General features: G+C 44.9%; 1 protein-coding gene and 2 pseudogenes across 4 annotated transcripts; all 3 read left to right on the forward strand.

The window, feature by feature from the left end:
* The window catches only part of LOC138801871 (nuclear factor 7, brain-like), a 25,409-nt pseudogene extending 24,541 nt beyond the window's left edge, over positions 1-868 (forward strand).
* A 22,693-nt stretch (positions 869-23,561) lies between these two features.
* Positions 23,562-58,095, forward strand: LOC138801617 (nuclear factor 7, brain-like). Of its 4 annotated transcripts, none has more exons than XM_069984632.1 (8): positions 23,562-23,616; positions 26,896-27,056; positions 31,329-31,784; positions 33,509-33,604; positions 33,718-33,951; positions 34,495-34,517; positions 34,604-34,734; positions 37,138-38,159. In XM_069984632.1, exons 1-8 carry the CDS (start codon positions 23,568-23,570, stop codon positions 37,674-37,676), a joined length of 1,689 nt encoding a protein of 562 aa, XP_069840733.1. In that variant the 5' UTR covers positions 23,562-23,567; the 3' UTR covers positions 37,677-38,159. The 4 variants fall into 4 exon arrangements, with proteins under 4 accessions (XP_069840733.1, XP_069840732.1, XP_069840730.1 ...); XM_069984631.1 differs by lacking the exons at positions 26,896-27,056; positions 37,138-38,159 and adding exons at positions 55,946-56,083; positions 56,789-58,095 and having other exon boundaries at positions 23,590-23,616; XM_069984629.1 differs by lacking the exons at positions 26,896-27,056; positions 37,138-38,159 and adding an exon at positions 46,233-47,064 and having other exon boundaries at positions 23,590-23,616.
* An 8,276-nt stretch (positions 58,096-66,371) lies between these two features.
* Positions 66,372-72,089, forward strand: part of LOC138801616 (branched-chain alpha-ketoacid dehydrogenase kinase-like) — an 8,953-nt pseudogene continuing 3,235 nt past the window's right edge.

A 72,089-nucleotide genomic window follows, 5' to 3' on the forward strand; every position in this document is an offset into this window, starting at 1 on the left:
AGACTGTAGATGTGCATAATATTACTGAGCTGCCTCATTAACATACTTCAATTTATTGACTTTAACACCATTCTTACGCCTTTTCTTTTTTTTTTTATTGCTTCTTTTTGTGTAGACTTATCCCCTATGATGTTAGACCCTGCCACTGCGCACCCCAACTTGGTCCTTTCAGATGGCCTGACCAGTGTTAGATATGCAGACACTAAGTTCCAACTCCCCGACAATCCCAAACGCTTCAGTCAGTGTATCCTGGTGCTTGGTTCTGAGGGCTTTGATTCTGGCCGCCATTACTGGGAGGTGGAAGTGGGAGACAAGACTGCCTGGGATGTTGGTATGGCCAGCGAGTCCAGTAACCGCAAGGGTAAGATCAAGCTGAACCCCAAGAACGGCTACTGGGCCATCTGGCTGAGGAATGGTAACGCCTACAAGGCTCTGGAGTCTCCTTCCAAGACCTTGGTCCTGAAGTCCAAGCCAAAAAAAATCGGGGTTTACATTGATTACGAGGGAGGTCAGATTTCCTTCTACAACGCTGATGACATGACAGCTATCTACACATTCAGGGCCACGTTCACCGAGAAGCTGTATCCTTACCTGTCCCCGTTCCTGCATGACTCCGGACGCAATTCTGATCCTCTGCGTCTTGTACATAACTAAGAAGCCAAGTGGTCGTGCTGGGTGGGAAGTGATCATTCCCACATTAGTTTCATCCAGTTCTCAGTTCAGGTTGTTACCTGCTGCTCCTTTTGGTGGTTCGGTTGCATTTCCTGTTAGATGTAAATGTTAATTTTATGAGACTATAACTGTACTAACTGTACTGTAGTTATACATTTACTTTTGGATTTTATTTTTAAATAAATTCTTTAATTCATGTGTTTTCTTAATGTGTGTGAAACTTAAAGGCACTTTTCCGTTGTTACACATACACTAGGTAGCTGCAATCCTGCATTCCCTGCCTCTAGGACCCACAGCAATTGGCATGTGGCTGTTTCACATCCCACGGATCAGGAGTTAGGAATCTTTGGCCCTTCAGCTGCTGCAAAACTGCAATCCCCATCATGCTTGAACAGCCGAAGAGAGGTTTGGCTGGCCAAAAGTTTCTCATTCCTGCCATAGATGCTTGATGCAGTCTGTGAGACACAGGGCAGCCATAGGCCGTTGTCTGTATAGTGCTGTGCCCCAGCGCTGATCACAGCAGTGGTGACATTAGTGACCGCAGAGGGACCTCTGTCACCCTCTTCTGCTGCCACCCCACAGGTGTGTGTATATGTATAGATAACTTTATTAAAGCAATGTACAGTATTAGCAAAAACTTATTTTTTTGAGTCTCCGGAGTTCCCCCTTTATTGTCTCAAATGTACTTGGAAATGAAAGCGAAGAAGTAAACATTAATTTAGCTAAAAAAAAAATAAAAAAAAAATGGGTTATTACTAGAGATGAGCGAATAGTGAAATATTTGATAATTCGAAATTCAATTCGAATAGCTCCCGATATTCGTAGGAATATCGAATATCATTATAGTTTATGGGAGAAAAATACTTGGGACCTGGAAATCAATATTCAACCACTAGGAGGTCACCGAGTGCCCAATGACGCCTCAGGAAATGATGCCAACACCTCTGGATGCATATGGGACAGCAGGGGAAGCATGCCTGGCTGCATCTAACACTGGTGATGAGCGAACATTCCAATTTTCCCAAGTGTACGGTGAAGAATCACAAACAAATTATGAATGTAAAGTATAATTGTACATTTTGGTCTAGAAGTACGCACTCTTGTACTTATCAGGTCAGGTGCAGTGTAAAATACGTAATAACGAAAATTAATGATAACGAAAAATCAGTAGTAGCAAGATAACAGGTATTATCCCGCACTCACAGTATACAGCCGTATACACGATCAGTAAATGTCTGAACACACTGCCTAAGGGCAGGGCACCCTAACAAGGGCTTTTGGGGGTCCCTTCCTACCTAACTTCACCTAAAAGCTTTCTCTCCCTGGTGTACAGTCTGTCCCTCTCTAGCTCCAACAAGCAACTGACACAAATCTGAAATGACTGTTCTAAGATTCAGGATGTGACGTTGTTTAGCCAGCCAATCACAGTCTGTTTTTTTAAATCCTGCCTATTCCTACTGCCTGTCCCTCCCCCCTGCATAGCGCCAGGGGATGTGGGAGGGTGAATAAAATTTTTACTGCGTAAGCTTTCGAATGCAGTCGAATAGCTCGGATATCGTACTATTCGATTGAATAGTATTTGCTCATCACTACTTATTACTAACAAACTGTAGATTTTTGACTCTAGAGAAGCCACCTCTATCTGATAAAACAACTTTACACAGCTGAGACATTCTTTCTACAACTGCATTCAGATATTGGTCAGACATTTCATCCTAACATACTTGTACTTGTCGGTCAACCCCATCCAATTCATCGCAAACAAGCTCTATGGGGTTGAGTCTCGAGACTCTGTGGGCTGTGCCATTCTTTGAAGCCTGACCTCTTCCTCTTGTCTTAGGGTCCTATTACACAGAGCGATTATTAACAATTAACGACTAACTATAAATGAGATTGTTTATCATTAACCTGAAATCGTTCACCATATTACACAGAACGATAATCGCTAGTTACGATTGTTACTGCGATCGTTACTATGATCGTTTACTCCTTCTGATCCCAGCAAAATAATAAACAATTTGCTATTACACTGAACGATTAGTGAAAAAATGCGGAACTTGAGCGAACGAAAGTGGAATTACAGCGAACAATTAACGATAATTTTAGGTTCAAATCTAAATTAATGATCAACGACATACAAACGATTTTTCGATCGTTGCCTGCAATTACACTGAACGATTATCGTTCAAATTCGAACAATTTAACGATTTTTCGCACGATAATCGTCCTGTGTAATAGTTCTAATATACCTTAGGGGTGCGTTCACACCTACCGCATCCGCAGCTTATTTTTCCGCAGGTCTGGTAGTGCAGATTTCAACCTGCGAGAAATCTGCGTATGTGTGCGTTTTGCGGTTTTTCTGCAGCAAGTTTATCGCAACTGAAATGTCCGTTTAGAATGAGAGACATTTTAAACAGACATTTCAGTTGCGATAAACTTGCTGTGGAAAAACCGCAAAACGCACACATACGCGGATTTCTCGCAGGTTGAAATCTAGACTACCAGACCTGCGGATTTCCGCGGAAAAATAAGCTGTGGATGCGGTAGGTGTGAACGCACCCTAGAAGTATATTTTTGGATCATTGTCTTGCTGTATTATGAACGTCTGCCCAACCAGTCGTATACCCTTGTGTTGCATGGTGGAAAAAAAATGCAGTGGTAGCCAGTCACAGTGGACAGAAAAAAAGACATAACTGCACAATCACATCCACAAGCTATACATTGCTGCTTCTTGGCAAAATTAAGACTTTTTTTTTTTACACTAAATGTTTTTATTGAATAAAAAGGTTACATAAGACAAGTGATGGCTACGTAGAGCTAAAAGAGAACAGGATATATAAAATTGTCCAATACCATGTCCAAGCCTAAACCAGCATCGTAAACCAACAATGACATTTAAGTCAGAAAAAACATGCATATGAATATCATTGTAGATAAAAAGAAGCTTGTTTTATAGTATCTTACAAACATCAGGAGTTAGTCAAAACCTACATACCACTTCATAGTTCCTGATTGATGTGGATCCCTAACCTAAATATAGTGGTGACCACCATTGCCACAACAACACTGCTGCCAGGCCAAGCTCTCTAGCGCTGGGCAATACCACCTCACAGCAACACAGGTGCCAGAAACATTGGGTAGGCAGGGTGTGTACTATCCAGAAAATTACAACCCACATAGGCAGCCCACTCAGGCACACTTGATACTTCTCCCGATATTAAAATGTAAGTTTTATTAAATCTATATAAAAGAGAAAAATATAATGTGTGCTCTTGTAGTTTAAAACCATGATCAATAGATAGCAAATTGCAATAAATATCCTGCAACTAGTTATGCTCCCCTACATGGGTTGCATGTAATATCCCAGACGGCATAGTGATAAACTAAAACTAAACATGATAGAGAGCCATACTATAGGTACCCATCTAGGGACACACCAGAAATGCGAAAAGGACATGTAGTCCACCGTTGTGGACATATGGTGGACGCATACCCCTCCAATGTGTTCATACAGCTAAGGTGTGACCCCCAACCCGTATTAACCACATGGTGGACGCAATGGTTAGGACCCCTCGCGGGCAGGGTCCTCTTCCCCATGTACCAGTCTGTCTTTTGCCTTCATGTAATGTGTCCTGATCTTGTATTGTTCCTGCTTGTTACACCTATCTATTGTGTAGCGCTCTGGAATTAAGGGCGCTTTATAAATAAATAATAATAATAAAAGTATGGAAATACCCTGTGCCAGTACCAATGTTGTATCTCATCAGGTACAAAGGAAGGAGAAAGCCTTGGACAACAATCAGACCCTAAGAACGTGGGCACCTCCCCATCAAAATCACAGGTGACGGAGCACATCCCACCGGAGCCACAGCCAGAATTGATAGGTAAGCATGCTTACTGTGAATGAAAACACCTGGTATTCCAGAAGGACTGCAATGTTACACTATTCAGCTCACCCTACTGGTGCCAGTACGTGTAACTGTTTTATATGAAACTTTTTTTCTAATTCCCCAATCGTTTTAATTATCCATCTTACTGTAGTCCTCTCTTTTCGGCTTTTAGTTATGAATGATAAGAGCCGCAGGTCACGTGCCGTACCACCCGTAATCTCTTACTTGTCCCCTATCCTGTGGAATAGGGACAAGTTAGGGGCCTATTCCACGGAGCAATAATCGTCCGAATCGGCCCGATTATCGCTCGGTGGAATAGAGAAAACAATCAGCCGATGATCGTGTCATCGGCTGATCGTTTATTTAGGCCCAAACCTAAAATCATCGGCCACCCACTGCGCATCGCTGCATGGAATAGCGGTGCACAGCGGGCGACCGACTATTTGAGAAGTACCATGAATTACCTAGCAGGGCTTCTCCTCCTCTCCTTCTTCCTCCCTGGGTCCCGCGGCGCAACATCAGCTTCGGTGGGGCTTGACTGAGCTGTCAGACCGCTCAGCCAATCACTGGCCGGGACCGCCGCGGCCAGTGATTGGCTGAGCGGTCTGACAGCTCAGTCAGGCCGCACCGGAGCTGATGCTGTGCCGCGGGACCCAGGGAGGAAGAAGGAGCGGAGGAGAAGCCCTGCTAGGTAAGGTATGGTGCAAGGACATCGGTAACGATGTCCCTGCAGCCCTCGCTAAACGATCATCAGGCCATAGAATAGGCCCAGTAAACGAGCGCCGATCATTCCTAGACAGTTAAAGCTTTGGCTTTTGTTTGGAAGCTGCACTACACAGTTAATGGGCCTGAAAGCAGTTTGTCTCCGTTCACACTGTGTAGCAATAACGATGTGTAACTGCATCTTAGCTCCAGTTCAAGTGAACAGATAGGACCAAAAATCACAAAGTTTTATATAATCGTATATCTTTATTTGTATGTATGGAAAGTATATTACAAAACAAGATTAAAATATTTTTTACATAATGGAGGAACTGACACATGAACAGAACCCCAGAACAATGGTGGTGGTAAATAATATAGAGCAATATATGTACAAAATACAGAAGTAGTAAATAAATTTACACAAACGGAGCACTGGGCATTGGGCATGTAATAGACTGAGTTTCAAGCATAGTGCTTAATAAAGTGCATACAAAATACTACCCATATGTCCTTAATGCAACGACCACCATAACACTCACCCGACGCGCGTTTCGCGTACTTGCTTTATCGACGGTGATGTCACAAGTGGTAGGCTTTCCTCATTTATATCATGGTCAACCAATCCATAACTTACCCCACATGTGTTAGGTATAATGATCTCAATATCGGAAAACCGGAAGTGATGTCACTTCCGGGACCGATGTCACCAAGTCATGTGATAGCCCTCCATTTGGGAAAACATTAAAGAAAAAGAAAAAGGACAGTATATATATATATATATATATATATATATATATATATATATATATATATATACATATATCTATCTCACTAAGATCCCTCACATCGTTCTTGTATAGCATGTAGTAAATTGGTATAACTCACATGCCCATCATATACGTCGGACCGGAAGTGACACCATATCACATGATCATCATCTGATCATGACGAGCGCCGGACCGGAAATGCCCATGTATCACATGGGCCTGTCACCTGGTCCGAAGAATGACGCCCTGGACCGGAAGTCCACGAGCTAGATCACATGTGCGGTCAGGTGAACCCAACATGTCACATGACCGCAGATGAGCTGGGCATGTCACATGACCGCACATATGAAGAATAGGCATATATACTTGTAGCATTTTCCAACAAAGATAAAACTGAAGCTAATACTAGTATCAGATTATATCAATATAAAGATATGGGAAAAAATATATACAAACTCCAACCATAGATTAAATAGATAGATAAATAAATAACTCATTTCCGAGGTAATGCGGCCACCCGGCCACATGACCACGGCATCACATAAATGCATTAAAAAGGTATATCCTCCACATCTTAAAGTGACAGTGCGCATAATACACGTGACCAAAGTGCTCAGTGCTAGTGAAAAAGTGCCATGCCAAAACCGTGATAGAGTGATAGAATACAAACCTAGATTAGATAATAAATCCGGAATATTGTCAACTCCATGAAAGAATTTATAAAAACAATAAACACATTATACAGTGGTATGTGAAATATTCACTCAAAAAAAAAAAAAAACATGTATGTATGTGTATATATATATATATATATATATATATATATATATATATATATATATGTATGATGACAAAAAGTGAAAGAATAAGTGTGTGAGTTGTTCGTAAATATGTGTAAAAGTGAATAAGTGTATGATGTGATGAAAATAATAATAATAAATCATGCACAATAGTGCATAGAACAATAAAGTAAAAAATTGAACTGTGTTTGCTCAATTAATCAATACATGTGATGGTGGAAATAGTGATACACCATGCACTACCGTACATGGTGAAATAAGTTATACTGAATAATGTGTGTGATGATGATAATAGATTAGCGGGGTGGGTTTGTTTTCCCCCCTTCTTTCCCTTTTTTGGTTTTGGCATTGCAGTGTGCATATGGACCCTGGGGTATACACCCATTGGATCATATATAGGTATATGTAATCAAGTGAACAGATGCCGAGTAAGGGTATATGCACACAGTAATTCTCGATGAAAACTACGTGCGGAATTTCCCCACTCATCGCTGTGCACTCCCGCTTTCCTCTCCGCCGCCTCTATAGACTTTATGCTCGGATGGATTCCGTCATCCGCCCAAAGAAATTACATGACAATTCTTTGGATGGAAAGCGGATCTGTGGCAGAAAATTCTGCTCGGAAATTCTACAGTGTGAACAACAGAGCGGAAATTCCATTGAACACATTAGGACATTGCTCAGTTCATATTTGATCCCGCTTCAATTTCTCGCCTATTGCTCAGTGTGCATATACCCTTAGGGCCCTTGCACACTGAGGAAATCACGCGGATAATGTGCCGCGGATTCCGTGCACGCTCCCGCTTGATTATCCGCCAGTCCCATAGACTCCATTCTATGGCCAGACATATTCAGTCATATGCACAAAAAATTTATGTCACTTCTTTGGACGGACGACTGAATCCACCGGACCATAGAATGGAGTTTATGGGACAGGTGGATAGTCAAGCGGGAGAGCCGGGGATGAGAGACGGAATCCGTGGCAAGTTATCCGCGTGATTTCCTCAGTGTGCAAGGGCCTTCACAGGTCTCTACCACTCCACAGTGTACGGAGACAAATTTGGGTATTCTAAATGACAAGACTATTTGTATTAGAGCAATATGGATAGCTTTGATTTTTAGGGGGGTTTGCTGTGTGATGTTAACAGGCTATGCTTTATTTTTCCAGGTGTACAGACAGTATGGATCATGGGGGACGCAGTTGTCCATAGAGCACAAGCAAGAGCTGCAGAGCTTCCAGATGGTACACAGTTGGGCTTCCCAAGCGACAAGTGCAGACTTTTTTGGTTTGGACAGACAGACCTCTACTGGAATGAAATTAAAAATCTAATAAAGAAAGCAGAAAACCAAGCACCGCCACCAAACATTATAGTCATTCATGCCGGAGGCAATGATCTGCCGTTTTTCAGTTCAATGGCGTTAGTTAAAGTCATCACAACAGACATTAAAATATGGATGGAAAAGTGGCCAGGGCTTAGGGTGATCTGGTCAAACATTATACAGCGGAAATATTCTTGCCCGGGTTTTCACAAATCAAAGATAGGAAAATCGATAATAACAGTTAACCGTTTTGTTAAAAGGTATGTGGCAAAAAAGGGAGGCAAATTTTTGAGCCATGCAGTCATTGACTCTAAAAGAGACACGTTCCTCAGCGCGGATGGAGAGTGCCTTTCCATTGCCGGATTGGACCTTTTTAACAAGGTCTTGAAGAAACAGTTGGGGAAGTGTTTTCGGAGGGAGAATATACTTGGGGGGACACCCGATTAAGTTTGTTGTAGAAATGGGGAGTAGTAGAGGGGGGGGTTCAGTATTCACTAGTGCAGATGGCCGGTGGCAGACCTGAAGTCAAGCTGGGTGTAGGGGTAGTCTGGCTGTCAGGGTGGTGGAGTTGGGATGCCACTACCTGGGACAGGCGCCTCTAAGATGTCACTGTGATATTGTATGGAATCAGTAAATAAGTGGCTGTGGCTACAGTATATGTGCCAGAGCTTGAGTTAGAATGTATTTGTATGAATGGATATGATTTCCCATTTGGGGGACATTTTTTGTTTGTGTGCTTTTTTATTGAGTCAGATCACATAGGCCATTGGGTCTGCCGAGACTTTTATTTTCCACCACACAATGAGCTGTGAACAATACAGCATTCAGTCATGGATATGGATACCGTAACATAGTAACTGCAAAACTAATTCTGATTTTATAACACTTAAGTTTTCATTTTTATCTTAATAAACATAACAGGAAAAAAAGTAATGCTGATTGTGTTATAGTGATTCCATAGAAGACCGTCTGATTGGTCAAACCACAATAATAACATATAAATCCAAATTACTATCAGAATTACAAGGATTGGGAAGTAAAGGAAGGAATTGGGGGGGGGGGGGTTAGATATAAATGGTAATTAACCTTAAACCATAATTTTTATTGAAAATGGCATACTACACAGGTGAGCTAGAATAATAGTTTTATAATACCCATATTCTATTAGGTTTGTTCAGGCCACTCACTATTTCCTTTTAAAGGGAATCTGTAAGTACCTGGACCAGATGTGCTGACCGTGTAGATGTAGGTCTCTGGCCCCTTGTGGTACCTGCTTTTAATTCGTCCGTGCAGTAGATTTTATACAGTCTTGCCAAACCCCCTGTAACCCCCCTGAGTCAAAGAGAAGTAGTGGCTTTGTGTTTGCTGCACTTCTTTCTCCCTCTTTTTGCTGCATATTTACCACTGGCCAGCCTCCTGCTCCATGCTGGTGTCATCTTGGGGTGCACATGCACCATTGCTGGCAAGGGCTGCACTCCGAGTTTGCACCTGCACCGCTGATCTTTCGACCATGCACTCCTGATAACAGCAATCACACATGCATTGGCTTCAGTCCCACAGCGTGCATGTGCTGCCCAACAGACACTCCTGATGTCGCTCCCTCTGCTTATCCTCCCCCTACCCGCATGTGCAACCACTGTTATCAGGAGTGCATTGCAAAGAGATCCGGCAAGTTGGCGCAGCCTTTGTCAGCAATGGCGCATGCACGTACCAAGATATGGTTTCCTATGGTTCAGCATGTATGTCGGAGTCATGTACTTAGGGGGACGGTTTTCAATGAACCGGCATGTATGTTGGGGTCGTGTGCATGTATGTTGGGGTCGTGGTTTGGTGTGTGTGTGTCGGGGTTGTCTACTTAGGGGTCGGTTTCAGATGGTTCAATGTGGCCATGTTTTTGTAGCGCTGGATAACCCCTTTAACCTCTTAAGGACATATGACGTACCCGTATGTCATATGTCCTCAATAGCACTTCAAAGCGGGGCGGCGCGGCGACCCCGCTTTGAAGCACCGCTATTAGCGGGCACGGTCTGATCGCTGTGCCCGCTAATTAGCTAATCGGAGGCAGCTGTCAAAGTTGACAGCTGCCTCCGATTACTGGAGGCAACCTTTCCCTGGGGTCTAGTGGGGGAGATCGCTCCTCCAGGACGTTGTTTGATGACGGCCGGGGACTCATCCAAGATGGCGCCATCCCCGGCTTGGCACTCATTTGTTTCCGGCTACAACAGCCGGAAGCAAACGAGTGCCGATCTCATTGATCTTTGCTGTTTATCTATACAGCAAAGATCTCAATGAGAGATCAAAGTGTATATACTAGAAGTCCCGTAGGGGGGCTTCTAGTATATGTGTAAAAAAATAATAGTTAAATAAAAGTTAATAGTAAAAAGCCCCCTCCCCTAATAAAAGTCTGAATCACCCCCCTTTTCCCAGGTTTTAAATAAAAGTTTCTGGGTTTCTAGGTGGAAAATGCAAGTGCTATGGCCTTTTAAACACAAGGAGGAAAAAACGAAAACGCGAAAACGAAAATTGGCTCCATCCTTAAGAGGTTAAAGGGGTACTCCGGCCCAAGGGTATTTTTAGTTCTGGCCGGGGAGGGGGTGGTTATGGGTGGCGGAGGTCTCTTACCTCCCTGGTTCCAGCACCGGGTTCCGGATCGCGCCACCCAGTACACCCGTCCCACGCCCGTTTCCTGGTGTGAGCTGCCACACGAGACGTGATGTCTCAAGGCAGCTCAGCCATTCAGCGGCCGAGGCGGGACTCCGCTACAGCCGCTGAATGGCTGAGATGCCTTGAGACGTGACGTCTCGTGCGGCACCTCACACCAGGAAGTGGCCACGGGCTGGGTGGAAACTGCAGCAGCCCTCTGGTGTGTTCTCCTTACTTCAACTTACTGAAGACTGACTAGAAAAGACCTCCCACTAGGCACCAACCTCCCTTTTATAGGGGCAACTGAGCTTGGCTGTGATTGGTGGGATTGCTGGAGACAGGAGAGAAAAGTAGTATAATAGGTGTAATAAGGAAGAAAAGATTCTTGCATCTGTGATAGGACACATAACAACACATGACAATAAACTTAAAGGGATACTCCGGCGAAATTCTTTCCCCCAGTAATTGAAACACATTACAAAGTTATATAACTCTGTAATATGCTTTAATCGCCTATCTGCCTCCCTTCCCTGTCTTTTCCCCCCTCTCAACCCCCCACCAGGAAGTGAAGTAAACTCATTCTTACCTAATGACTGTTGACCCCAGGCTGCTCTGTGGCAACCATTTTGTGACAATGACATCATCAAGGGAGAGGCGGATCTAAGCCCTGTTAAGCTAGCCTCCCTTTGTCATATGACTCAGGTTGCTCAGCTCTGATTGGCTGAGCAAGATGTAAGCTATCTAACAGTTCTACAGAGTCAGTAAGACATTACAGGAGACGAAGTGCATCCTGGGAAAGCCCAAACCAGGAAGTGAAGAAAAAATGAAGACACCAACTAAAGCTTCAGTTCAGTTTTTTTTTTTTTTTTTTTTTTATCAGCGCCGGAGTTGTCCTTTACAGCCTAATGGTACATTTGTTTTCAGTGTTGCACATGAATAGAACGGCCCCAGGGCAGGGAAGCGGTTCCTGCACACGGCACCTCTCTATTAGAATCAATGGAGCTGCAAAATAGAGGGGCTTGGGTTTCCTCCCACTGGGGGCCGGCCTGCCTGCAGTGCTTCAGCCCAGGCTGGTGCGCGGTAATAGATCAATGCCGTGGACGGAAACCGGACGCTGTTCAAAAACAAGGACTGCGGCTCTGGCTTCTCCATGTCTGCGCCGTTCTACTCATGTGCAACACTTAAAGAGCTCTACCTGATGGTACATTCGCTTTAACCCAATACGCTACCAGGACATTACGTGTTGGGTTTGGTGTATATATTTGGTGTGTATGTGTGGTTGTGTACCTCAGGGTCGGTTTCTGGTAGTTCCCTGTGTATGTCAGAGTCATGTACATTAGCATCGGTATCTGATGGGTCAGTGTATATGTTGGGGGCTGTATACATAGGGGTCTCTGATGGGTCAGTGTATATGTTGGGGGCTGTATACATAGGGGTCTCTAATGGTCAGTGTATATGTTGGGGGCTGTATACATAGGGGTCTTTGATAGGTCTGTGTATATGTTGGGGGCTGTATACATGGGGGTCTCTGATGGGTCGGTGTATATGTTGGGGGCTTTATACATAGGGGTCTCTGATGGGTCGGTGTATATGTTGGGGGCTGTATATATAGGGGTCTCTGATGGGTCGGTGTATATGTTGGGGGCTGTATACATAGGGGTCTCTGATGGGTCGGTGTATATGTTGGGGGCTGTATACATAGGGGTCTCTGATAGGTCAGTGTATATGTTGGGGGCTGTATACATAGGGGTCTCTGATGGGTCAGTGTACATGTTGGGGGCTGTATACATAGGGGTCTCTGATGGGTCAGTATATATATATTGGGGGCTGTGTACATAGGGGTCTCTGATGGGTCAGTGTACATGTTGGGGGCTGTATACATAGGGGTCTCTGATGGGTCAGTGTATATGTTGGGGGCTGTATACATAGGGGTCTCTGATGGGTCGGTGTATATGTTGGGGGCTGTATACATAGGGGATCTCTGATAGGTCAGTGTATATGTTGGGGGCTGTATACATAGGGGTCTCTGATGGGTCAGTATATATATTGGGGGCTGTGTACATAGGGGTCTCTGATGGGTCAGTGTATATATTGGGGGCTGTATACATAGGGGTCTCTGATGGGTCAGTGTATATGTTGGGGGCTTTATACATAGGGGTCTCTGATGGGTCAGTATATATATATTGGGGGCTGTGTACATAGGGGTCTCTGATGGGTCAGTGTACATGTTGGGGGCTGTATACATAGGGGTCTCTGATAGGTCAGTGTACATGTTGGGGGCTGTATACATAGGGGTCTCTGATAGGTCAGTATATATATTGGGGGCTGTATACATAGGGGTCTCTGATGGGTCAGTGTATATGTTGGGGGCTTTATACATAGGGGTCTCTGATGGGTCAGTGTACATGTTGGGGGCTGTATACATAGGGGTCTCTGATAGGTCAGTGTACATGTTGGGGGCTGTATACATAGGGGTCTCTGATGGGTCAGTGTACATGTTGGGGGCTGTATACATAGGGGTCTCTGATAGGTCAGTATATATATTGGGGGCTGTGTACATCCATATACCCCTCACATCTCTCACCTACAAGGCTCCTATCCCTGCCACAGACTCGGGCGGCCGTCATATGTAATAGGGTAGTGAGGTCCCTTTGCTGTATGGGATTTAGACACTACCTATGTAATAGGGGAGGAGAACATGGCTTCTAGGGAAAAACAAGACTACATCTCCCAGCAGCCCCCGCTCTGTGTATGGAGGCGGCGCAGTCAGTCCGGCTTTGGTCTCGCGTGCAGGAGCCGGTACACCGCACATCCAGCCGGTACCGCCGCCGCTACAGCTGCTCTCCCTACGGTCTCCAGGCGCCCCCTGTGTGTGAGGTGACAGTCTCCAGGCCCCCCTGTGCCGTTTCCCGCCCGCTAGATCACGTGCCCCGCCGCTATGTCCTCCGCAGCGCAGTCCGACTCAGAGCTGGAGAAGAAAGAGGTCCCGGCGGCCGGGGAGGAGGCGGACAACAACCCCGAGGAGCCCATGGACGAGGACGACGAAGAGAACGAGGATGGCGGAGACGTGGAGGAAGATGTGGTCGTCCAAATCGGGGCCACCTACTCGTGTAGGAGACAGGACGGCACCTACCGTGAGTGACCGATATATATGTGTATACCCCCCTGTGTGTGTATATATCTAGCCCTGTATACTATACCAGTGTGTGACTATCTATATAAATCACACGAGGCTGAAGTTGGTTTCTTATTCGGCCAGTTTCTTATTCGGGGCTGAAGTTGGTTTCTTATTCGGCAGTTTCTTATTCAGAGGATTTTTCTTTTTCCTGTTTTAGCTATTATTCTTACAGAAAATGTATAATATTCATACCCTACCGTAAGTGAGGGGCCCTGAGAGGACTGGTGATAAAAATGGCAAAAAAGATCCCACGGTTGGCATAAAAATGGGCATGAAAGTAAAACCACAAAATTATTATTTAAAAATAAAATTGACTTTGGGCCACTGATCTCACACTGATAATACACAGAGAGGGATGCCCTGCATCATACCCAAGAGAGTCCAGCCTGGCCCAAAGTGGTTCTGGGTATAAAAACTGGCGTCAAAGTGGGCAGATTGGCATTTTTTCCTAATTTGAATAAGTAACAGCTGTTTTCAAAGGGTTAAATGAGTTGGGGCCACTGATCTCACACTGACAATACACAGAGAGGGATGCCCCGCATCATATCCAACAGAGTCCAGCCTGGCCCAAAGTGGTTCTGGGTATAAAAACTGGCATCAAAGTGGGCAGATAGGCATTTTTTCCTAATTTGAATAAGTAACAGCTGTTTTCAAAGGGTTAAATGAGTTTGGGCCACTGATCTCACACTGATATTACACAGAGAGGGATGCCCCGCATCACATCCAACAGAGTCCAGCCTGGCCCAAAGTGGTTCTGGGTATAAAAACTGGCATCAAAGTGGGCACATAGCCATTTTTCATGATTTGAATAAGTAACAGCTATTTTCAAAGGGTTAAATGAGTTTGGGCCACTGATCTCACACTGATAATCCACAGAGAGGGATGCCCGGCATCACATCCAAGAGACTCCAGCCTGGCCCAAAGTGGTTCTGGGGTATAAAAAACTGGCATCAAAGTGGGCAGATTGGCATTTTTTTTCCTAATTTGAATAAGTAACAGCTGTTTTCAAAGGGTTAAATGAGTTTGGGGCACGGATCGCACATTGATATTGCACAGAGAGGGATGCCCCGCATCAGATCCAAGAGAGTCCAGCCTGGCCCAAAGTGGTTTTAGGGTATAAAAACTGGCATCAAAGTGGGCAGATTGGCATTTTTTCCTAATTTGAATAAGTAACAGCTGTTTTCAAAGGGTTAAATGAGTTTGGGCCACTGATCTCACACTGATAATACACAGAGAGGGATGCCCCGCATCATACCCAAGAGAGTCCAGCCTGGCCCAAAGTGGTTCTGGGTATAAAAAACTGGCGTCAAAGTGGGCACATAGCCATTTTTCATGATTTGAATAAGTAACAGGTATTTTCAAAGGGTTAAATGAGTTTGGGCCACTGATCTCACACTGATAATACACAGAGAGGGATCCCCCGCATCACATCCAAGAGAGTCCAGCCTGGCCCAAAGTGGTTTCTGGGTATAAAAACTGGCATCCAAAGTGGGCAGATTGGCATTTTTTCCTAATTTGAATAAGTAACAGCTGTTTTCAAAGGGTTAAATGAGTTTGGGCCACTGATCTCACACTGATATTACACAGAGAGGGATGCCCCCGCATCACATCCAACAGAGTCCAGCCTGGCCCAAAGTGGTTCTGGGTATAAAAACTGGCATCAAAGTGGGCACATAGCCATTTTTCATGATTTGAATAAGTAACAGCTATTTTCAAAGGGTTAAATGAGTTTGGGCCACTGATCTCACACTGATAATACACAGAGAGGGATGCCCGGCATCACATCCAAGAGACTCCAGCCTGGCCCAAAGTGGTTCTGGGTATAAAAAACTGGCATCAAAGTGGGCAGATTGGCATTTTTTCCTAATTTGAATAAGTAACAGCTGTTTTCAAAGGGTTAAATGAGTTTGGGCCACGGATCTCACATTGATATTGCACAGAGAGGGATGCCCCGCATCAGATCCAAGAGAGTCCAGCCTGGCCCAAAGTGGTTTTTGGTATAAAAACTGGCATCAAAGTGGGCAGATTGGCATTTTTTTCCTAATTTGAATAAGTAACAGCTGTTTTCAAAGGGTTAAATGAGTTTGGGCCACTGATCTCACACTGATAATACACAGAGAGGGATGCCCCGCATCATACCCAAGAGAGTCCAGCCTGGCCCAAAGTGGTTCTGGGTATAAAAACTTGGCGTCAAAGTGGGCACATAGCCATTTTTCATGATTTGAATAAGTAACAGGTATTTTCAAAGGGTTAAATGAGTTTGGGCCACTGATCTCACACTGATAATACACAGAGAGGGATGCCCCGCATCACATCCAAGAGAGTGCAGCCTGGCCCAAAGTGGTTCTGGGTATAAAAAACTGGCATCAAAGTGGGCACATAGCCATATTTCATGATTTGAATAAGTAACAGCTATTTTCAAAGGGTTCAGTGAGTTTGGGCCACTGATCTCACACTACGTACACACAGATAGGCATGCCCCGCATTACATCCAAGAGAGTCCAGCCTGGCCCAAAGTGGTTCTGGGTATAAAAACTGGCATCAAAGTGGGCACATAGCCATTTTTCATGATTTGAATAAGTAACAGCTGTTTTCAAAGGGTTAAATGAGTTTAGGCCACTGATCTCACACTGATAATACACAGATAGGCATGCCCCGCATTACATCCAAGAGAGTCCAGCCTGGCCCAAAGTGGTTCTGGGTATAAAAACTGGCATCAAAGTGGGCACATAGCCATTTTTCATGATTTGAATAAGTAACAGCTATTTTCAAAGGGTTAAATGAGTTTGGGCCACTGATCTCACACTGATAATACACAGATAGGCATGCCCCGCATTACATCCAAGAGAGTCCAGCCTGGCCCAAAGTGGTTCTGGGTATATAAACTGGCATCAAAGTGGGCAGATGGGCATTTTTGTCCTATTTTGAATAAGTAACAGGTGTTTTCAAAGGGTTAAATGAGTTTGGGCCACTAATCTCACATTGATAATACACAGATAGGCATGCCCCGCATCACATCCAACAGAGTCCAGCCTGGCCCAAACTGGTTCTGGGTATAAAAACTGGCATCAAAGTTGGCAGATTTGAATTTTTTCCTGATTTGAATAAGTAACAGCTATTTTCAAAGGGTTAAATGAGTTTGAGCCACTGATCTCACACTGATAATACACAGAGAGGGGCCCCGCATCACACTGATAATACACAGAGAGGGATGCCCCGCATCACACTGATAATACACAGAGAGGGATGCCCCGCATCACACTGATAATACACAGAGAGGGATGCCCTGTGGGTCCTTACCAGACTTTGGAGCAAATGCCAAACTTTACTGAAACGGTAATGAGGATTAAGGTAAAACACATACCTTTGGTTTTTTTGGTGCAATAAGGGGCTATCAGCAGTTTAGATTAATCTAACTGGCTGACAGTTCCCCTTTAATAATGGTCATTATTTGCCCTTATTTTTACTTTGTTTAAACATAGCCTAAAGGGTTATCCTGGAAAAATTGAAAAAAAAAAGAACGAAAATTAACCCTTAACTAAAGAACTTATATATTCCTTGTTGGCTTTACTCGGAGATTGCTGGTCCAGTCACATGATGCAACCTTTCTTACAGTGATGTCCTACTTCCTTCCATCTTCTTGGGTATGGTGACGTTAGCACTTGGGGGCAAAGCCATCTCTCGTACCCAGAACGGCCTTCCTACACGTGCGCAGTGCGATCATTAGTATTGCAGCATGCATCTGCTAATCCACTGGGTACAGGGACATCAATGCTCCCGTAATCAGGTTCTGCTGGCTACAAGGGCGGTCTTACTGGCTACAAAGGGGTCCTATATGGCTACAAGGGGACCCTGACATTGCAGGCAACACATAGGACAAATATATTTCAATGGCCCTGTTCACACATCTGTACAAGTGTTCAGGTCCACGTCCCACGCTACAAAAAAATAAAGGATAGATTATAGTGCGGACTTGCATTTGCGGCACGAATCATTGTCTTCTACATAGTGCTCCGTAAACTGCGTAGCACTGTTACTGCACATTCATAGTGCGGTCCACCATTACAGGTCCGTATTCACTGGCTGAACTATGGATGTGTGAATGAGGCCTAACATAGCCTAAAGCAGACCTGTCAGCAGAAAACATTGCTGCAGGTATTGTTACTATAGAAATGTATTCAGGGTTAGCCGAGAAATGTTTAATAAGACGAGATGGGACAGCGAATTCTGGGATCCTGTTATGCTGACAAATGCCTCCTGAGTACTTTAGCCCTGTTTGCTTAAAGGGGAAGTGCGGCGCTAAACATTTATTTACAAAATACCCAGAACCACTTTGGGCCAGGCTGGACTCTCTTGGATGTGATGCGGGGCATCCCTCTCTGTGTATTATCAGTGTGAGATCAGTGGCCCAAACTCATTTAACCCTTTGAAAACAGCTGTTACTTATTCAAATCATGAAAAATGGCTATGTGCCCACTTTGATGCCAGGTTTTATACCCAGAACCACTTTGGGCCAGGCTGGACTCTCTTGGGTATGATGCGGGGCATCCCTCTCTGTGTATTATCAGTGTGAGATCCGTGGCCCAAACTCATTTAACCCTTTGAAAATAGCTGTTACTTATTCAAATCATGAAAAATGCCTATCTGCCCACTTTGATGCCAGTTTTTATACCCAGAACCACTTTGGGCCAGGCTGGACTCTCTTGGATGTAATGCGGGGCATGCCTATCTGTGTGTACGTAGTGTGAGATCAGTGGCCCAAACTCATTTAACCCTTTGAAAACAGCTGTTACTTATTCAAATTAGGAAAAAATGCCAATCTGCCCACTTTGATGCCAGTTTTATACCCAGAACCACTTTAAGCCAGGCTGGACTCTCTTGGATGTGATGCGGGGCATCCCTCTCTGTGTAATATCAGTGTGAGATCAGTGGCCCAAACTCATTTAACCCTTTGAAAACAGCTGTTACTTATTCAAATTAGGAAAAAATGCCACTCTGCCCACTTTGATGCAGTTTTTATACCCAGAACCACTTTGGGCCAGGCTGGACTCTCTTAGATGTGATGCGGGGGCATCCCTCTCTGTGTAATATCAATGTGAGATCAGTGGCCCAAACTCATTTAACCCTTTGAAAATAGCTGTTACTTATTCAAATCATGAAAAATGGCTATGTGCCCACTTTGATGCCAGTTTTTATACCCAGAACCACTTTGGGCTAGGCTGGACTCTGTTGGATGTGAGGCGGGGCATCCCTCTCTGTGTAATATCAGTGTGAGATCAGTGGCCCAAACTCATTTAACCCTTTGAAAATACCTGTTACTTATTCAAATTGGGAAAAAATGCCAATCTGCCAACTTTGATGCCAGTTTTTATACCCAGAACCACTTTGGGCCAGGCTGGACTTTCTTGGATGTGATGCGGGGTATGCCTATCTGTGTGAACCTAGTGTGAGATCAGTGGCCCAAACTCACTGAACCCTTTGAAAATAGCTGTTACTTATTCAAATCATGAAATATGGCTATGTGCCCACTTTGATGCCAGTTTTTATACCCAGAACCACTTTGGGCCAGGCTGGACTCTCTTGGGTATGATGCAGGGCATCCCTCTCTGTGTATTATCAGTGTGAGATCAGTGGCCCAAAGTCAATTTTATTTTTAAATAATAATTTTGTGGTTTTACTTTCATGCCCATTTTTATGCCAACCCGTGGGGTCTTTTTTGCCATTTTTATCACCAGTCCTCTCAGGGGCCCCTCACTTACGGTAGGGTATGAATATTATTCATTTTCTGTAAGAATAATAGCTAAAACAGGAAAAAGAAAAATCCTCTGAATAAGAAACTGCCGAATAAGAAACCAACTTCAGCCCCGAATAAGAAACTGGCCGAATAAGAAACCAACTTCAGCCTCGTATAAATCACTGTATATTGCTCCTATGTGTGACTATCCATATACCTGTATACTGTCCATAAACCTCTCCTGTTGTGATATATATATATATATATTATATATATATATATATATATATATATATATATTATAATATATATATATATATACACAGTGAGTCCAAGAAGTATTTGATCCCTTGCTGATTTTCTTTGTTTGCCACTAATAAAGACACTATCCTTCAGCACTTTTAATGGTAGATGTATTCTTACATGGAGAGACAGAATATTAAAAAGAAAATCCAGAAAATAAATCTAAGGAATATATATTAATTGATTTGTATTTCATGGAGTGAAATAAGTATTTGATCCCTTAGTATTCATTAGCAGTTCTGGCTTTTACAGACCAGTTAGACACTCCCAATCCACTTGTTACCTGACCTGAAGCCGCCTGTTCTCACTAATCACGTGTGTGAGAAACAACTGTCCACAGAATCAGACAGATCACACAGATTTCAAGTCTCCAACATGGGTAAAACCAAAGAGCTGTCACAGGACCTCAGAGTCAGAATTGTTGACCTTCACAAAGCTGGAAATGGGCTACAAAAAGATTAGTAAGGTGTTGGATGTGAAAGTAGCAACTATTGGTGCAATTATCCAGAAAGTTTAAAAGAGTATAACATGACAATCAACAGACCTCGGCCCGATGCTCCAAAGAAGATTTCGCCTGGTGGGGTGGCAATGATGCTGAGAACAGTCAGAAAATCGTCCTGCAACCACTCGGCAGGAGTTAGCAAATGACCTGAAGGCAGCTGGGACCACAGTTTGCAAGGAAACAATTGGCAACACTTTGCGCAACAATGGATTCACATCCTGCAGTGCCCGAAAGGTACCCCTGCTGAAGAGAGCACATGTGGAGGCGCGCCTCAAGTATGCCAATGATCATTTGAAAGATGAACCAAGTTATTGGGAGAAGGTTTTGTGGTCAGATGAGACCAAAAATTGAACTTTTTGGCCTCAACTCCACCCGCCATGTGTGGAGGAAGAAAAATGCTGCCTATGACCCCAAGAACACTGTGCCCACCGTCAAGCATGGAGGTGGAAGCATAATGTTTTGGGGGTGTTTCTCTGCCAAGGGTACAGGGCTACTTCACCGCATCACTGGGAAGATGGATGGAGCCATGTACCGCACAATCTGAGGGACAACCTCCTCCCCTCTGCCAGGGTTCTGAAAATGGGCCGTGGGTTGGGTCTTCCAACATGATACGTACCCTAAACATACAGCAAAGGCAACAAAGGATTGGCTCAAGAAAAAATCACATTAAGGTCATGGAGTGGCCCAGCCAGTCGCCAGACCTCAATCCGATCGAAAATCTGGAGGGAGCTGAAGGTCAGAGTTGCCAGCGACAGCCCACCAACCTTCATGATTAGAGAGAATCTGCAAAGAAGAGTGGGCCAAAATTCCCCCTGGTGTGTGCGCTAAACTTGTGGTTAACTACAACAAACGTCTCACCGCTGTGCTTGCAAAACAAAGGCTTTGCCACTAAGTATTGAGTGTGGTTTGGCGAGAGGGATCAAATACTTATTTTCCTCAATGAAATACAAATTAATTAAAATATATTCTTTAAATTATATTCTGGATTTTTTTCTTGATATTCTGGTCTCTCCATGTTAGAATATACACTGGTACTTTGGTTTGAGAGTAACTTGGTTTAAGAGCTCACAGTTTTCCAAAATTGTGGACTTGGTTTAAAGAGCTCCCATGTACTGGGTGGGAGCGTGAGTTAGGGAGGGGCATGGTCTGTATAGCGGGGTCTATAGCGCTGTACTCTGACCCAGGAAGTCTCCCTCACCTTCCAAATCATAGCAGATCCACTTCAGGCTGGGGCTTTACATCAGGGGAACAGGACTGTGGGGGTAATTTCTTCATAGCTGTAACCCTGTCTCCTCGGACAGAGAGTGCTGCTATACTATGCCCCACATATTCCCATGCTGAACAAACACCCCTTCCCCCATTGCTGTCATGTGACCTCTGACAGCTTTCCTGCTTCTCTATTCTAGCCCGTTGTACTACGCTCCTGCATTATGGGGATCTGCAGTTCCATCCTGTATCTACAAACTGCTGCATTGTTATCAGGGTTATGCAGTTACTATACATTATACATCACATGCTGATTGTTATACTGTACAGTAACTTATAATATCACATATCCAGCTGCTGCTGTGTTATCAGGGTTATACAGTTACTATACATTATATACCACATGCTGCTATACTGTACAGTAACTTAGCAGCTGGATATGTGATATATGTGTTATCAGGGTTATGCAGTTACTATACATTATACACCACATGCTGCTATACTGTACAGTAACTTATATATCACATATCCAGCTGCTGTGTTATCAGGGTTATACAGTTACTATACATTATATACCACATGCTGCTATACTGTACAGTAACTTATATATCACATATCCAGCTGCTGTGTTATCAGGTTATGCAGTTACTATACATTATACCACCACATGCTGCTATACTGTACAGTAACTTATATATCACATATCCAGCTGCTGTGTTATCAGGGTTATACGTTACTATACATTATACACCACATGCTGCTATACTGTACAGTAACTTATATATCACATATGCCAGCTGCTGTGTTATCAGGGTTATACAGTTACTATACATTATACACCACATGCTGCTATACTGTACAGTAACTTTATATATCACATATCCAGCTGCTGTGTTATCGGGTTATACAGTTTACTATACATTATACACCACATGCTGATTGTTATACTGTACAGTAACTTATAATATCACATATTCTGCTGTTTCTGAATGTTTGTTTCAATCTGTTTTACATGTTATTCACAATAATAAAATCATTATTTTTGGGGTGTGCAACACAATTATCTTGCATTGGATTACAAGTGCAGTCCCAGAACCAATTATGCTCGTACCCCAAGGCACACACTGTATCTACCATTTAAAAGTGCTGAAAGGATAGTGTCTTTATTAGTGGGGCAAACAAAGAAAATCAGCAAGGGGATCAAATACTTCTTGGACTCACTGTATGTAGCTTTAGGGTATGTGCACACTGTGGGAAGAGTGACAGAAATTCTGTTGCTGAATCCTGCGCTAGCTCTCCGTCCGTGTCATAGACTCCATACTATGCGGGCGAATTCCAGGCGTCCGTCCGAAGAATGAACACGTTCATTCTTTGGACGGGTGAAGGAATCTACCTGTGCATAGAATGGAGTCTATGACACGGACGGAGACGCGCGAGCTGAGGCGGATTCCGCACAGAATTTCTGTCACTCTTCCACAGTGTGCCATGATCTTTCCTTGTGTGCAGGCAATGTTCCAAAAAATCGTTGGTGTGTCGTTGATTGTATATTTTTAGCTGACCATGAAATCATTGTTAATCAACTCGCTAATCTTTCGGTGTATGTGGAACGTTGTTCGGCCGTTATTTACGATCATTCACATACTAGAGTGTACAAAACAACCGCAATTGTGATCATAACTAAAAGACTATCATTCTGTGTGTTTGTGGGTGAACGATTGTAGGTAGTCCCAAAAAATCTTATTCCAATAGTTAATTGTCAAGAATGAAAAAAAACGTTTTTTCTAACGGGACCCTCATTCTTTATTTCCTTTTGTCTTTGCAGATGACGCTGAGTTGTGAAAACCAGAATGAATAGCAGGCGGTGCCGGGAGGAGTTCTTTGTCCATTATGTCGGCTGTAAGTAATGAACGTTTCACCGGCGACCCGTTGCTGCACCCAAAAACCGTTCCTGTGGGCCCGCTTCTCTCCTGAGGCACCTGAGTCCATTTGGTTTGTGGTGGTGTTTTATTTGTTTTTGTTTTTTCCTATTTTGCTTTGAAGTGACGGTGCACCCCATTCTTAAATGTTGTTACTACATCCACCTACAGCAAATGGTCCGAAGTTATCATGTAACCGTGCGTGTTGCTCATGAATGCTTTTTCGAGTAGGTTACTGATCACAATTGTCTTATTTGATTTTAGTCAAACTTAAATTTTCTGATAGAGCGAGTGAAATCTGCTGATCTGTGTAATCTGTGTTCTTCATTCCATGTGGATTTATTCTGCTGGATGTCAACCAGGGTCAAAGTCAGATTCCCCAAATTACACAAGGGTTGTGCTTTACGGCTATGCTCACATAAAATAAAAGAAAAATATGGTCCTCATTTAGAGGTTAACGTACGGACATATTTTCAATGTAATAATGCGCTTCATTGAATTCAATAGGAAATTGGCCACCAGTGCACACAGTATAGAATAACCTTCCAAATAATGAACACGCGCATTATTTACCTCTTGCTTTTGCAAAATACGCTGTTTTTTTTTCCTGTGCTCACACATTGTTTTTATTTTCATTCAGAATGATGTTGGTATATACCTTTTTATTTTCCTATGTGTGAACCTACCTCAGGGCCCTAGTACACAAATTGGTGATCTGCAAATTGGGCTTATTTGGGCAGATTAGCGCTCTGTGTAATAAAGACACGATCGGCTGATCACGTCTTTTGGTCCCAGACCTAAAATCAGTAGCCACTGACCGCACGTGGCTCCGTGTAATAGTGATGCACGGGCCGACAGCTGATGAATCTGTAAATAAAATATTAGAATTTGGACATTACCTCTCCATGCTCCCTGTTGTATTTCTGGCTTCTCCCCTCTCCCCGCAACTTCAGAGCTGGTCTCTGAACTGATAGGGACCGCCACGGCCAATGATTGGCTGAGCAGCTTTTCATGTCAGAGACTTGCTCTGAAGTTCCACCAAAGGATGCGAATGGTGTGCAAAAGCGAGAAGAACTCCTGGGAGCGTGGAGAGGTAATGTATGATATAAATCCCTTGATAATTGTGTAATAGGCTCTGGATTGCTGCTACTTTACTATGATGACGTGCAATACGACCCTGAGGCAGGTAGTCGAAGTTCTGCCTGCCCGTCCTGGTCAGAGGTCTCTGAGCTCTGCTTACACTATCTGTGACTCTGTTTTCCGGCACTTACTGTTCCGATACCTTCTTTTTTTTCCCTTTTATATTCACATGCAGCAGAATTGGTGCAGAAAGTTTGATTAATCACCTGTCCCCACACGAAAAACAATATAAAATGGTCCAGAAAAACTCCACTCCACAATGACCCACTGTATCAGCACGATGATGGCAGTTCATGGATACGAGAGGAGAAAAAGCAACATCTCACCCATCCAATAGGTCCAGACGAAACTGTATAGTCCGTTTCAGACTAGTCATGGCGGTCAAACAGGTTAATGTCATTTCTCCACATTAGGTATGTAACAGACTACTCCTAGGGTAACCCCAATGAAGATCTATGTATGAGACTAACCCTTCTTGCACAGAGTGTATCGGGGCACTCTCCCTAAAAGAACTACCCCCTACCCCAAGCTATCCCTTGGTCTGACCCTAATTTACCCATAAAGAAGACCATTTCCTCAGACGCTGTTTTCATATTTAGTCCCTGCCACTGTACACAAGTCCCTTCTCCTTCACTCCATGGATCAGCTTGTCTTGAGGGTCTGCATAGGGTTTGCTACCGCAAAAAAAAAAGAAACCTTCTGATTTAACTTCCCCTTTGGACCAATTTGATGTGTATATTAAGGGGCAGACCAGAGGGGGGTAGCTCAGGGTATGGGTCACCCTGTTTAGGGATAATACCTTGATAGCACCTGTGCGGGAAGGGTTGCACTCATGCATCGAGCCTATATCAGGCTTACACTTCGGGCCAGTTTTGTCCATACCCCATGTGAGGAACGACATTAACCCTTACTGCCATGACTATCTAAAACAGACTATATGGTTTCGTATGCACTTGTTGGATGGGTGAGATTGTGTGTTTTCTCCTCTCATATTCTATGAGTTGCCATAATCATGCTGTTACCCCTGGGGGGGTCACTGTGGAGTTGTTATAGTGCATAAAATGGGGCATAAAAGATTTTCACTGCTTAACACCTTTGTTCTTGGAGAGAGAAGCCACCGCCAGAGATGTCTGACTACGGCTTACTCCTCCCTGAAGAGAATTCGGAAACGTTCAGTTGTGCTGAACATTTCATGTGTATGGGGAGGATGGAAGAGATAACAATCGGCTGAAAAGTTGTTGAAGGTGTACGGGCACCTTTAAATTAGTCTTCAGGTGCATCAGTTTATCGGCCTGAAATTGTTGTCCTTAAAGACTTTATTTCTGCGTTTGCACCAAGTTTTAGTAAATCTGGGCCACGGTGGATTCTTTCAGTGGCAGCAAAGTGAATGTAGAATAGTAGAAACCTCGTCCACAGTTCTCTGTACGCTTTCGATACGCTGTAGATTTATGGCTAATTTTCCCCTGGCGTTCAGTGCGGGAATCTGCAGTTGTTGCCGATATTGCTTTGAGAGTGCGGATCCTCAGCAATTTTCACAGCGGCAGGTGGGAGATGCATTGACTCTGCATCAGAGTCTCAAAATTTGGTGTGGATTTTCCACTGCAGAGAACTGACAGCATTTTTGTAGTTTGTCGGTATGTGACCCTGCTGCCCAGAGTCACAGACTGCCATAACAACCTTCATAAATGGCGCCAAATAACTGGTGAACGGGACCTAGTGAGGTAAGGAATGTCACCGATGATCTCCTAGATCCCAGAGCGTTTGTACATGGATGTAACGACTTTCAGGGCAGACCGCACGAGCCTTTGGTCAATGTTCTGCCCTGGACGAAGAATGGACTATACAAAATGGTCAGATGGGACCATGTAAAATTGATCTGTTTGGAGCTAAATTTACAGGTTACACTTAATGGTGTTAATAAAACCTCCATTTGCCTGCAGTTACACTTACTGCACTCTGCCCTTCTCAGCTGGGTCACAGAATTTTTTATTTTTTTAAGACTTGTCAAAATTTCAGTTTTTATTTATTTTTTCCTTCTTGTGTTGCCTTATTGCCCTAAATGTCTGATGTCTAGAGGGCGTTCCACCTCCTCATTATGTGAGCTCGCTTGTTTCTGCAGTGAACCGTCGCCAAAACGAATGGGTGGACAAAACCCGACTTGTGGTTCCCAAAACGGTGAAAGAAGAGCCGGCAGCTAACAGTACGGACCCAGAAACAACTGAGGACGAAAAAGCTCCTCTGAAACGGAAAAACGATGATGGTGGTTCACCTGAAGCGAAGGTAATGCAGGGTTCAGTCCTCCCGGGCTACTTTGCCAGCTGTTGCCACAAATTTCTGCTCTCTGCTGGCTGAGTAGCCGCATTCTCTCTTCCCTCCACTGACCATATCCTGATCAGTTTTATTAATGGTTCATTTTTTATATATATATTTATGTTTTTTACGTATCTGCTGCATTATGGAGGAAATGCACATTGAAACTATGATGTTGTCTCTTTGGGGCAGCTTTGGATTGGTTAAAGGGGTAGTGCGGTGTAAAGCATTATTTCACTAAATAACACACATTACAAAGTTATACAACTTTGTAATGTGTGTTATTTAAGTGAATGCCCCCCCCCCCCACGCTAGACCCGGAAGTGTGATGCTGTATACTTACGGTATCACTGTCGACCCCGGCTGCCATCTTGGGATTATCACGTCATCTTCAGGAGGCCGGCTGGACTGCTCCAGCCCTCCCTCATGCCAGCCCCCCTCCAGAGTGTCATCAGCTGCGACTGGCTGAGTATAACTATGCCGGAGGGGGGCCGGCATGAGGGAGGGCTGGAGCGGTCCGACCAGCCTCCTGAAGATTATGTCGTCTCAAGATGGCGGCCGGGGTCGACAATGATACTGTAAGTATACAGCATCACACTTCCGGGTCTAGTGGGGGGGGAAACATTGGGTAAGGGGGCCATTCACTTAAATAACACACATTACAAAGTTGTATAACGTGTATACGTGTATAATGTGTGTTATTTAGTGAAATAATGCTTTACACTGCACTACCCCTTTAAGGCTTAAGGGCTGTCACATTTGCTGTATGTTCAGATCCAAGGTTGGGATCCAGTATCATCCTGTAGCTAAGGAAATCCTTTAGGAATGGCTTTCCTGATCTAACATGGTGTGAGCCTGTCTGAATGTACAGTGTGTATAAGGGGATCCCCTGAAGTAAAGCCTATACAGGGATTCCTATTTTACCTAAATTTTTCTCTAACGCTTGGCAGAACGCCTCAGGATATTCAGACATCAGGTCTCTGGAGGGTTTCCTTGGGAGGACATTTTTTAATTTTATTTTTTGTTATTGGGATCCGCTCATTCTGATTCTCATCCTTTCTGTATGCTACTGACTATGTCACCGTGTAATACGTTAAATAAAGATGACTTCACTGTTGTATGTTTTGCTTTGATTTACCTTAATTTGTATATTACCGAATGATGGAGTAACTCTCTTACAAGCTCCCGGAGTCCTATTGCCTAGACATGCTTCTCAGGATATATGAATTGCATTTTCATATTTGATACCAGTCGCTGGTATATATTCCCGTATGCTTCATGATTTGCTGCTTGGACCACTGAGGAGGGCTGATGGCCGCTCTAGGGTAATGTCACACGGGACAGATTCACTGTGAAAATCCACAGCATTTCCACATAAGAATCTACAGTGGGAAAACCATACAAGGATGTGCAGTTGTAAAGATTGGTGCTGATTTGATTATTTATATAAATAAAAAATAAATAAATAAAAAGCATTTAAAAAGTGCAGTTCTCCGATCTCATTGCTAGTACCTGAACCGTATGATCGTACCCTTGCGGCCCTATTACACAGAGCGATAATTGGCCGAATCATGACGATTGGCCGATTATTGCTCTGTGTAATGGAGACAACGATCATCAGCTGATTGTATTTTTGGATCCTGACCTTAAATCATCGGCCGCCGGGCGCGCATTACTGCATGCAATGGTGCATGTAGATGTACGGCCAATGGCTGATGACGGTGTAAAAAAAAAAACAATAAACTCCATACATACCTCTCTGCGGCCCCGGGTGTACTTCTGCCCTCTGCTTGCTTCCCGGAGCCGCAGCTGTAGCTTCAGTGTGGGTCTCTGAACTCACAGTCTGCTCAGCCAATCACTGGCCACGGCGGTCCCGTCTCGGCCAGTGGTTGGCTGAGCAGCCTGTCAGTTCAGGGACTGGCTCTGAAACTACAGCGGCGGCTCCAGGAATCGGGCAGAGGGCAGAAGAACGTGTGGAGCGGTACATTTACAGTTTAAGGGCTGCACGGACATCGCTAACATGCCGCCGTTGCTAAATGATTATTGAGCCGTGTAATAAGCTGAGTAAACGATAGCTGATCGGGTCATGTAATACGGCGCTTACACTAGCGGTGTATAACCTGCACTTTATAGGACTCCTGACAACAGCATGGTATCGTCACGTTATCATATCATTCATGTAGAATTGCAGCTGGTGCCGTCCATTAACCCTTCAGTTGATGGTCTGGAATTCTTGATGATCTATCATGGAACAAAGATAACCCTGATAATATATTAAATGAAGTTGTGGCCCTTCCACACAGGGCGGTCATCAGCTGAACAACCATTCACAGGGACACTTGTCAGTGATTGACCCCTGTGAATGGCCCAGCCATCAGCCAACAATGAGCAAATGCTTGTTCGTCAGATAATCGTATCTATAATTTATTTGCTTACCGCCCATCTCCTTGTGTGCTGCCACAACAATGGCAGTGAACGGGCACACAGACAATATTGATTGGCCAGTGTTAATGTGCCTTTTGAATACAGTCTCTACTCATATTGGGCAGCTATCTTCCTGTGTAAAAGGACTCTGGACCGGCTAGTCTGGCATGGAGGTAGGTAAGCTGATAAGTGTCTGATCTTCAGCATCTCCTCCTTAAGGCCGTATTAGATGGCCCAACTCTTGCTGTAAGTGATTGTGTAAAATAATAAAGACTATGCTTACCTTTCCACACTCTCCCATTGTCCTCCTGCTGTGTCTTCTCTACCTCTGCTCACTGCAGCAGTCGCTGACACTTCTGATCCCATCTCTGCAGTGATTGGACAGCCTCTCGTCAGTGATTGGCTGAGCGGGCTGTACCTGCAGCGAGGATTTCAGTAGTGGCTCGGTATGCAGGGACAAGGCAGGAGGACACGGGTTAGGGGGAGAGGTAAGCATAATCTTTATTATTTTCTATACACATAGTACCCCATTAATCAGTTGTCGCCCACACATCAGCTGCTTTACGCAGTGATGCACGGCCGATAATTTATAAACCATGATCAGCCGAGGAGTTGACGATCACTGCACAGATCGATTTATACCCGAATTGGCCTCATTCAGTTAGTTAATCCCTCCATATAATAGGGCCTTAACGATTCCTTCACACAGACCGATTATTGGTAATGAGACGAAGAACACAGAATTACCTGATAATGGTATTAAAGGGCCAGCGATCAGTCGACGAAGAAACAAATTCTCGCTCCTTAACGGCCAAGAACGATGCATAAACAATCTAGCTATCAATTCATTGAGCCTCGTGAAGGCTCTGCAGCTGATCTCGCTGATCGCCACTCCTTTGCTGCGTGTCATCGGCTCATGTAAAAGGACCTTTACTGTCTGCAGCAGTGTCTTGGAGTGTCCATTGACTGATTCAGAATTATTGCAGATTATCATAATTTCATTCTTTTTTTTTTTTTCATGGCCTGTCCTGATAATAGGCAGACAATATATATGATCGGTAGAGGCCCAGCACCCCCACACAACCAGTGCGCCCGCATACACTAAACAGAGCCAGAAGCAGACGGCTCTGTCCAGTGTGAAGCGGCCATGCTGGGCTACTGCCACTCATCTGCCATTGAGGTCGACCTATTTCATGGTGTATGAATGGGAAAAGTGACATTTGTATATTATACTGCAGCGAAGAGCAACGTTCCGTTATTCTTTTGTCCATGTTGAATTGCTCTTTCAATGGTGTGCAAGACGTCGCCCAGTAATTCATATTCTACCTAAATATTTTGATGATTGTGACCTGGAACAATAACAGATGGGCAGCAGCTCGATGTGCTGTGCATGCTGGGAGGTGTAGTTTCTACATACACAACCAATTTACTTTAGGAAATATTCTTCATACTGCAGCTAGTTGCACCCTGCAGGGGTAATATAAGGCTACATGTATTATATGTCTGTATAGCTTCCGGTGATCACATGCTGCACTGAACGTCTTCTGCTCTTACCCATTTACTGTATCTGTTATTACCCATGAACGTGCATCTGTTATCCGTCCGTCTTATATGTTAGGCTGTATGATGTAAGATGAAGGAAAAGAAGCGGAGCTCTGCGGTTACATACATGTTGTTTGTACTCGTGTTTTCACTTTATATTTTACTTGTTTCAGCATTTTCTGACTTTTATTCCCTTTCTGTAATAATTTTATAAGTTTTCTGACCTGTAATACTTCAGTTGTGAACTTGATATATTTCTCATTATTATTTCTTTAGAAAATTAAGGTTGATGTTGAAAATTCTCCAACAACCAAGTCGGCGGTGTCGTCCGGTGATTTTGCAGAAGAGTTGACTTGCCTTCTGTGCAGCGAGCTCTTCAAGGATCCCGTCATGGTGGAGTGCGGCCATAACTTCTGCCGTAACTGCATCGACAAGGCGTGGAATGGCCAGGAATCCTTCACCTGCCCTGACTGTAAGGAAGTCATCACTGACAAGAGGTACACCACCAACCGGGCCCTGGCTAACCTGGTGAAGAAGACTGTCGGTACCACCGCCGCCCCGGCTAAACCTACTGAGAAGCCTAAACCTGCCGAGAACTGTCCTGAGCACGATGAGAGACTGAAGCTGTACTGTAAGGATGATGGGACCCTGAGCTGTGTCATCTGCCGGGACTCTCTGAAACACGCGAGTCACAACTTCCTGCCCATTCTGGATGCAGTGGGAGTCTACAGGGTAAGCCGTGAGGAATCTTATTCTAAACTCATAGCCACAGGTCTTGATGTTGTCCTACTATATAGGTTGCCCTGTTATTTTTCACTTTATACCGATACAAGATATACCGATCACGTAGTGTTAAATCTGTCAGCAGCAGTTCTGTCATCCTGTAGTATAAGAAGATTTACACCACCATCCTCTGATCCTCCAGTATTCCTATAAAAGCATCTACGCAAAGAGTTGGCAGATGCTCTTTGTTCATAGTTGTCAGAACGTTCTGGTCCACATTATATTATAAATGGCCTTTTACACGGGCTGATCGTTTGAATGTAAGCCTTAATCTTTTGGTGTAAATGTGGCGATCAAACGATGAACGGAAATTTGATCATATGTCGTTGATTGCATCTTTTGAGCTGACCTCAAAAAATTTTTTTTTTCTTAAATCATTTTTTTTTTTTTTTTTATGAAGGTTTTTCGAAAACAAAACTTTACCCTCACAAACAAATAAGCCCCCCACCCTACCCACGGTTTTCCATGTACACTAGTACAAAGAATAATGTAACAAATGCATAGTGCAGGAAGACAACCACTTTTCTTAGCGATGTATCTTTCTCTAAGCTCCTATTGTTTCAAAGATAAAGATACATGCAGAGCTGTAATCACACTTCAGGAAAGCAACCTGGTTGTGCTCCACTCTCCCTGTTCACAAATTAAAGGAGAAGTCCGGTGAAAAATGTTATTTAAGTATTGTATTTCCCCCAAAAAATTATACAAATCACCAATATACACTTATTACGGGAAATGCACATAAAGTGCTTTTTTCGTTCCTGGATAACATGGTGATGTCACTTCCTGGATAACATGGTGATGTCCGAACGCAACTCCCAGAGCTGTGCGGGCTGTGCCTGCTGGAGAGGATGATGGCAGCAGAGGGATGCTCAGTGTCCCCCTGCCATCATCCTCTCCAGCAGCCGGGTCGGGAAGTGACATCACCATGTTATCCAGGAAGTGACATCACCATGTTATCCAGGAAGCAAAGCCTTGATGCAGTTGTAAGTGCAGGGGAAAAAAGCACTTTATGTGCATTTCCCATAATAAGTGTATATTGGGGATTTGTAGAACGTTTTGGGGACAAATAAATATTTTCATCGGACTTCTCCTTTAAAAGTAGGTTTGTGTAAACTCTGCTGTTCTGTGTTCAATGAATTCAGCTCTACTCCCAGGTTTGGGACCTGTAGTGAAAACCCTTACAAGTATTTCATCAAAAAAGAGAATAAATTGAGGGCACTCACTGTTAAAATGACAAAATCTTTATTCAATCCTCTTTAAAAACATATGTTCCATGTGCAGCAGTGAACCGGGACGCCAGGCTACGGCTGATTGCTAGTCCATGACAGCTGTTTCGCACGTCACGCCGTGCTTCTACGATCCGTAGAAGCACGGCGTGACGTGCGAAACAGCTGTCATGGACTAGCAATCAGCCATAGCCTGGCGTCCCGGTTCACTGCTGCACATGGAACATATGTTTTTAAAGAGGATTGAATAAAGATTTTGTCATTTTAACGGTGAGTGCCCTCAATTTATTCTTTTTTTGATGATTTACACATATTTTTTCTTGTGTGAGCACCTCCGTAATTTTTCTACCTCCTTACACTGCTACCAAGTTATAAACTGCCTAGTCGGATAGTGCTAGACCGCTATATCTGATAGACTGGCCCTTACAAGTATTGTTGTCTCTGCAGACAGAGCTGTCGGCCATTGTGGCTCCATTAGAAGAAGCCCTGAAGGTGACAGAACAGCTGACCAGCCAACAGAGTGAGAAGGTCGAGCAGCACAAGGTGAGTGATCGGCTGTTGTGAACAAGAGCAGCACAATGTGAGACTGTCACTGTTCTTTGGCCTTTATGTGTAGTAGACAGTGTTTTTTATTTATTTTTTTTCTTTCTCCTCAGAACAATGTGTCCAAGTTCAGGGAGCACATTGTGTCAGAGTTTGATAAACTGCGATCGTTCTTAAAGGAACGAGAAGAGAAACTTCTGGATCAGCTTCAGGAACAGGGAGAAAGCCTCCTGAAAGAGATGGAGGCCAACGTGGTGAAGATGCAAGAGAACCAGGACAACATTAAAGAGACAATCACTATGGCCAACGAGAGGATGAACGATACGGACTCCATCTTTTTCCTCACTGTAAGTGCCGATGCCTACAGTCCTGTGAAGTCTTGTGTAGGGTCTATGCAGCTGCTCCATTCATTGTGCTGTATTCAACCATTGCTCCACTCTGATGGGATCTTCAGGAGTCCCATTCTTGAGATTGCAGGGAAGTCCCAGCGGTTGGACTCAAGTACACCCTGCAAGATAGGGGATACCTTGTGGACCATCTGTCATCTTGAGTGTGACCATGAACAGAGCAGACCATGCCTGCGCAGCCACCGCCCATTTCACTCCCTATGGACTTGCTGAGCACATTGTTAGTCTATGTTTGGAAAGCCCACAGAGAATGAATGGAGTGGTTACTGTGCACATGTGGCCTGCAGTGTTCATTCGGGGGTTCCAATTTTACAACATTCTCCGATTCAGCAGGGACCCCATTGGTCATAACCTTAGTGATATGCAAGTTATCCTCTATCCTCTAATAAGGATGTAACTTGCTGAGCTAGGAATACCACATATATTTGGATGAATCTCCTGTTATCTTATAACAATTCTTTTTTCTGTTTCTCTTTCCTCCAGGGCATTAAGTCGTTCATTGAGAAGTAAGTTTCTAGCATTCACATTGTTAATCGTTTTATTTCTGAGCCATGTGACAGGTGTGTGCTGATCTTTATACTTTATTGCTCAGGTGTCAGGATGAGCAGCAGGATGTGATGGTCTCCGGGAACACTCTTCTCTCCAAGGATCTGTGTCAGGGAACCTTCAAGGGTCCCATCCAGTACTCTGTATGGAATCAGATGAAATCTTTCATTCAGCCATGTAAGTACTGACTGACGGGGCCCTATAGTGAACAGGTAGAAGCAGTATTGCCAGTACAGTGTTTTTTTTTGTCATTTGACTTGTATATTGCAGTGACTTCAGTGTTAATGATTTCAGCCACTCAGCCTCCTTTCTTGATGGGGTAAACTAAAAGAGCGATGCTTGGAGTACACACTGCTCAGCCATAACATTACCTTTCAGGAGCAGAGTTTGCAGATGTGTGGGTGTCCACAGCATAAGTTTACTTATGGAATGACTTATTCTAAAGGTTATGTATATAAATATATATATACCTTTTTGAAATTTTTATTTAATTACTTTAACCAAAAATTTCCTAGCACCCTGTAATCCTCGTATGAATGTGTATAGTGGCACCAAATCTATGTACTGTCCAACATACGTTTTCTCTTTGTAGTTTGTCACCCACCATTAGGGAGTTGTAATTAGGCACAAAATACCTGCGTGGTGGTTAGAGCACATAGATCGTGACTGGTAGAGCAAAATATTGTGTCTGGCAATTTTTTTTGTGTCTTTAGGATAAATACTTTTGTGCTATAGTGCTTCATGCCGATGTTAAGCATGTGTCCATGTCCTAGATCAGCGCTTCCAAACTTTCCACTGTAGCCTGACCTAAAAGACCAAAGCAATACTTGGGCCTCACCAGACAGACCAAGGTCAAGCCTGGGCCTCACCATCTGTGGTGGATGTCCATCTAAAAGCTAAAAATAATGCTAGGGCTACCCTTCATCTGTATACCAATAGGGCAAGTACAAAGTAACTTAATAATGTTGCAAAACTAGTGATTGTTGCATCCAGCAAAATGACACTGCAGATCATAGTCACTTTGGTGAAAATTGCCTCCCCAGCTGTGTCTCACCAACAACTGTGGCGCCTCACTGGTGGGAATCACTGGCTTAGAGGGTTTTTCTGATATCTGAAGGGGTGGGGTGGGGTTTTATATAACATTGTTTGCTAAATGACCACTAGCAGCAATGTACATACAAAGAAATGCTGGCACGTCCTTGCCGCATGCTACCCTTCATGTCACAGTTGCCTGTGGTGCCAGGGCGTGTTAAGGTGTGTGAGGAGCAAGGGCTAGCCCGAATGGTTTTATTCTACAGAAAATTTAAGGCCCTATTACTTGAAACAATTATCGGACGTATTTGCTTTGTGTAATAGAAGACGTCGATCATCGGCTGATCATTGTCTTTCAACAGGCTGAAACAAACAAACGGCCAAGCAACGATCTGCTGCCGCCACCCCGCGTAATTGAAGCGCCACTATCTCCTATCTCACGATCTTCAGGACAGCTCTCCGCGAGCAACCTGAAATCATTCACCATAGGACACGGAATGATAGTCATTAGTTTCGCTCGCATAAACAATTATTCGTATACTCTAGTATACAAATGGTGTGTACATACACCGAAAGTTTAGTGAACAAGTAACAATGGTTTTATGGTCAGCTCAAAAGATGCGATCAACGACACCTGAACAAATTTTCGTTAGATGTTTGATCGTTGCCTGCATTCACACGGAAAGACGGTTGCTTAAATTCAAACGATATAACTATTTTTCACACTAATCTTTCCATGTAATAGGGTCTGCACTGTAGGGCAAAGTTCAGAAAAGTTAGTGCTGGCTGTGTTACAAAGGTGTTAAAATGCACAGGACATCACAGCTTGTTGTGTACGGGTGGCCATGTTAATCATTCTCCACCACCAAAGGGCCTACAATGGGCACACAAGCATCAGAACTTGACCATGGGGTAGGAGTCCTGGTCTAATAAATCACTTTTTTCTTAATAATGGGAAGTGCAATGCCTGAATGCTTTTTCATTGGGAGCAGATGGAATGAGGAACATGGCAAAGCTGGTGACTCTGTTTCCAGATTCTGTAGGTCTCAATGTGATTATCTGTGATATAAACTGGAGAAACAAGTCCATGAAGGCCGCACCTCATGTATTACAGTATCTGCCGCAGATGACTTGCCAGATACCACAGGTTGCCTTCAGAGGTCCTGTGGTATCCAGGCCTCAGTGGGTTAGAGAACAAGGAAGACCCACACAATATATTAATGTTATGGCTGATCAGTGTATATTCATATGACGTTACTAACTTGTTAAGAGTTTCCCAGAAAACCATATATTTATAATTTCTGCATTTACTTTATTTCCCATCCCAGTTACCGTAGTATAAGGCATGACTAAGTTCTATACTTGGTTGTGTGGCGAGCACAAAGAGAACATGTAAGCATGACGCAGAGACTTTCCAGCACGAACTCCTTAGACCGTAGTCCTGCCATGATGAAGGCAACCTTATAGTTGTTGACTTTTGCATCATTTCACACAGTATTTAAAAACTAAAATATTTTTTTCTTTCCATTGCTCCTCATTCCTGTTCAGATTTGTCCCCTATGATGTTAGACCCCGCCACTGCGCACCCCAACTTGATCCTGTCTGATGGCTTGACCAGTGTTAAATATGGAGACGCTAAGCTCCCACTCCCTGACAATCCCAAACGCTTCAGTCAGTGCATCCTGGTGCTTGGTTCTGAGGGCTTTGATTCTGGCCGCCATTACTGGGAGGTGGAAGTGGGAGACAAGACTGCCTGGGATGTTGGTATGGCCAGCGAGTCCAGTAACCGCAAGGGTAAGATCAAGCTGAATCCCAAGAACGGCTACTGGGCCATCTGGCTGAGGAACGGTAACGCCTACAAGGCTTTGGAGTCTCCTTCCAAGACCTTGGTCCTTAACTCCAAACCGAAAAGAATTGGGGTTTACATTGATTACGAGGGAGGTCAGATTTCCTTCTACAACGCTGATGACATGACGGCTATCTACACGTTCAGGGCCACGTTCACCGAGAAGCTGTATCCTTACCTGTCCCCGTTTCTGCATGACTCCGGACGCAATTCTGACCCTCTGCGTCTTGTACATAACTAAGCAGCCAAGTGGTCGTGAGGGGTGATTCCCCTCTATCCAATGTTAGATATAATTCCATCCCGTCGCCAGCCGCTGCTCATGTCCACGGTTCGGTTGCATTTTTTGTTAGATGTACGTGTTAACTTCCTGATACTGTGATTTTAATTTAGTTTTTTGCGTTGTACCTTTATTTTTTAAATAAATTCATCAAATGACCCATAAGGAATGCTCTTAATTTTATGTGAAATGGAGGGCAACTGTTCAACAGTAACCAACCACTATACCCTCTTTAGACTGTCACAAGTCATGTATTCTCCACCACTTTTTTGCGACTTCCACCTGAGCTTTTTAAAGGCCTGCCGCTTACAGCAGGAGCAGTGTCTTAGGCTATGTTCCGGCAAAATCTGTGTGTCTTAGGCTATGCTCCCACAGTGTTTTTTGTGTCTTGGGCTATGATTTCACAAAGTCTAAGGGCCCTATTCCACCAGACGATTATCGTTTGCATAGTCGTTAACGATTTCAAACGACCGCTATTACGAAAGATCTGAAAACGTTCACTCATTTCCATGGAACGATAATCGTTACTTATGATCGTAATTGCGATCGTTTGTTCTTTGCTATTTATTCGCTATTGCGTTCGGATCTATTGCGAACGACCGAACGATGTCTTATTCAATGCGAACGATTTGCGAACGTTTTGCGAACGAGCAATGATAAAAATAGGTCCAAATCTATTCAAACGATGAACGATTTCTCGTTCGGTCGTTAATCGTTAACTGCTATTCAACCGAACGATGATCGTTTAGATTCGAACGATTTAACGATAATCTGAACGATAATCGTCCGGTGGAATAGGGCCCTAAGGCTTATTTGGATCCTCAGAAAAACAATGAACAGTTCAGATGATATTTAAACCTCTATTCTGCATTTGTTTATTTTAGAGCTGTAGTAAAAGTAAAACTTCTAGCACTTTAATTTTATGACTTGAATTGTGCAGTTTCTGCCATGGATAGGACTTGTTTCTCCAGCAAATCCCACAAATCGATCCAAACAAAATCTTTATAGGCCAAGTCAACACATTGATCTTTGTCATGTTCCTCATATCATTCCAATTCGTCTTTTCCATGCGATTTATATAGTTTGTGCCATAATAAACCCTTGTTTGTTTGTTTTTTTTACCCCCGTGACTTGATGGATGAGGTGTAGGGAATGTTCTTGCTCTGTCACACTTAGCTACTTACCACGTGTTGAAAGTGAACACTCGCATAGTATATCCGGCCCTATGTTTGCTGTGTGGCCGGGATGATATTCAGCATTAATAAGGCCCCTGCCATAAAAGAGGGACTTGGTGTGTATAATGGTAAGTTAGGTAATTTGTGTCATTGTAACATACACATGATGCCAGGACATGATTTCCAGCAGATCATTGGCTGTCACACTGGCCCCCGCCATCTTGTCTTCTTCCCACAATGCATCTTGGTGCCATCTTTCACAGGTAGGTGATGCGCTGGCACACACACCACTACAGATACAGTGGGGAAAAAATATATTTGATACGTCAATGTTTTTTTTTTGTTTTTTTTAATTCTGTGTGATGTTTTAGCATAAGCAATAGGATACCTATATAACAAAATGTACTATAACAAGGGCACATGGAGCTCAAGGGAGTTAGTGGGTTATTAGGACATTCATCAGTGTCCACAAACTGTTTCCATTAGGAATATGGTTGATATACTCCACCTTATGGAGATAAGGAGGGAGTGTCCCAGGTATAGAGGCTTTGGTGGCATTGACTAGGTGAGTTGGTAGGTCTCAGTTGGGATATTCGTGAGGTGGATGAGGAAGAAATCATGCAAAAAAAGGATAGGGTAGTCCATAAGACTAAGGGCCCTATTCCACAGTAACGATGATCGACTAGATCGGGCCCAATTCGGCCGATTATCGTTCGGTGAAATAGAGAGAACGATCAGCCGATCGCGTCATCGGCTCATCGTTCATTTAGGGCCAGACCTAAAATCATCGTTCCCCCACCGCGCATCACTACGGTTGAATAGCGGTGCGCTCTATCGTTAGAATGGCCGGTCAGCTGACGGAGTGCTCAGCCAATCACAGGCCGGGGCCGCCGCGGCCAGTGATTGGCTGAGTGTGGCCTGTCAGCTGACCGGCCATTCTGAAGAAAGACCGCGCGGAGAAGAAGCCTGGACAGGTAATGTATGGTGCTGCAAGTACATGTCCTTGCAGCCCTCGCTCAACGATCATCGGGCCGTGGAAAAGGCCCAGTAAATGAGCGGCAATCTAGCAGATCCAAGAGCCAAGTTGCACCTGTGGAGGTCTAACAGACGGATCTGTAATCAGCTGATGCGATAAATAATACGCTCCACCCTCCACGGCCCGTATGCACTCTCGCCACCTCCATTGCTGAACAATAAGCATGCTCAAACACTTTTTAAAGTTTGCTCAACAACATTTTGAGAAGCCTGTGAAATACCGGAATAATGTATTGTGGTCACATGAGACCAAAATAGAACTCTTTGGGTGCCATTCTCCCCGCCCCAATGATTAGAGGCCTCAAGGCCCTGCGTGTCACCCCTAGACGAGCGGTGCTGTCTCTGGAGGAAAGTGGCCATGTATTTCTAATGCTGGAGAACCCCTTTAACCACCAAACAGTGCCAGTTTGTATAGTAGAACACTAGTGTCTGAGTTCTCATTGAATTAGCTTATTAAACATCAAACCTTTGCAATTTCATAATTTCTTGTTACTAAATATTTTGTATCCATCATTTTTGAGTTGAAATGTGGCTTCCAACCCTCAGTCAAAGATTAATTTGGTTCACAAGGTATAAAGGGTGTGGACCTCTGCTATACAGTGGTGCCTTGGATTATGAACATAATTCCAGGACTGCGCTTGTAATCCAAATACACTCTTAAACCAAAGCAAATTTATCCTTAAGAAATCACTGATATGCAGACAATTGGTTCCCCACTCCAAAAATAATAATTTTTATTCTGAATAACAGGTTAAACAAAGATTTAGAAACAACTTAATATGTATAAGTTACTGTAGAATATAAAAGCATGTGGTGTATATAATGTATAGTAACTGCATAACCCTGAAAACACTGCAGCTGGATATGTGATATATAAGTTACTGTACAGTATAGCAATCAGCATGTGGTATATAATGTATAGTAACTGTATAACCCTGATAACACTGCAGCAGCTGGATATGTGATATGTTACTGTACAGTATAGCGATCAGCATGAGGTGTATAATGTATAGTAACTGTATAACCCTGATAACACAGCAGCAGCTGGATATGTGATATATAAGTTACTGTACAGTATAGCAATCAGCATGTGGTGTATAATGTATAGTAACTGTATAACCCTGATAACACAGCAGCTGGATATGTGATATGTTACTGTACAGTATAGCAATCAGCATGTGGTATATAATGTATAGTAACTGTATAACCCTGATAACACAGCAGCTGGATATGTTACTGTACAGTATAGCAGCATGTGGTGTATAATGTATAGTAACTGTATAACCCTGATAACACAGCAGCAGCTGGATATGTGATATATAAGTTACTGTACAGTATAGCAGCATGTGGTATATAATGTATAGTAACTGTATAACTCTGATAACACAGCAGCTGGATATGTGATGTATAAGTTACTGTACAGTATAGCAGCATGTGGTGTATAATGTATAGTAACTGTATAACCCTGATAACACTGCAGCAGCTGGATATGTAATATATAAGTTACTGTACAGTATAGCAGCATGTGGTATATAATGTATAGTAACTGTATAACCCTGATAACACAATAGCTGGATATGTAATATATAAGTTACTGTACAGTATAGCAGCATGTGGTGTATAATGTATAGTAACTGTATAACCCTGATAACACAGCAGCAGCTGGATATGTGATATATAAGTTACTGTACAGTATAGCAGCATGTGGTATATAATGTATAGTAACTGCATAACCCTGATAACACTGCAGCAGTTTGTAGATACAGGATGGAGCTGCAGATCCCCATAATGGAGAGGATGGGAAGCACAAGGGCGGACAGAGACTGCAGGGAGCATGAAGGAATGAGCAGGACAGATGTGGGCACAGTATAGCAGCACTGTCTGGGGAGAGAGGGGTTACAGTTATGGAGAGATTACCTCCACAGTCCTGTCCCCTGATGTAAGCCCCAGCCTGAAGTGGATCTGCTATGATTTGGAAGGTGAGGGAGACTTCCTGGGTCAGAGTACAGGGCTGTAGACACCGCTATGCAGACATGCCCCTCCCCCACTCCTCCTCCCACCCATTACAGGGAGCTCTTAAGACAAAGCAATGTTACAGTTTTGTACAAGTTACAATTTTGAAAAATTGTGAGCTCTTCCTGCAAAGTACTCTCAATCTAAGTTACTCTTAAACTGAAGTACCACTGTAGAGCATCTGTGTAAGGCTGCATTTACACACGGATAATTGACCAATTTATCTGACAGATTATTGAAGCCAAAGCCAGGAACAGACTATAAACCGAGAACAGGTAATAAAGGAAAGATTTCTCCTCTTTTCTAATCCATTCTAGGGTTTGGTTTAAAAAAAAAAAGAGATAAATTGGTCAATTATCTGTGTGTAAGCGCAGCCATGCAAGGTAAAGCAGGCTGCACATAGTATGTCACGACCTCCGTGTCTTTTGATATACAGTAAGTGATACTGCTGTATAGACCAAAATTCCTTCAGCACTATATCAGCACTAAGGTCTGTGCCATGCAGTGTAGCCCTCCTTATGTCTGATCTTCTGCTCAGGTAAGTGACAAAGCTCCTTCCTGGATATCTCAGAAGACTTGTTTCCTACGATGGTCAGTGGACTATGGTGAGCCATCCCAACGTGCTCATCAGAGCAGATTTCCTTTTTTTTTACGTTCTGGGGGAAGTTCCTGAATATTTTAGCACTGTGGAAGTTTTTCGTGCAGAGTCTTGGGTCTCTATTACGCAGTCCGATTAGTAATGTAACAGAGCACCGATCTGCTAGAACATTGCATGTTTACGGAGCCTATTACATGGCCTGATAATCAGACAGCAAGAGCCGTGTGTGTATATATAATAATTTAGCGATGTCCATGCGACCTTGCTTTACAAGTGTAAAATAATAAATTATATACTTACCTCTCCACATTCCCTGATGTTTTCCTGGCTTCTCACCGCAGCCACCAGTGCAATGTCAGAGCCAGTGTCTGAAGTGGCAGGCTACTCAGCCAATCACTGGCCGCACACTGTCCTGTCCCTACCAGTGTTACTTCAGACACCGGCTGGGAAGTTGCTGGAATACACTGTCGCCACAGTCGTCAGCCGAGCGTTACTATTACTTGTAGCAATATGTACTCGATAGTCGATTATAGGTCAGGAACAAAAGACACAATCAGCGATGATCGTTGTCACCGGTTGTCTTTATTACAAGGATCGATAATCTGCCAAATCATCCTGATTCACCAGATTATCGCTACGTGTAAAAGTCCTTTTTAGGAGGCTGCTCCTGTTCTCGTAAAAGAGTATATAGCGTTTGCAGTGTAAAAAGGCCCAGGGAGGTGAATGGTTGACATTGTCTGATTCCATGTCTTATTGGATGACAGATTTAAGGGCCAAATGGCATTCTCTATGCCAGTGCTTCTCAATTCCAGTTCTCAGGCCTCAGGTCATGTTTTGAGGATTTCCTCAGTATTTAACAGGTGATTATAATTATAGTCAGTGCATCAGGTATTATCACAGGGGATCTTTGTATGGGATATCCGCAAAACATCACCTCTTGGTGAGGACTGGAGTTGAAAGCACTGCTCTATGCGGTGGTCGCTTATTGTTGCTCTTGAAAACTTGTCTTGTGGCAGGAACAGGTTTTGTGCAGGGACTGGTCGGGGTCTCGCTACTAGTTCAGCTGAAGATAATGCTTGCAGTCATTTTTACAGACAATAATATAGAAGCTAGAGATGTTGGGGGAGCAAAAGATCTGTCAGCTACAGCAGCCAGTGACCATCCCTACTGCAGTTTTTTCCAGTGCTCCCATCCACTCTAGCTCCTGATGTAGCCAGTGATGTATTATAGAGGTGGCACTTTTAGTGATGATGGGTCACTAAAGATTTATTTATTGTGCATAGATCTGCTAGGGACTATGCTAAATTTATGTCTGAGGATCAAGAGGAAAAGTATACAGTTGTGCCTTGGATTACGAGCATAATTCGTTCCGGGACCGCGCTCGTAATCCAAATCCACTCTTATACCAAAGCAAATTTTCCCATAAGAAATTATTGAAATGTAGACAATTGGTTCCACACCCCAAAAATCATTTTATAATCATTATAGCAGCAGTGTGTATAGCTGAGTGTGAGTGCAAGCACATTATAGCAGCAGTGTGTATAGCTGAGTGTGAGTGCAAGCACATTATAGCAGGTATGGAAAGGATGGGAAACACAAGGACTGATAGAGACTGCAGGGAGCATGAAGGAATGAGCAGGGCAGATGTGGACACAGTATAGCAGCACTCTCTGTCCGGGGAGAGAGGGGTTAAAGCTATAAAGAGATTACCCCCACAGTCCTGTCCCCTGATGCAAGCCCCAGCCTGAAGTGGATCTACTATAAATTGGAAGGTGAGAGAGACTTCCTGGGTCAGAGTACTGTGCTGCAGACCCCGCTATGCAGGCCATGCCCCTCCCCCACTCACGCTCCCACCCAATACCAGGAGCTCTTAAACCAAAGCAATGCTCTTAAACCAAGTCACAATTTTGAAAAACTGTGAGCTCTTCTTGCAAAACACTCTTAAACCAAGTTACTCTTAAACCAAGGTACCACTGTATAGCGTTTATAGCTATTAAAAACAGAAAAGACATTAGCCTTAGCTCCTAGCACTATACTATGTATTTGGCCTACAAATAGCATGTGATGTTTCATGTGGAGGTACAATGAGGAGGTTGGTCATCAGAAAATGTAGTGGTCTGGATACATCGGGTGCTGGTCCAAAAATTTTTTCTTTTTTATTTTTCATAGAAAACAGCACTTCCTTTTTTTTTGTTTGTTTGTTTTCTCTGAGTGTCAGAAAACAGGAAGTCCAGTGTTTTCCAGGTCATCTGAGCGCTCAGAGAAGGCAGTCATGTGATTCACTGACACATTGAGCTGTAAAAATCTAAACTGGACGGACTTTGTGTTTTTGTGTTTTGTTTTTTTTTTTTTTTGTTTTCTTTCCCCCCCCCCCAACCAGCACTAGTCTAAAAGCTTCAGGAGTCTGGACTTGGATTTCAGAAAAGTTTAGCTTTGTTTTAAAGTGTGAAAACCTTAAAAAAAAAAAAAAAAAAAAAAAAAATGTAAATGGCAAACTTGCTTTATATCACTTCTATTGATTTTGAAAGTTATATCGACAGCGACACTTTAAATATACAATGCTATGGCAATACAAGGAAGTAAGGCCAAAACCCAAACAAAGGAGGAAGTGTAAGAAACTAAGAAGAGGAGAGGGAAGGATGGGGAATGACTTTACAGGGAGAGTAAGGGTGGTATTACACGGAACGATAATCGGCCGAATTGGCCCGATTCGGCCGATTATCGCTCCGTGTAATAAATGCAACGATTAGCCGATGACATCGGCTGATCGTTGATATAGGTTAGAACCTATTTTCGTCGGGCGCCGACCGCACACCGCTGCGTGTAATAGCGGTGCGTGGCCGGCGACTAACGATATACATTACCCATCCACGTTCCAGGGCTGCTCCTGCCGTCCGCTTCTCCCGGGGTCCCGCGCGCGCTCTAGCGTCACAGAGGCCTGTCAGCTGATAAGCCGCTCAGCCAATCACAGGCCGCGGCGGTCCCGGCCTGTGATTGGCTGAGCGGCCTACCAGCTGACAGGCCGCTTTGACGCTAGAACGCGCGCGGGACCCCGGGAGAAGCGGACGGCAGGAGCAGCCCTGGAACGTGGATGGGTAATGTATGCCAGTTTAGCAAGGGCTGCTCGTTTACAGGTATTATCGGGCCCTGCTCGGCCCGTGTAATACCACCCTAAGGGCATCTCAGCGGGCCAAGACAGATTTGAACTCTGTTGTATTGGTGAATTGGTCCCAAAAATACCATGTCTTAAATTGCGAGGACCTGTTGTGAAGTTGAGCCGTGAGGTCTTCCATGCACTTAGTGTCTTCGACCCTACGCAGATGTAATTGAACCTGGAATTACCAGCTAAACCCACATGCCGGAACAAGCAATTGCTTAAAGAGAGAGAGCGACTAGTTGGGGGAAAAAGGGCCTCCCGGCGAGGCGCTGTAAGGGGAGTCACTGCGACTATGACTAGTTGTTCAAGAAGTTATTTAATGCAGGGATTGGGAGGCTAGCATAGTAATAGGTGAGGGTTAGCCAAGACGGTGTTGGGGGAAAGATAAGGGGATAATGTGATAGAGAGATCTTTAGGGACAAAGGAATTTTGGTGGGGAGCTGTTAGGTGAGCAAAAGGAGTGGGGGTTATGGGTATTAAGGATCCAGACAGCAGAGGACAGGCATCTTTGGTTACTGTCAATGGTTCTTTTCTTTTTATAGGTGAAAAATTAGTGTGGATTGTTGGACACTCATACGTGAATTGGGCAGCAAGACTTGCCGCAAAACACTCCGATGGATTGCTGTTGGGTCTGCCTAAGGAAAAGTGCACGGTGAAGTGGTTCGGCAGGGAAGACCTTCAGTGGAAACAGTTGCATCGGTTTATAAATGAGATTGCTGAGGGGAGTGCTCCCCCTGATGTGATCGTCGTGCATGCAGGTGGCAACGATTTGGGTCGTCTTAAGTCTTTGCAACTGATAACAGACATCTGGGTGGAACTTGGCATTTGGTTGGCGAGATGGCCAGAGGTTGTGGTTATGTGGTCCTGCATTGTGCCGAGAAGACGGTGGAGGTATGCAGAGTCTATGCAGGCCATTGAGAGATGCCGGAAGAAAGTGAACAAGGCTGCTGGGGATTTTGTTTTGGCTCGAGGAGGTGCAGTTATTAAGTATGATAACTTAATTGACTATAGGTGTGAAGAGCATTTTCACACAGATGAAAGTTTGTCTAACATTGGACTGGATATTTTTAATAATGCACTGCAGGAGGCGCTGAAAAAGTGGTGGAACACACAGAGGTAATGTTAGGTTGGGGTGGTGGAAAGTATGGCAGCCAGTGGGGGACCCTACTTTGGTGACAAAAATCGCAATTCGAGATCCAAACCCCAGTGTGCAAAACATTTTCCAGGCAGCCTTAGGGCTACATCTAACTTCTTCAGCCACCAATAATCAAATGCAGTATTTCGAGTTGTGCTCATCTCTAATCGCTGGCCTTTTGTGTCAGGCTTTCCTGTTGTACTTTACTGTTGTGTTTTATTAATAAAGTGCAGTCTGTGCTGCAAAATTTTTCTACCAAACATTTGTTGTGTTTATTTGGTTGGGGAGTGGTTCATCTCCTAAGAGTGACAAGTTGAGGAATGGGAACTCCCAACAAGGAGCCATTGCAACCACAACTACAGTGGTTTGCAATAAAATAGAATATCAACAATTTTTTTTTCAGTAATTCAATTCAAAAAGTGACCTCATACTGTATATTCTATAGAGACATTACATAGAGAGTGAACTTTTTCAAGCGTTTATTTCTGTTAAAGTTGATGATTATGGATTACAGCCAAGAAAAACCCAAAAGTCAGTATTTCAGAAAATTAGAATAATTTAAAAGGTCCCATAGTCTGTTTTAAAAGGTCCCATAGTCTGGTTCAGTATGCAACACAATCATGGGGAAGACTGCTAACTTGACAGATGTCCAGAAGGCAGTCATTCTCTCACACACACACTCCACAAGGAGGGTAAGCCACAAAAGTTCATTGCTAAAGAAGCTGGCTGTTCTCAGAGCGCTGGATCAAAGCATATTAAAGGAAAGTTGAGTGTATGGAAAAAGTGTGGTAGAAAAAGGTGCACAAGCAATCGGGAGAACCGCAGTCTTAACAGGATTGTAACGAAAATGCCATTCAAAAATTTGGGAGATTCACAAAGAGTGGACTGCTGCTGGAGTCAGTGCTTGTCAAGCCAATCCTGACCAAGAAACAAGGCCAGAAGCGTCTTATCTGGGCCAAGGAAAAGAAGAACTGGACCATTGGTCTACAAACTGCGGCCCTCCAGCTGTTGCAAAACTACAGTTCCCATCATGCCTGGATTTGTAGTTTCGCAACAGCTGGAGGGCCGCAGTGTGGAGACCCATGAACTGGACTGTTGATCAGTGTTCCAAGGTGCTGATTTGAGATGAAAGTAAATTTTGTGTTTCATTTGGAAATCTAGGTCCCAGAGTCTGGAGGAAGAGTGGAGAGGCACACAATTCAAGCTGCTTGAGGTCTAGTGTGAAGTTTCCACAATCGGTGATGGTTTGGGGAGCCATATCATCTGCTCGTGTAGCTTCACTGAGTTTCATCAACACCAAAGTCAACGCTGCCATCTACGAGGAAATTTTAGAGCCCTTCATGCTTCCCAGCAGGATTTGGCAATTGCCCAGCAAACTCACCAGACCTTAACCCCATAGAGCAGTGCTTCTCAATTCCAGTCCTCAGGCCTCACCAACAGGTCATGTTTTGAGGATTTCCTTAGTATTTCACAGGTGATAAAATTATACTCAGTGCATCAGGTATTATCGCAGGTGTGCTTTGTATGGGATATCCTCAAAACATGACCTGTTGGTGAGGCCTGAGGACTGGTATTGCGAAGCACTGCCATAGCAAGAATTATTACTCACCGATAATTCACTTTTCATAAGCTCCTCATGACAGCACCACAATGGAGGACGTCACCCTTGACCCTATCAGGAACAGGAAATCACAGAGGTTAAAAGGGCACTTCCCATGTTCCCCCTCAGTGTTATTATAACGAAACCATACAGGATCATACACTAATAAGGGCGGGAAATCTAAGGGTGCTGTCAAGAGGAGCTTATGAAAAGTGAATTATCGGTGAGTAATAATTCTTGCTTTTCACTGCGTCCTCATGACAGCACCACAATGGAGACATACCAACTTAGACTTTCAGGGAGGGACAACCGCCTGGAGCACTTTTCTCCCAAAAAGCCAGGTCCTGAGAAGTGCCTATATGCATACGGTAGTGCTTGAAAAACGTTTGGGGTGAAGACCACGTGGCTGCCTTACAAATTTGTTCGAGGGAGGCTGATCTAGCTGCCCATGAAGCTGCTGTGGCTCTAGTAGAGTGCGCTTTCAGACCTGTAGGGGGATCTTTCCCCATTGTAGTGTAGGCTTCACAGATGGCTGTTTTGATCCATCTTGCAATGGAACTCTTTGTTGCTTTTTTGCCCTTGTTGGGGCCTTGGAATTGAAGCAGTAGGTTTTCATCTTTCCTATGCTCTTTAGTAGTTTCCAGATACTGGATAATAGATCTTCTTACGTCTAAATTTTGAAAAAGTTTTTCTCCTTCATTCTTTGGGTCACTACAGAAGGATGGGACTACTATATCTTGAGATCTATGGAAGTCTGTGACGACTTTGGGAAGGAATGAAGGGTTTAGTTTGAATATTATTCTGTCGTCTAGAATAGTGCAAAATGGTTCCATAATAGATAATGCCTGAAGTTCCCCAACTCTTCGGGCCGTAGTTATGGCTATTAGAAAAGCTGTTTTAATGGTGAGGAATTTCAGGGAAATTTCATTGATCGGTTTAAAAGGCTCCTTAGAAAGACCAGACAAGACTATGTTTAAGTCCCAGGGAGGAGCCAGGTTTTTGATTTTGGGCTTCATCCTGGCTACTGCCTTAAAGAAGCATCTTATCCACCTATGGTCTGCTATTTGGGTATCGTATATACAAACTAGAGCTGACACTTGGACCTTTAGGGTATTTATGGATAATCCCTTATCCAGACCATCTTGCAAGAAATCCAAAATTCTGGGGATATCAGGATGGAGCATATCAGGCGGAAAGTCACCACACCAAGAATAGAACTTCTTCCATTGTTTTAAGTAGATAGAAGAGGTGACTTCTTTTTTTATTTTTTAGCAAGGTCTCTATCACTTTGTCAGATAGTCCTCTAGCTGAGAGGAGGGACTTTTCAAAAGCCATGCCGCTAGGTGCAAACTTTCTAGATTTGGATGGCATAAAGGACCTTGTGTCAACAGATCTTCTTGTAGAGGAAGAACAACTGGGCCCTGGAGGACTAGAGACTTTAGGAGACTGAACCAAGCTCTCTTGGGCCACATTGGAGCTACCAGGATCACCAAGGTCTGGCTTAGGTAGATCTTTTGAAGAGTCCTCGCGATCAATGGGAAGGGAGGGAATGCGTATGCCAGCTTGAAATTCCAATTTTGTTGAAGGGCATCCAGAGCATCTGGTTGATCCTTGGGATTTTAGAGAAAAAAACTTCTGTGCTTTTTTGTTGGACCTTGAGGCAAACAGGTCGATCTCTGGACAACCCCATTTCTTTACTAAGCTGGAGAATATCTGGGTATTTAACTCCCACTCTCCTGGAAGGACTTGATGGCGACTTAAATAATCTGCTAGTATGTTGTCCGTACCTTTTAGATGGATCGCGGAGACAGATGACACTCTCCGCTCTGCCCAGGAGAATATTTTTGCTGCCAGTTTCTGAAGGAGAGAGGATTTTGTGCCCCCTTGATGCCTGAGATATGCCACTACTGTTGCATTGTCTGATAGAACTTTGATGTCTTTGTGAATCAGAAGGGATTCTGCTGCCTTCAGCGCTTCCCAGACCGCTCTCAGTTCTCTGTAATTTGACGACTGCTTCCGATAAACTTCCTGCCATTGACCCTGGAAGTGCAGACCTTGAATATGCGCACCCCATCCCCAAAGACTGGCATCTGTGGTGATCTGGATTGGTGTTTTCGGATTCCAACAGACTCCTCTGGTGAGGTTTTGTCTGATCTTCCACCAGATGAGAGAAGATTTGACCCTTAGGGGAATAGTCATTTTCTTGTCTATAGACAAAGGAGATCTGTCCCATACCTGCAGTATGTTGGTCTGGAGAGTCCGAGAGTGGTGCTGACACCAAGGTACTGCCGGAATACATGATGTCATCAGACCTAATAGGGACATAGCTTTCCTTATTGATATTACCGATTTCCTTCTGAAATCCTCCACTTTGGATATCACCGCCATGACTTTCTCTTCCGGTAGGAATGTCATCTGGTTTTTGGAGTCCAGGATCATGCCAAGGAATTTCTTCCTGTGGGAGGGAACAAGATCCGACTTGGGAAAGTTTATTATCCATCCTAACGTCTGAAGATAATCTAGGACCAGGTGTATATGTCCTAAAAGGATGGATGGGGATGGCGCAATAAGGAGAAGGTCGTCCAGGTAAGGGACTACAGTAATGTCCTGTAATCTCAGGTTTGCTACTGCTTCCAACATCACCTTCGTGAATAACCAAGGGGCTGAAGATATCCCGAATGGGAGAGCTGTAAATTGGAAGTGATGAACTGCCTGAGATGATTGAATTGCAAACCTGAGGTATTTCTGATGTGAGGGGTGTATTGGGATATGAAAGTAAGCATCTTTCAGATCGATTGTAGCTAGAGCTGCATTTGGGTAAATCAGAGGAATGATAGTTTTGAGAGTTTCCATCTTGAATTTTTTGTATCTTAAAAACTTGTTTAGGAATTTCAGATTTATTATGGTCATGAATGTCCCGTTGGGCTTCGGAACCAGAAATAAACTGGAATAATGCCCCAGACCTATTTCCTCTGGAGGAACTGGAATTACAGCTCCTAGTTTTAGCAGCTCTTTTACCCCGTCCATCAACTGGTCCTTCATCTTGTCTGATTGGTAGTGGGTAACATGAAATTTTGGGGGGGGAAGAGAGGAGAAGTCCAAGAGGTACCCTTCTCTTAGGATGTTTAGAATGAATTTGTTCTGAGTGACTTTCTCCCAGTGTATTACAAAGTGAGATAGTCTTCCCTTACCTCCTTTAGGGTAGGACCAGCGGCCAGATTTGCCTTTGCCTTTATAATCCTGCTTTTTTTGTGTGTAGGGACGAAAAGGCTTTTTACCTTTCTGTTGGTTCGAGTCAGGAAACTTCTTTTTCCTGTCTGCCGCCTTCTCCAGGATTTCTTCCAGGTCTTGGCCGAACAGCAGCTTACCCTGGAAAGGGAATTGACAAACTTTATTTTTGGATGCTACATCTCCCTGCCAGTGTTTAAGCCAGAGAGCTCTTCTAGTGGCGTTAGATAATGCTGCAGACTTAGCGGCCATCCTAATGGTTTCTGCTGAAGCGTCAGCCAAAAACCCAGCTGCCATTTTAAGCATGGGCATAGCAGAGAGTAGCTCATCTCTAGATGTTTTGCCCTCAATATGAGCTTCTAATTGTTCAAGCCAGATGTTTAAAGATCTTGCTACGCTCGTGGCTGCGATGTTGGGATTTAATATCGCAGTGGAGGCTTCCCAAGACTTCCGCAGGAGTCCTTCCATTTTTCTATCCATGGAATCCTTCAATTGGGAGGCATCCTCAAATGGCAATGATGTTTTTTTAATTATTTTGGTTACTGGTATGTCTACCATAGGGGTTGTAGACCAGGTTTCAGAATCAAATTTCATCAAATGCAAATCTGGACTTGAATTCTTTAGAAATCTGAAGCCTTTTTTCTGGTTCTTTCCATTCAGAAAAGATCAAATCCTTAATATTCTCATGAGCGGGAAACACCTTCCGTTTTTTTGGTTTTAGGCCTGCAAACATAGCATCTTGTGCTGATAACGGTTGCTCAATGTCCTCTAATTCCATTACTGCTCTAACAGCTTTAATTAGAGTGTCAGCATTTTCAGATGAAAAGCAAAATTTAGTTGGTTCCTTATTAGGGGTAACCGTAGGTGTTTCTGTTGTGCAATCCTCCACATTATCCTCTATTTCCAAATTGTCTTCCTGTAAATTTTCTGATTCCGAGTCAGATATTTCATAGACCTTGCGTTTTTTTTGCAGGTGAATGTACAACAGAAGATGACAGACCTGGAGCAATTTTAGGCGATGAGGCAAATGGACTTTGTGTAGGGACAACTGGCACTATCCCCGATAAAGAGGCTTGAATCTCTTGACGGATAATAGAACGTATTTCCTCGGACACCGACGCCTGGGCCGGAGGATTAAGCTTTGCTAAACAGTTTTTACATAACATTTTGGTGTAGATTTCTGGTAGGCTGGCATTACATCCCACACAACTTTTGTCCATTGCTCTTTTTGGTATCTCCGTCTCCACCTAAGGATAGAGAGACACCAAAACAATATGATAGGGAATCATAAAAGAAAGAGTATCTATCATACAATAAGTAAGTGAACCGACTAAGGTCATAACTCACAGAGCCAGCAGGTATAGATCTCTCCACAGCCTCCCCACTCACAGCTTCCTGAACATCCATAGCAGAAGATATGCAGGAGTATAAGGCACATGAATAGGTTACTCACCAGCCTTTATAGTGTAGGGACCGCAGGAGATTTGAATTTAGCGCCATTTCCGCGCCGCGCCGCGTATTCCCATCAGCTGAGAGTTCCGGTGGGCGCGTGACGTCACCTACGCACATGACGCAGGCAACGTACGCTACGCACGCTATGCACCTACGTCAGTGCGTCGCTCTATTTGGAGAAGCGCGCGCATGCGCAGACCCACCAGCAAAGGCCGCAGGAGACCCGCCATGGATCCCGAGGGCCGCAGCGACTTCAAGCTCCCCTGCATCAACTCTGGGAGCGCCGCAAGGGGAGTGGGGACCGGAGGCACCTCAAGAAGATGCGACCACCAGGCAGAACATCCGGAAGGACCCTCAAGCCGCTCCATGCCTTGCCCCAATACCCATGACCACACAGGATCACAGGTAACCTCCGTGTTCCTTGGTCCTGTCAGGAACAGGAAAAACACTGAGGGGGAACGTGGGAAGTGCCCTTTTAACCTCTGTGATTTCCTGTTCCTGATAGGGTCAAGGGTGACGTCCTCCATTGTGGTGCTGTCATGAGGACGCAGTGAAAAGAGAATTTATGGGGTATTGTCAAGATGAAGATGAAAGACACCAGAGCCAACAATGCAGACGAGCTGAAGGCCGCTATCACAGCAACCTGAGCTTCACTAACCCCTCTGCAGTGCAGTGATCAGCTGATCGCCTTGATGCCGTGATTCATGCCAAAGGGGCCCCGACCAAGTACGGAGGGCATTTACTGTACAGAATTTTCATTTGGTCGACATTTCTGTGTTAAAAACATTGATTTTCAGTTGCTTTTATATAATAATCTAATTTTCTGAAATAAGGATTTTTGGTTTTTTCTTGGCTGTAATCCATAATCGTCAACTTAAATAAAAATAAATGCTTGAAAAAGTTCACTCTATGTAATGACTCTATAGAATATATGAGGTCACTTTTTGAATTGAATTACTGGGGGGGGGGGGACGTTTTGTTATTCTAATTTATTGCAAACCACTGTAGGTAGTTAAGGGGATGTTTAATGAAAGGTTTGGACTACCAACATAATTATAGGTAGGCAGAGATGAGCGTTAGCGAAGATGGCGCCGGGGGGAAGAGATAAGGGGATAGTATGGTGGAGTCTTCTTTGGGGACTAAGGTGGGTTCACACTGAGGAATCCACGTTGAGAAGTTCCTGCTGATACTGTTGCGTGCATCTCCGCCCATGCCCATCTCTATATCATCACCATCATCTCTTTATCATCACAGACAAAAAATGGAAGTCTAGGCTTAGTTCTAAACTTAGTGGTGAGAATGGGAGAATGAAAAGTGCAAGATTTAAGGATATTTTTTATAATTTAGATCGTAAAATGGGGAAATTAAAAAAAAAAAAAAACACTAAAAGTTCTTAAAATATGTTTAACATAAAAATCTGATTAAAACAATGGCTAATTTTCTGATGACACATTCCCTTTTAAACTTTATAGCAAAAGTTTAATTGGATGGAATCTGAAGTCATTTACTTCTGTGTTTGTCAGACATTACAGGCTAGACATCAGATGACTCTTAAGTGGCTTTGAAGTTCCATGTGTTGTGCTGCTGTAGGACCATCCGGAAAACCAAAATTTACATACTGAAATTTTAATTTCCTGGAGACTTTAGGCAGCACCAGCTTCCAACCCGGAATACTTGTTTTTACTATATTAAAAATACACTGGTTCCTGGTCTGGTGATCTACTTTATAGGGTGGATACTTACAAGCTTCATACATTTATTGCTAATTAACCCTGACCCCCTGACGAAGGAGACAAAACACGTGTTGGGGTTTGGCGGCATCCCAGGCGAGCAGCACATTACTTTATGGGTACGTTTACATGTTTACTGATGCACCAGCTACTTTTACCTGTGAGCTTCATACATATGGTCAAGCAGCTCATCTATTGATGGTTACTGGGGACAGGATGGCTCTGTTACTGGCTCACTATAGGTGTTATACCATTCTTCTATCTTATGCTGTGTAGCCTGAGGTGCTTTTTTTTCTAGTGTGGCATTCTGCATTTTATACTGCTTGTCTAAAAATTTTTGAACAATAAAATTGTATTTGCTATATTCTGGATGTCATAGATTGTTATTGAGTAGTAAGTTGTGACACCTAATCTTTTTCTTTCCATTTAGGATAATAATTTAATGGGTTAATGGTGGATGGCAGCAGGGGCGTAACTACCACTATAGCAGCCATTGCGGCTGCTATGGGGCCCCCCGCATCAGGGGGCCCCATGGCCTGCTCCTGCAATACACTGGGCCCCCTGAGCCGTCATCATTTGCAGCACCTGGGCCCTGCTAGTCTCCTGGGGGGGGCAGCCATTTCTAGTTACGCCCCTGGATGGCAGAGAGATCACTGCTGTCCATCACTGACTTGGGAGTATATGGCTGCTGATGGCTCCTGAGCTCGCTTCATAGTATTATTAAAAAGACATGGTATAGTTACTACATGATGCGTGAAAGCCCAGGGTTGCCTAACTGTATGGCACATGCCGTTAAAGTGTGCCTGTCAGCATGTGGGCTGATCTGATCACCCGTAAATTCCTCTCTTTGGCCAACAGTTTTAAGCTATCCATGGCTGCAAACATGCAGAGACCGTAATATGCTTAACTCCTATTGGATAAGAATTGGGATCCCGAATTTGGCCGAAGAGGAATTCACCGCCAATTAGGTCAGCGGACATTTTTCAACCAACAATTTTTTTATCCGAACATGTAGCAGCCGCTCTTGTTCACATCCGATGGCATTTGTTTCTCAGAGTGCATCCTATTATAGGAAAGTAAATCCTGTAACTCACTTTCTCTTATTTTTAGTGGAATTGTGTCAGGAACCATCACCCTCTGCTACACCAGAAAGGTTGCCTATGCCCTCCTCTACTGTGGAACCTGCCAGTAAAAAGTCAGTGGCCTTGGTAAAGAATTTAGTGTCTGCAGCAACATGGAGTCGTCATGGTAAGGTGTGAGCTGTATGGTTCCAGTATTCTGCAACTTGATGCTTCAGTCACATATAACTCCCAGTCTTGCCTTCAGTGGACATTGGTTTGCAAAAATTGATAACCCCATGTATTCTTGCATTAAAAATTTTAGGCCTGACCAAGTTTTTCCTGTTGTCTTAACAGCTTTTTAAAGTTGTCTGGTTGCAGTAGGGATTTCCCCACTGATATAAATATAGCTAAATTACTACCAGCAATGACAGTAAATGGTCATGCATGTGCAGATCTATATGCAGAGTGTATGTTTTGCGCGTATTTAGAATAGATTCCTTGTACTTTTAGCACTATTCCTTCCCTGTGCATGCACTGTTAGCTGATATATTGCTGCCTTTAACTGGAGATTTGTTGGAGTCTGGAATCCAGGGGATCTAATGCGGAGACAGATACTGTATATTAAAACTCTAAGAATTGTACTAAAAGTACCGCACATTGGTATCACAATGTGATATAAGAGACTTTGGTTTGCTGGAATATCCCTTTAAGTTGTTCTCTTTACCTTTTGCCTATCTGACGTTTCATATATGTTCCCCTCCCACACAACTGAACACCAATTTTTGGCTCTTTTCGGACAGTGCCCAAGTGTCATCTGTATCTAGGCAGATTTCATCTGATGTAATAAACCATTTATGTTTTGTTGAATGTTTTTCTTCTTGCCTCCTTCCAGGTGGTCGGAGGCCTTCTGTCTGGCTCATTGGGGACTCGTATATTTATTGGGCGGCTCAGAGGGCGTCAGAATGTCCAGATGGTCTTAATCTGGGATTCACTCATGCTGATTTGTCCTGGAGAGGTGTCCGTGATCTCAAGTGGTTGCAAGTTCTTCCTGAGGTTGTGGCTGTGAGCAATCTGAAAAAGCATCCCACCGTGTTGGTCATCCACGCTGGCAGCTACAACATAAGTTCATGTGCGGCTCTGAAGCAGCTCATTGCACTGATGCTCAGATTTTGATCATTTTGCTACCCTCTTCTCAGACTTGGTGATCGTGTGGTCGGAAGTGATTCCTAGAGTGTTTTGGTTTGGGGCTCGTGATCTTTCACTCATCAAAACAACACGCCGAGTGGTTAATTTGCGGGTCTCCGAGCATATTCGGTCAATGGGCGGTAACGTAATTCGGCACAAACAGATTGAAAAAAACTATAAGAACCTAATACTACCGGATGGCGTTCGGCTGAACAATGCCGGGTTGGACATATTTATATCAGAATTACGAGACGCTATTGATCAAGCCCTCGTTGTTCTGAGTAAGTCGAAGACGCTGGTACCTCCGCATACACAGACGTAGCCTCTGATACCTGATGCTAATAGGTGTCATCTCACTCCGTAAATACCATGACTAAGACCTTTGATCACCCCCACAATGCAGTCATGGTGTATTGGTTATCATGCCAGTTAGATGCCTTTTGTTACTCTTTCTGCCTGCCATGTTCCAAAGGACTATCTGTTCCTGTGTAAACTAGCCAAGAGTTCAGTCAACTCAGTGACAACCCCCCCCCCTTCCCCTTCACCGTCTTTAAATAGTGTGAGAAAGACAGATTTGCTGAGTTACAGCTAGAGTGTACACAGAGTAAACAGTTTGCGTTAAACCAATCGCTGCCAAAATGCCCAGGAAGCAATACATGCGGTGTAATGACGTCTCCTGCACCTATGAGCTTTGCACATACCCCCTATAAAATTAAGTTTGTAAATGTCCTGCTAGTCTGACTAGTCCCACATGGCGCACTTTAGGGGTCATTCCTGGGCACTGCTGCTTCCAGGGAGGCAAGATTACATCCAACTTGAGTGCGCCATCCGTGACTAATTCGGACTGAGGAACTGTCTACTTCTGATTCCCGCTGTCTGCCCGCTCTGTGGAGATGGTGGATACAGCCTATGACCTTTTAATCAATGGGGTTTCATTTCCTCCGGAGAGGGGGTTCTCAAATATTCTATGTAATAAAACAGGGAAATTCAAGTGTATGACAAATTGCTAAATAAATTCATTGTAACGGATGGTGCTTTCTATATTGTCAGGAATGTTGTTGCTTCTTTGGCTGTATATACGTCCAGAAGTAGTAATACGAACCCACATGGTGTCAGTGTATTATTACTAGATAAGGAAAGATCCGGTACTGGTATAACATCACAGATGGTGTACTGTGCACTGTACTCAGAGATTTATCAGGATATATTGTGCCTCTAAAATAGGCATTGTGTTGTTAACAGCGCAGTACAAACAATAATACCATCCATAGTTGTAGCAAGAGAGTTATATTCTTGAGTATTAGCTTGCTGACTCCCCTTGTGTAAGCTGTGTACACAGTATGATGGGTATTTAACCAAAGTCCTATTTTAGACATTGGACGTGTCAGGAATAAGTTGTTACCTGGGGACAGATACTTTCTCTCCGGCATGTGCACAAGTACCCAATGTACAAACTAGGCTGGCACCACAAACAGTGATAGAAGGAGTGCTAGTTTCCACAGCCTAAACAACATGCAAAAATACCAACAAAACGGCTGGAAAAAGTAAACTGCACCTCCTGATAGTAGAAAAATTATATACAATCTTTATTATTTATTCACATATATGCAAGGGACAGACATTTAAAACCATTAAAAAACACACAAAAATACTATTCACCGGTTCCAATCCAACACGGCAAAAACTGACCTATCATGAACAAAATACAAGGAGCAGCAGCACAAGTGAAAAAGGGAATAATCCAGATGAAATACAACTCAAACCATAAGTACCAATATCCAAAGGAAATATAATAAGGTGTTAAATACAGATGACCAAATGATACAAAGTAATCATACAGAGTATAAAGTGATGGCTGCCACCCCAGATATGGTCAGACCAGAACCACCCACGCGTTCGGTCACCTGGACTTTCTCAAGGGTGAGATTGAAGTCCCTCTTTGCAGGTTTTTATATTGTCGATTAATTAGTAATAAAGATCAAGTGTGCCGCTCAAAAAGATTACTCACACAGAGGATGAGGCTCCAGATCAATCAATCCCACGTTGGCGCGGCAGCGGCGCCATTACACCCTGATCACGTGTGTAGTCACGTGATCGCACAATGAACACATCATGATGATGCAAGCTGTGATCCTATGCGCATGCGCAATGATTAACACACATAATGCCAAAGGCATTGTTGTGTTAGTAGTGGCCACTACCGGTATTGCAATTATTGAGATGGAGTATCCTAATGCAGCAAAATATTAAAGGACAACTCCCGCGGGACCCCAAAAAAAAAAAAAAACACAGACACCATACTCACCATCTCTCCGGTGACGATCGCCACTCGATTCGCCCGCCGTCCGCCTCTCCGTCGCCGCCTTCCGCCATCCAGCGATGTTTCCAACTTCCGGGTCCAGGGGATGGAAAAGGCTGCCAGTGCGCTTGCGCACCGGCAGCCTTTTCATTGGCTGGAGCGCATCACATGGCTTCCAGCAAGCTCAGCTGAGCAAGCTGGAAGCCATGTGATGCACTCCAGCCAATGAAAAGGCTGCTGGTGCGCATGTGCACCAGCAGCCTTTTCATCCCCATTCACTTTGCATGAAGACGCCGAGGAGGAAGAAGACCCGGACCGCCCCTCGGCTCTGACGTCGTCGTCACCAGATGCCGCCCCGGAGAAGAGGACCGTGACGATCGTAATAGGTAATGTATACATTCCTTAACTTCCGGGGTGGGGGGTCGGGGGTCCGAAAGTGGGGGAAGGGGGCCAGGCCGGGTATTTAACCACATTACAAAGTTATATAACTTTGTAATGTGTGTTAAATGAGCAAAAAAAAATTTTTGTGGGAGTTGTCCTTTAAATAAGAAGTAATAAACTCATAGGTAAACACCCTAAGTATTCCTAGTATTCCAAACAATAAATGAGGAACACATAGGCTCCATTATAATATGCATGCTCATAATAGAGAGAGTCAAAATGCTCATGCGTTTTCATAATCGAAAACGCATGTGTGTGATCTAAACCTGACTCACAATAAGTGTGTGTGATGCGTCTTATCTAGTATTCAGCCACCACCATATGTCCATGTGCCCCAAAACTAATAAAAGGTAAAATACATGATACATAAAGGCACGCCAACGTAGGATGCAAAATACATATTAATATAATTACAATTGCTACTAGATAGACAAAATATTATAAGAAAAAGAGCAATAATTGTACAGCTACATTTTATGAAAAATCAAGTTAGTTATCTATCAGATCAAATTCATAAAAGTCCATATTTTTCTATACAAGTGGAGGGACGCAGAAGTGGTCCAATTCATGGGTGTACTCTTTATATCACTCTCCAGCCATGCACTTGCTTCTGACATATCAAAAATTTGCACATGTCCAACGAAGAAGATCTCCCCCATGGGTCAGTATCCTATTACCCCGGACAATGGAAGATCATAAGTTGCTCACGTTCCCACAAACGTCAATCATCATATGACAAAAGGCAAAAAGATAAACCTAAAACAATAACAAATGCATTTAATTGTTAGTATTAAATAATGGATGAGGCAAGATTAACCTTACCCATGTATCCCCCCATTAAACATGCACTCACCCATCCACCCCAACCCGCCCATCTCACCTCCCCAACAATGGGGCCCTCCATGAAATTATCCACCACCCCCACAAAACCACCACCACCAAAAAAACAAGTACCCAGACATAGCATCTCTCTTTTTTTGGATCACTTAACCCTCTAATATTCCTAGAAACCATCTTTTCTATTAAGTTGTACTCCAACAACTCACCAGGACGATCCCCGAGTCTCCATGCCGAACTGTGGAGAGCAGGCGGAAACTCGTCATGACTGTGACCAATAGGAAACGATTCCACTCACCTTCCTAATGTCTGTATGGAGCTCAACAGTTTTGGTAGCTTAAAACTTAGGGCATAAGCCAAATTTGCTGTAGTCAACAGTAGATATACCGAAGAGAGCAAAAAAGCATTATTGGGATAATTTTATTGAATAAAATTAAGACGAAAACAAAAACAAAAGCCACATATTTATGTCTATTTGTTGAAAATAATAATAAATACATGTCATGTGAGCCCCCTTTCTTTTATTCTGTGTAAGGTTTTGGTCCCATCCCTCTTTTTTTTCTACATGCTTTTGTTTTGCGTTAGCCACTTTTTCGATTTTTTTATCCCACTAACACTTTTTTTTTTGCTCTTTGGTATACCCATTGTTTCTTATGTGGGATAGTAAGATTTATAGGAGGTTTGTTTTTTCCTATAGACAATGTAGACAAATGTAATACTTTCTCTTGCATCTGGGCAGCAGGAGGATTCTGGCTTCTTAATATATGGCCATTCCAGGCTTGTCTCTCATTGAAACACACAAAAAAACACAAAAATGCAACAGCTCACCGCAATGGCAAGATACAGACCCACTACAGACATGAAAATAGTTAAAAGCAGCCTCCCCAACTGCTATAAAAAAACTTCCACAAAAATAATGGGGCTCTTGGTTACCATTTGCAAACAGTGTAAACCACCCCATCAAGGATAAGGTGGGCCCTACACTGTACTCTGGCCTCTCCATGGTATGTAATACGCCTATGCTCTGGGCATGCATTGAACTCTGTCCTATCTGTAGCAACAGAGTGACTTACCAGGGCTCTGGCTCTAGTAGGCAGCACCTAGTCTAGTGGCTTTTCCTGCCACCACAATATTGAAGAAATTCTTTAGAAATCCTAGGAGCGGTATGGTACTGTATAGACTATTGAGGAATTTATCCTCAACCCCTTTTGGTTGGGGCTGTGACATCCCTAAGTTTGTAGCACTTCTGTTGTAAATGCATGGTTGTAATGACTGGTTCAAGACATTTGATCTCTGTTAAAACAAAAAAAGTTGAAAAGCTTTTAATAAAAAATGAAAATAAAAAATCTTCAAGGCAGGTTGCTATCATCAAATTTAGGGATGGTCCGATCCGGCCGAGGTTCGGGTTCATACGAACTCTCTGCAATGATTCTCGCTGTCTGCGCGCTCCGTGGAGAGGGTGGATACAGCAGGAGGACCGCCTGGAAAACTGGAATACAGCCATAGCCATAGGCTGTATCCCAGTTTTCCAGGCGTTCCTCCCGCTGTATCCACCCGCTGCACGGAGCGGGCAGACAGCGAGAATCTGATGCCGAGCGTTCGGGTTCATACGAACCCGAACCTCGGCAGGTTCGGACCATCCTTAATCACCCTGATTCTTTGCCTCTCGTTCTCACAGGGAGGCAGGAAAGGACAGAGGCTTTTGGTGAAGTTGTATGTGAATGTATACATGTGTGCCAGGCTATTCATGTTGAAGAATGACACCTGCCCTGCTTCATAGTCCATATACACCCTCCTGGGTGTGTCCTGGTAGTTGGATCAGTGGAGATGACAGAACAAGCTCCATCCTTTGATTGCTTTTCAGTCCCGTAACCCTGCACTGGGTCACATCACAGTCTTTTGCTATCCCCACTATCCATTCCCTATTCATTCTGACATCTACTATGGGATCCAAGAACACCTATTACTGTGTTGTATCTATAAGGAGTGTCCATGTTCTCTTCTCCAAGCATAGCCCTCATTACCGACACATTCTTTTTAATGCATAGTTTTCCCTCTTTTTAATAAATTGTATTTTTAATGCTACATAATAAAAATGCTACTGAAACTCAGTATTGTGTGGTTGTATTAAGTCAACTCAGTATTGTGTGTGGCCTCCACCTGCCTGTATGACCTCCCTACAGGGCCCGGGCATGCTCCTGATGAGGTGGCTGTATGACCTCCCTACAGGGCCCGGGCATGCTCCTGATGAGGTGGCTGTATGACCTCCCTACAGGGCCCGGGCATGCTCCTGATGAGGTGGCTGTATGACCTCCCTACAGGGCCCGGGCATGCTCCTGATGAGGTGTCTGTATGACCTCCCTTCAAGGCCCGGGCATGCTCCCGATGAGGTGGCTGTTTGACACACTCCAGCCACATAAGGTCTAGCATTGTCCTGCATTAGAAGGAACCCAACCGCACCAGCATATGGTCTTACAGGGGCTCTGAGGAGCTCAGTACCTAATGGCAGTCAGGCTACTTCTGGCAGGAGGACTGCCCTGCCCCCCAAAGAGATACCACCCCACACCATTACTGAGCCACTGCTAAACAGGTCATGCTGAAGGATGTTGCTGGCAGCAGATCGCTCTCCACAGCGTCTCCAGACTCTGTCACATCTGTCACATGTGCTCAGTGTGAACCTCCTCATTCCACCCTCATGGAGTCTGTTTCTGACAGTTTGAGCAGACACCTGGATATTAGTGGCTGCTGGAGGTCATTTTACAAGGCTCTGGCACTTCTCTTCCTTGCACAAAGGAGGAGGTAGCGGCCCTGCTGCTGGGATGTTGCCCTCCTACAGCCCCCTCCACTGGTATCTGCTCCATGCTCTGGACACTACGCTGACAGACACAGCTAATGTTCTTGCCTCAGCTGGCATTGATGTGCCATCCTGGATGAGCTGCACTACCTGAGCCACTTGTGTGGGTTCTAGACACCGCCTCACGTTACCTCTATAGGTGAGAGCAATGACAAAATACAAAAGTGATCAAAACAACAGCCAAACGGGATGAGAAACGGTCTGTGATCACCACCTGCAGATTCTCTCCTTTATACGGGGTGTCTTGCTATTTGCCCTTCATTGTTCCAGGAGAGATTGATTCCCCATCAGGGTACAATTGACTTGGCGTTATATTATGTTATTTTGTTGAGCAGTGTAGCTGTGAATGCGCCTTGACTAGAGTCTTTTTTTAATGTGTTTACTTATACATCAGTCAGCCATGTTCCCTTGGGTTACCATGGAGACTGGAAAAGCACTTTTCACTTGAAAACTCTATTTGGGCCTAACAAGGTCATTGACTATCCTGATTATATGTATGATTCCCACCCCAAATTATCTCCATGACAACACTGCAGCTTCACGCCTACATATATACGGTTGCCAGGGCTACGCCTTCATCACTACCGTAACCTTTCTGGACTCCAGTAAAATGGCCGCCGCCTCCGGGACGCAGTAGAATTTACCTCACTGCCCTTCCCACAATGCCTTTCGGCCCCGCCCTTTCCTTTGCTGTATGACGTGGCCGCGCAGCATGCCGGGACTTGTAGTGTACGCTCTGCCGTCGGCCGCTGTGTGGACGCCGCACGCTGGAGCCTGAGGCCGGAGGAGACCGAGCAGAGCCGGGCCGGGGGCAGCGCAGCAGAGAGGTGTGTGTGTCCGGATACCGTGCGCTGTGTGATGGGGATGTGTAGCAGCTGCTCTCTGTATATACAGCTGTAGAGCAGTGCCCTCTCACCCGTCATTCTCCAGCTGTTGCAGAACTACAACTCCCAGCATGCTCATGCAGGAGGTCGTAGTTATATAGCTGCTGGGTGTAGTTGGCAGCCCTTGTATTACAGGTTATGATGGGAGTTGTAGTTCTATAACCAGTATTGGACAGGGATGGGGACCTGCTGCCCTCCATGCTGCAAAACTACAACTCCCAGCATGCCCGGCAGCCAAAGCCAGGTTATATGTGTCCGGGCCTGATGGGAGTTGTAGTATTGCGGCAGCTGGAGGCTGACAGGTCCATCATTGGCCGGCTCATCCCTATATGCCATCAGCTTCTGTCTATGGCCTCCTATAGCGTGACAGCCAGAGCTGCGCTCATACTTCTGCTCTGTCACTGAGGCAGCAGAGGGTGTGAGGTAACAGGAGGGCAGCAGAGGGTGTGAGGTAACAGGAGAGCAGCAGAGGGTGTGAGGTAACAGGAGGAGAGCGGCAGAGGGTGTGAGGTAACAGGAGGAGAGCGGCAGAGGGTGTGAGGTAACAGGAGAGCAGCAGAGGGTGTGAGGTAACAGAAGAGCGGCAGAGGGTGTGAGGTAACAGAAGAGCGGCAGAGGGTGTGAGGTAACAGGAGGAGAGCGGCAGAGGGTGTGAGGTAACAGGAGAGCAGCAGAGGGTGTGAGCTAACAGAAGAGCGGCAGAGGGTGTGAGGTAACAGGAGGAGAGCGGCAGAGGGTGTGAGGTAACAGGAGGAGAGCGGCAGAGGGTGTGAGGTAACAGGAGGAGAGCGGCAGAGGGTGTGAGGTAACAGGAGGAGAGCGGCAGAGGGTGTGAGGTAACAGGAGGAGAGCGCAGAGGGTGTGAGGTAACAGGAGGAGAGCGGCAGAGGGTGTGAGGTAACAGGAGGAGAGCGGCAGAGGGTGTGAGGTAACAGGAGGAGAGCGGCAGAGGGTGTGAGGTAACAGGAGGAGAGCGGCAGAGGGTGTGAGGTAACAGGAGAGCTGCCGAGCTGAGTGTGCTGCCTGCCATGTGACATGAATGATGAGCGTTGCCTATATCAGAAGAGGTGTCCGGGATATAGCAGAACTGTGAGCACAGCTCTGGAGGGAGCTGAGGTATACCTGCTGCAAAACTACAACTCCCAGCATGCCCTGCCAGCCTTTTCTGCTATCCACCAATGCGTCCTATTCCCCGATCTCCAGCTGGTTCAGAACTATAACTCCCAGCATGTAGTTTTACAGCAGCTGGAGAGTGACAGGTCAGGGGATAGGACGCACTGGTGTACATGGTGGGAGCCTGCTTGCAGCAGAAGAGGGATTGCAGCTCTGGCTGTGTCTGGAGTAGCAGAGCTGTATATGTTCCTGGACACCATGTGTCTGTGTCTGTATCTGGAGTAGCAGAGCTGTATATGTTCCTGGACACCATGTGTCTGTGTCTGTATCTGGAGTAGCAGAGCTGTATATGTTCCTGGACACCATGTGTCTGTGTCTGTATCTGGAGTAGCAGAGCTGTATATGTTCCTGGACACCATGTGTCTGTGTCTGTATCTGGAGTAGCAGAGCTGTATACGCTCCTGGACATCACATGTAGCTGTGTCTGTATCTGGAGTAGCAGAGCTGTATATGTTCCTGGACACCATGTAGCTGTATATGTTCCTGGACATCACATGTAGCTGTGTCTGTATCTGGAGTAGCAGAGCTGTATATGTTCCTGGACACCATGTAGCTGTATCTGGAGTAGCAGAGCTGTATATGTTCCTGGACACCATGTAGCTTATAGTTTATACATACCCAGCATTCCTCAGGGTGTAACCCTTTCCTGGCTGGGGTCAGTGATGTTTACTACAGTCCCTTGCGGTGTGTTGTAATCCTGGGGAGGGGGGGTGGGGGGCGCCGGCGGGCTCTGCTGTTCTATCCTGGGCTCCTGTACCGCCCCTGTGCTGAGGTAACCCCAGGACGGTATGTTCCAGATCTGGGTAATGCTGAAGCTTCATTCCCCGAGCTCCTCTCGCTGCCTGTATACGGTGATTATCCCCTTGCCTGCCGCTCTGTCCTGACTGTCTCCTCTCTCTGTAATAACACGCCGCCTGTATACGGTGATTATCCCCTTGCCTGCCGCTCTGTCCTGACTGTCTCCTCTCTCTGTAATAACACGCCGCCTGTATACGGTGATTAACCCTTCGTCTGCAGCCGCTCTGTCCTGACTGTCTCCTCTCTCTGTAATAACACGCCGCCTGTATACGGTGATTAACCCCTTGCCTGCCGCTCTGTCCTGACTGTCTCCTCTCTCTGTAATAACACGCTGCCTGTATACGGTGATTAACCCTTCGTCTGCAGCCGCTCCATCCATGTGCTGCCACCTTCCTGACTGTCTCCTCTCTATAACATGCCGCCTGTATACGTTGATTAACCCCTCTCCTGCCGCCATGTGTTGCAACCTCCCTGACTGTCTCCTCTCTCTGTAATAACACGCTGCCTGTATACAGTGGTTAACTCCTTGACTGCCGCTCCGTCCATGTGCTGCCACCTTCCTGACTGTCTCCTCTCTTTTGCAGGTGTTACAGCGCCATCCGGTGTCTTATGGGGTTCCACAGCAGAGGGGTGAGTACGGGAAACCTTGGGGGACCCGGTGCAGATGTAACCTGTTGATCTTGGCACAAATCATGGGCTTGTATCTGATCCCGACGATCCCCACTGCCAGGACAGGAACGGGTCCGGTTGGTGCAGTAACAATAGTCTGTAACCTTCAGCAATCTGTCGCCCTCCCTCAGGCAGACGTGTGGCAGCTGTGACCCTGGCAGGCAAACAGCAGCGTGATTATGAGCAAGCGGCTGTTACTGGGCAGCGGCCTTCCTGTAGTGTATAGGGGTAGAACAACAACATGGAGGTCTAACATTGTCTCTGAGGTATACACAGTGCTGGGGGGGGCATTGTCTCTGAGGTATACACAGTGCTGGGGGGGGGACATTGTCTCTGAGGTATACACAGTGCTGGGGGGGGACATTATCTCTGAGGTATACACAGTGCTGGGGGGGGACATTGTCTCTGAGGTATACACAGTGCTGGGGGGGGGCATTGTCTCTGAGGTATACACAGTGCTGGGGGGGGGGACATTGTCTCTGAGGTATACACAGTGCTGGGGGGGTGACATTGTCTCTGAGGTATACACAGTGCTGGGGGGGGACATTGTCTCTGAGGTATACACAGTGCTGGGGGGGGCATTGTCTCTGAGGTATACACAGTGCTGGGGGGGGCATTGTCTCTGAGGTATACACAGTGCTGGGGGGGGAGACATTGTCTCTGAGGTATACACAGTGCTGGGGGGGGAGACATTGTCTCTGAGGTATACACAGTGCTGGGGGGGGACATTGTCTCTGAGGTATACACAGTGCTGGGGGGGGACATTGTCTCTGAGGTATGCACAGTGCTGGGGGGGACATTGTCTCTGAGGTATACACAGTGCTGGGGGGGGGCATTGTCTCTGAGGTATACACAGTGCTGGGGGGGACATTGTCTCTGAGGTATACACAGTGCTGGGGGGGGACATTGTCTCTGAGGTATACACAGTGCTGGGGGGGGACATTGTCTCTGAGGTATGCACAGTGCTGGGGGGGACATTGTCTCTGAGGTATACACAGTGCTGGGGGGGGACATTGTCTCTGAGGTATACACAGTGCTGGGGGGGGACATTGTCTCTGAGGTATACACAGTGCTGGGGGGGGACATTGTCTCTGAGGTATACACAGTGCTGGGGGGGGACATTGTCTCTGAGGTATACACAGTGCTGGGGGGGGACATTGTCCTCTGAGGTATACACAGTGCTGGGGGGGGACATTGTCTCTGAGGTATACACAGTGCTGGGGGGGGACATTGTCTCTGAGGTATACACAGTGCTGGGGGGGGACATTGTCTCTGAGGTATACACAGTGCTGGGGGGGGACATTGTCTCTGAGGTATACACAGTGCTGGGGGGGGACATTGTCTCTGAGGTATACACAGTGCTGGGGGGGGACATTGTCTCTGAGGTATACACAGTGCTGGGGGGGGACATTGTCTCTGAGGTATACACAGTGCTGGGGGGGGGCATTGTCTCTGAGTTATACACAGTGCTGGGGGGGGGCATTGTCTCTGAGGTATACAGTGCTGGGGGGGGGACATTGTCTCTGAGGTATACACAGTGCTGGGGGGTCCATCCTTATCCTTGTTCGCGGTGCGACCTTAATGCCACATTTTAGGATCTGGTAAGGTTTTCGTCCTTGTTTGACGGCTGTTTCCTTTTCAGCGGGTTTGCACCTTGTGAGGTTCCGGCTGTTACTTCTAGTTACCGTCTCCTTGTGATTCATTATGGGCGACAATTATAATGTCAGACTCTTCCCCCGGCCCCCGATACGTCCTGTCTCCTGACTCTTCTCTCTCGTCTCCGTCTCTCCTGTAGATGGATAAAGCTGCCGCGTCCTTTCTTCCTGTGACCTGAGCTGTCTCAGATATTTAAGGTAAATGTCTTTATACTTTGTATTCACACAACGTTCCCGCTTACACAGTGCAGTCACGTTGTTATCCATTATTAATGTCTTCCCTGATGGTGGGTAGAGCATAGCCCCCCCCCGGTGGTCGGGAATGGGCCGGCTCCTCCCCCCGGTGGTCGGGAACGGGCCGGCTCCCCCCCCCCGGTGGTCGGGAATGGTCCGGCTCCCCCCCGGTGGTCGGGAATGGGCCGGCTCCCCCCCTGTGGTCGGGAATGGGCCGGCTCCCCCCCTGTGGTCGGGAATGGGCCGGCTCCCCCCCTGTGGTCGGGAATGGGCCGGCTCCCCCCCGGTGGTCGGGAATGGGCCGGCTCCCCCCCGGTGGTCGGGAATGGGCCGGCTCCCCCCCGGTGGTTGGAATTGGGTTGTCAGTAGCAGCAGAATGTGGGTGCAGCTTTGGTTGTAACTAGGATAAGACAGGATAAGTGAAATGTTTTCCGTCAGTCACCCGTTGTCTCCTCCTTCTCTCCGCACAGGTTGTGAAGTATCGCAGTTGCTCTCGGACGGCAGAGTCTTCAGGATTCAGGTGAGTTTCCCCGACACGTTCGCTCTTGTGTCGTTTTTTGCCTCCTCTTATGCGGCTTTTCTTGCAGGAACCTTCAAGATGCTGCGGAAGAACATGCTGGAGCTGGTGGCGCGGGGGGCGCTGAACCCCCCTCTTCGGATGTCCTCCATACTGCTGCGATCCCGCTCCACCTCTGCCACAGATCACAACCACGTGGAGTTGGCCCGAGAGAGGTCCAAGACCGTCACCTCCTTCTACAACCAGTCCAGCATCGACCAGGCGGCGGAGAAGGTACAGGGCCGAGCACCAGTGTGATCTCCTCAGTGTTCTGCATTATAGATTCTAATGGTGGACAGTCATTAAAGGAGTAAAACACGACATGGAGAGAAAGGAACGGCTGCACATCCCATCTATGGCTGATACTAGTGCCGCTAGGCCTATTTCAAAATTCAACACCAGGGTGTCTGTATATATTTGATCAAACCATAATAGCCCCGTGTACCAACGTGCAGGTCCCCTGGTTCACACGGGTCCCTACGCTAACTCCACACCGCCAACCCTGCAAAGCGTGCACATGCAGGGAAGGGAGGCCATAGAACGGCCCTGCAACCCCAATGTCTCAGGACCAAACCCAAAATTAAAGGGGTAGTGCGGCACTAAACAATTATTCACTAAATAACACACATTACAAAGTTATACAACTTTGTAATGTATGTTATGTTAGTGAATCGCCACCTTCCCCGTGTTTCCCCCCACCCATGCTAGACCCGGAAGTGTAGTGTTCTATGCATACCTGCCTCTAGCATGTGTATGTGTGTGTATATATATATGTGTGTATATATATATATATATATATATATATATATATATATATATATATATATATTATATATATATATATATGTGCAGGGACAGGGTGGATATAGAGATCTATATCTGAGTACAGGGCTTGTATATATAATCTCAGCCTGCAGCCCAGTATCCTGCATTCTCGTACATGGCCACTAGGGGCGCTGTCTCTGACTTGTGTTTCTCCTCTCCAGCCCTCGGTACGTCTCACCCCCACCACCATGCTGTACTCGGGACGGTCTCAGGATGGCAGCCACATTCTGGTAAGAGCTATTGTCTCTGCTCCTTGTAGCGGGCTGGATGTGTTATATACAGATGTAACCATATATATACAGATGTAGCAATTGCCGCCTCCCCCTCCTCTATAGAAAAGTGCCAGATATCTGCACAAAGAGCTCCCTGTCCGCATCGCACACCGGATCAAAGGTTTCCGCAGCCTCCCGTTCATCATCGGCTGTAACCCCACCATCCTCCATGTGGTATGTACCCCTCCTCGGATATCCCCCCCCCCCCCCCCCTTCCTCCTGCCCCGCACCTTTCTCATGTATCTCCATCTGTCTTTCAGCATGAGCTTTATATCCGTGCCTTCCAGAAGCTGAGCGAGTATCCTCCGGTAAGTTACGCTGCCACCGGCGGCATCCGCTCACCTGCCTTGGGCAGCATCACCCTTATCCCGTGTGTTTCCTGCACAGATCACAGACCACGAGGTGGAGAGCCAATACTGCAAGCTTCTCCGACAGCTGCTCGACGACCACAAGGACGTGGTGACCCAGCTGGCCGAGGGGCTGAGAGAGTGCCGCAAGCATATACAGGTAGGGGTTAAATAGGGGTATACGGATCAGGTGCCCTGCAGTATGGTGGGTGGGATCAGATCAGGAGAATGTGAGGGGGGGGGGGGGGGGGGGGGGGGGGGGGGGACAGGACAGCGGACATTACTGCCTGACCTCTGACCCGTGATCTGTAACCCCCGCAGGATGAGAAAGTGATCCGATACTTCCTGGATAAAACATTGACATCACGACTTGGCATACGGATGCTGGCCACCCATCACCTGTCCCTGCACGAGGATCGGGTAAGTATACATTCTGTACAGGTAGATAATACAGGATACAGCAGAATAGTGAGTGCAGCTCTGGAGTATAATACAGTATGTAACTCAGGATCAGTAATGTATGTACACAGTGACCCCCACCAGCAGAATAGTGAGTGCAGCTCTGGAGTATAATACAGGATGTAACTCAGGATCAGTAATGTATGTACACAGTGACCTCACCAGCAGAATAGTGAGTGCAGCTCTGGAGTATAATACAGGATGTAACTTAGGATCAGTAATACATATACACAGTGACCTCACCAGCAGAATAGTGAGTGCAGCTCTGGAGTATAATACAGGATGTAACTCAGGATCAGTAATACATGTACACAGTGACCTCACCAGCAGAATAGTGAGTGCAGCTCTGGAGTATAATACAGGATGTAACTCAGGATCAGTACAGGATCAGTAATGTAATGTATGTACACAGTGACTACACCAGCAGAAGAGTGCAGCTCTAGAGTATAATACAGGATGAGATTTGCTGTGTTTTATGTGTTCATACTCCTTTTATACTCTCCACAGCCAGATTTCGTCGGCATAATCTGCACCCGTCTGTCACCCAAGAAGATTATAGAGAAGTGGGTGGATTTTGCCCGGTAAGATATATTGTTTCTCTACTTTCCCTCTTGCATAACTGCTTGCAGTTTCTTGATAACTATAGCCGCTTTGTTGCCTTTTTCCAGGCGCCTTTGTGAACATAAGTACGGTAATGCCCCCCGG

This window comes from Dendropsophus ebraccatus, chromosome 9, assembly GCF_027789765.1.
Source record: "Dendropsophus ebraccatus isolate aDenEbr1 chromosome 9, aDenEbr1.pat, whole genome shotgun sequence".
Lineage (NCBI taxonomy): Eukaryota > Metazoa > Chordata > Amphibia > Anura > Hylidae > Dendropsophus > Dendropsophus ebraccatus.

What these genes read in the sequence shown, in the direction of transcription:
- LOC138801617 (XM_069984632.1), top strand. Translation starts at nt 23,568, where the DNA reads ATGAATAGCAGGCGGTGCCGGGAGGAGTTCTTTGTCCATTATGTCGGC. An exon ending in AGAAGGTCGAGCAGCACAAG is followed by an intron (nt 33,605 to 33,717) that starts GTGAGTGATCGG and finishes CTTTCTCCTCAG; the next exon opens with AACAATGTGTCCAAGTTCAG. An exon ending in ATTAAGTCGTTCATTGAGAA is followed by an intron (nt 34,518 to 34,603) that starts GTAAGTTTCTAG and finishes TTTATTGCTCAG; the next exon opens with GTGTCAGGATGAGCAGCAGG.